A 58,360-nucleotide genomic window follows, 5' to 3' on the forward strand; every position below is an offset into this window, starting at 1 on the left:
ATCCAGCCCCTGGCATTGCGCGTTGGTAGATCCATGTTTTTTAAAGGGTTTCTTAATTGCAAAAGGGGCTTTAAAAGCGGACAGCATGGATCTAAACCAGACTGTGCGCAGGCTTTTCTGGATCCATGCTGGTCGCAAAGCCATTATGTTGGTTTTCTCATGGCGTGGCTCATATGTATATATGTATGTACTTGTGGAATTAAATGTTAAGGAAGAAGGGTACACTTCGAATTTTGGCCCCCGTCAATATTTGTTATAATTAGAACTTCGTGATTTTGGATGTCTGTAAATTAAGGTGAGAGTAATAATTGTTAATTCTTTAAAAATTTATACAGCCGACCATGTAAAATTCTGATGTCAGTTGTAAAACTAATGCTGGTACCCTTTGTATGAATAAATTTGAGGCCCCTTTTTCGGGGAAAATTCAAATCACGGAAGGGTTCTGTGCTTGTTGATTGATACTCAGGAACATTTTTGTATTTTTGTAAAAAAACGAGCTGGATGGGCCCAATTCCGTTTTAATCCTGGTTCAGAAAGGACTATTAATTGAGAAGTGCAAAAAAATTGGGCATTGTTCTTGCAGCGGGATCATTGAGCCTGTTCAAAAAGTAAAAAATTTGGGTGATTTTGGCATGCTATTTTTCATGGATGGTTAAAACTTTCGTTTTGTAACTTTCTTTTTTCTTGTATGAGAATCCTGACCTTGCCATTAATTAAAAGCACACAAACATGCACGCAATTTATAAAATGGCCACCTGATTGCTCATAAGGGAAGTGCAATATTGCGACTCGCGACATGTGTCACGGTACGGACTTGGTCACGTAAGGGGAGATTATGTGTCAGGCAGCCGGATAGCTCGTCGGTAGGCACTCGCCTGTAAGCGAGGGGTCCCGGGTTCGAGCCCCGGACTGACTGCACATTTTTCTCACCCTGTGACATTTGGCGCCCAAATGGACCCTGGCATGCTTTCTTGGTCAGTCTAACAACGCTTGCCCAAAATTATGTACCTCCGGAATTCGAGGACGAATTTCCAATTTTTTGGGGGTGTATGTCCGGTCGGACTTGGTCACTAGGGGGATTATGTGATAATGAATATAGGGATGTGACATTTATATATAGAATACCAATGACAAAGGGCCCCGTTACACCTCCCCCCTTCAGTACAATGTCGTCCGACATTTCAAAGGTCTCTACCTATATCGCAAATTACACTACTCCATAACGTTAACTATTTCAAGTTATACTAAATATTATTCCTAGGGTCATACAGTCTACCTACAATGTGTTACAATGATTCACCAACAATTACGTTTTGAATCTTAAAACATTAACGTACGTTAGTACGGAATGTACTCACCGCAACACTTAGCAAAAACTTGCAACAAGTTGCCACACTCACAATAAAATTATGACAGACTTCAGTTCTACCATGAATAAATTTGCAACTTCTTATGTTTTAAAAATACAGAAAACACAAATTCCATCAGGCTCGGTTAAAACTACCTGAATTTGTTTTCATGATTTATCATGAATATCAAAGATCACTAGTATTAGTGATAATGTTTCTAAGCACTATTACTTAGTTCATATAATCACGGGATCTATAGTAACTACATATACAACTGTCTCAGTATGTACAAAATACTTAAAAACTTAAAACAACTGTAAAAAAATCTGATCAATGTACTGTATGAATGTCTATTCATTTATCTGTTCAACTGTATCGATGGTGTGTTACCCAATCATGTGACCGCATCCAAACAGGTCTGTCTTTGACACGACTACCTCTTCTAGGAATAAATTCCTTTGCTTGAGAATTTAATGGCGCCACAGGCTTCCTTCTCTGAGGAATAATGTATTTCGGGACATCTTTTGTCTGAGGATTTGGTGAGGACAACTTGGATGATTTGGATTCATCACAAGAATGTGCTAGTGGTTCTTGGGGCTCGGTTCCGATCAGATCGTCTGCTTGATCAGGTACTTCATCATCAGACTGAAGTTCCACGACTTCGTCAGGAGGACCCCTAAACTGTGATTTCTTAAGAGGCAGACCCATAAAAGGTAAGAGGAGGTTTCGGTGAAGGGTTCGAAGACTACTACGACCGTGTTCCCTTTTCACCTGGAAGACTGGGATAGAAGGATTGGGCTGAGATATGACTGTGTTAGATATCCCTAACTCCACTTGTCAGCAATCTTATTCTTACCTTTCAGTCCTACATTTGACTAGGACCCTATCTCCAGGATGGAGTTTAGCCTCCCTGACTCTCAAGTCATATCTTTGCTTATGGCGCTTGGCCTGTCGTTTGGCCTCCGTGTAGCCACTTTATATGCAACGTCAAGACGTTTTTTTAAAATTTTGTGACATAATCTGAGTGGGTCTTCTTTGAAGATGAGGAGTCTGGTTCAGTACCGAAAAAAGGGCGTCAGAGCAAGCTTCGGGTGGGGGCCCCAAACATTAAAAATGGGGGTGAGTCCTTGTAGTCTCATGCCTAGTGGAGTTATAGGCGTGAAACCAAGTGGGTACATGTGATTTCCCAAATTTACTCTTCTGTTATCTTCGAGTACGAGTATGTTAAGCAAAGTTTGTTAAATCGCTGGGGCCCATCCCTTTCCCCCTGTGGATGGTAAGGGGTGGTTCGCGACTTGTCTAGTTTGCGATTTTACAGAGTTCTTTGATAACAGCTCCATCAAAATTCCTACCCTGGTCGCTGTGCGACTTGAGGGAAGCCGTATGGCAGATGAAATGCTCAAACAAGACCTTAGCTGTGTGCGGGCTGTTTGTTTCCCTGTGGGTTGGCTTGTGCAAAGTGGGTAAAGTGTCAGTAATGATTAACACATTTTCTACCCACCTGCGGACATTTCATGGGAAGGAAATCCATGCACACGAGCTCAAGTGGTATGGATTCCCAAACCAGCCGCTACTTTGGGGAAGTCTTGCATCGCGTATGCATTGAGGACAGTTTCGGACACGCCCTTCCACAAATGATCAAAACCCCGGCCAAAGAAACCTTGTGCCCCTTGCCGGGGGGGGATAGAAAATGCTGGCTGTATCTCCTGCAGAGGGGGTACGATCCCCCGAAAATGGAACCACCTGTTTCCCGTGGGTGGCGGCCCGTAAAGGGAGATTTAGGGTCCTGGATGTTGAGGTGCCCATGGCATCCGGGAGATGATGCGTACTTGTTTGAATGTGCGCATTTTCTTCCCGGGATGTGGGTGCCAATAACACATCTTTGGCCTCTAATTCGGTGTGATTTGGCGGTCTTTATTTGGCCCGTTTACGATCAATCGGTAGTCATGCAAAGCCTAGGAAATCTCCCCTTTACGTTTACATTTTCTATTTGCTTTTTCAAACTGCATCTTTATGTGATAATTTTTATGTTTTCACAAACACAACCTTGGAACAAACATACGGTAACAAAATTTGTTCTTTACTCTGCTGTTTGTCCAATTTTACTGCGCTAAATTTAAACTTATATTACGTTCACACCAAATGTATTTAAACAATTATTTTCATATGTACTTCAATCTATTTTTCCTAGAAGGCGGTGGCTTGGGGCCCAATCGGTTGGGTAGAGAAACAACCCTTGAATCCCATGTTTGTTTTTCTGCATTACGCTGGTGATAGAACAAGATTAAAAAATTTACCGGGCCCGAGTTATCACTACAGTATCCTAACAGTATGAGGGATATCCGCTCTTTTTTCTGTTCCTTGTTGGACCCCGCGGGGGTGGGGGCTGCGGTGCAAATTTTAAAACCATTTATATGGAAAACCAAATAAAAAAACGCCGCATCCCGAAACAGATTCTGACGGCAGGGAAAGGGTTTGAGAATCCTCACCGACCTACACTTCCAACATGGCATTTCCACGATTTTCTTTTAATCCAGTCAACGACGAAACATTCAACATGTCAAGCCTTTCGCCATTATAATTGAAAAAACCATCGAAAGTTTTGCTGGTGTACCGAATCAGTCAAAACTGCGACTGGTGATCTGCTTGTTGAAGTTGGAAAAAGCCTCACTTTCCCACGAAATTTATTTTCCTTAACTTCATTTTCAACCGGCCATGTAAGTGCATTGCAACCGTCTTTGAACACCTCAGGGGGTCATTCGTTGTCCTGACTTGCAGGGGTTTCGGGGACGGAGATTGTGCAAGGCCTTTCAGATCAACAGGGTCACTGCTGCTAGAGTATAAAAATCAAGGATTAGGAAAGAAATTCACCAAATCTTATTCTTACTTTGGCACTCCGTTTCTTCCTTCAGTCGTAAAGTTGGATACCTCTTACAAAAGTTACAAACATATATTCCTAATCCTCTTAAATGCTATTATTGCTTTAAGTTTGGGGCACAATGAGAAAAACTGCAAAGGCGATTACACTTGCCCCAATGGGACAAGATGGACATTCTCAGGGACCACGACCATTGCGTTGTGTGAACTGCAAGAGCCACATTCAGCCAAGTTCGTGTTTGCAAGACTAAAAAATCGAAAAGGAGGTTCTTCATGTCAAATTCACACAAGGCATTGGTTTTCCAGAAGCAAGACAAATTGCCAATCCCAAAATTTACTCTCCAAAACTCGCACAAACTTATTCATCAATAACTAAATCGTCCCTAGCAAATCAACACAGTGCATTGATGCCTTTACTCAAACAGATTCAGTGACTGCTCAAAAAAATCCTACTCAAACTTCTGTATAAATGAAAAGCCTAAAGTACCAGCAAAAACCTTCAGAGGCATCTCAACTTCAAAGCAGGCTGCTAAACCAACAACTGCCCAGTATACAAAATGTTCTTAAGTATTCAGGTACGCCGTCGTCACGACAAAACCGTTTCATCAAACACTAATCAACGTGGGGTGAGTCAAACACCCAAACAAAAATTGACTTGAGAACTGATGGGTTTGGAAGGGATCAATGATCCCATACAAACCCATAACCGGTTCCCTAGATATGAACCGGTTGAGGGGGGAAAGATGATGACGATCCCATCATTGCCCCGCCCAGTGTAACTATCACAAAGGGGGGGAAAGTTTCAAAAGGTTCCCACCTCTGAGTCAATGCAACACTAAAAACTTTACTCCAGTCGTTCAATTTTTGTTTACTATTGTAAATGGAAAGTAAAATTATCCGTGGAATTGTCGCGGACTTAAAGCAAAATTATAATGAATTCTCCTTCTCTTATCAAAATATAATCCTTCGTTATGTGCCTTAGCAAAACGTTTTTAAAGGAACGGACAAAAAAAATAGCTTTCAAAAAAATTATTCAGTGTATAACTTCAAAAATACTAACATGAGGGGGCTTCTGGTGGTACATCTATTATTTTAATATGCATGTCCGCACAGGAAAATTGTTCAAAAATACAAGTATTCAGTCAGTTGCAATTAATGTTACATTGCATGGGACCAATTAACTGTTGTTCGATTTACATACCTCCAAACTTAAACTAAATCTTGAAGAGCTTATGATTTATAAAACAATTACCAACACCATTTTTGCTTATGGGAGTTTTTATGGTCATCATGAATTTTGGGGCTTTTTGGGACAGCAACACTAGAGGTCAAATTTATTGAACTTTTATTAAAAAGAAATCCCCTCTGTTTATTAAATGATAAATCAAAATTATCTTCATCCTGCAACAGGTAACTTTTCTTCGTTGTTTTGACAATTTGTAAACCCGAACATCTTTCTTGTTTTTGAATGGAAAGTACTGGATAACTTGCATGGTAGTGACCATTTTCCAATTATTATTTCAAATACTTTTAATCTGCATCAGACCACCCTTCTATTTCAAATTTAATAAAGCTGACTGGAGCAATTTGAAACGCTATGTAAAAAATGATTTGACTTTGGAGATTTTTACTAACTTTTATGATCCTATTGATCGGTTTCGTTCTTCGTCCGTATTGCTGACAAGTCCATTCCTAAAACTTCAAGAAATGGTAAACATAAAAAAACCCTTGGTATAATGATGATTGTAAGACCGCTGTTCGAAAACGTAGAGCGGCCATTAAAAAATTCAATATTACGGCCGACCAAAAAGAAAACCTACAATCAATTAAATTTTGAGAGCAAAGCTGCAGAACTATAAAACAAGCAAAGAAAAGATCATGGCATTATACGTTTCAAAACTTATTCTAGGTCATGGGTTTAAAAAAAGTCGGGGAAAATGATTGCAAAAAAAAGTGGAAAAGGAAAAAAACTTAAAAGTTTCCCATCTTACAAAATCAGACCAGTCTATTGCATTTAGCAAGGAGGACATTCCCAATAACTTGGTGAAACTTTTTAAAAAAAACTCTTCATCAAAAAATTATGATAAAATATTTTAAAAAATTAAAATAAACTAAAGAAAGAAAACTTTAAATTTAATTCAAAAAATGTGAAGATTATAATAAACTATTTCACTCACAAAATTGCTTGACTCTTTAGACAAATGTCACGATATGCAGCTGGCCCAGACCAAATTCATTATATCAACTTTTAAAACATTTACCCAAGAATCATTGGGACCTCCTACTTAAAATGTAATATTACATGGAAAATGGCATTTTTCCAGATTCCTGGAGGAGAAGCTAAGTTTTTCCCAAATACCAAACCGGGGAAAGTAACACAAACCCCCAGTAATTATAGACCGATTGCCCTTACCAGTTGTTTATGTAAAACTCTAGAACGTATGATCAATTCTGACTAGTTTGGTATCTTGAATCTCAAGGCCAATTACAAACTTTCAAGCGGTTTTCGCAAGCAGCGCAGCACAAACTGATATTTGTTCGACTGGAAAAAATTTTATTCGTGATGCATTTTGTTAAAAAGAGCATTTAGTGTCTGTCTTTTTCGATTTGAAAAAGCCTATGAACTCTGGAATATGGTATATGAATGTCTTAAGACTTAGGTTTAAAGGGTCGTCTTCCAACATTCATATCGCAATTTTTATCAGATCGCAATTTTAAAGTACGTGTTGGTTCTCCCCTTTCGGGACTCTTTTGAGCAAGAACAGGGAGTTCACAAGGTTCTATTTTATCGTCACTCTTTTACCCATCAAATTAATATATTGTGAAATGTTTGTCACCAGGGATAGATTGTTCATTATATGTTGTTTGATTTTCTAATATGTTATCGTTCCAAAAAAAATGCGTACGATCGAACCCCAATTACAGCAGTGTTTGAATAAAGTTCAAACTTGGGCCCATGTAAAAATGGTTTAAATTTTCCCAATCAAAACTCAGTTTTGCCCAAATTTTGTCAATTGCGGAAACAACATTGTGACCCTGAGCTTTTTTAAATGGTACAAAATACCGTTGTTGACGAAGCAAAATTTCTTGGTGTTATTTTTGATAAAAAGCTTTCTTTTATACCACACATAAAATACTAAAAGCCAAATGTTTGAAATCGTTGAATTTTTAAAGGTAATTTAAAATTTACTGATTGGGGGCAGATCGCAATGTTTTTTTAAGACTGTATAGAGCTTTGATAGACCCAAAGCTAGATTAAACGGTTGTGTTGTTTAGGTTCAGCAGAAAATCGTATTTACAGATGTTGGATACTATTCAAAATCAAGGTCTTTTTATAGCTCTTGGCGCATTTAGAACTCCCTGTTGAAAGCTTGTATGTTGAAGCAAACGAACCCTCCTTTACACGGACGTGAAAAACTGTCATTGCAATTACTCTGAGGGTAGTGCCAAACAAACCCAAACCCCTGCTCATAAATCATATTTAATACCACGATTGTAGAAGAAAACCAAAAAAAATAACCTTTTTGGTTTTCGCATTGATAATTTATGAAGGAAACAGATTTTGAATTTTTTTTTTTTTGTGATGTAAAAGAAATTAGTTTGAATACAAACCTGGATTTTATTCTCAAAGTTTTTTGATATGAAAAAACCGCATTGAAAAGGCTGAAAAACCCCGAAATATTAAGTCCAAAATAATGAAATCAAGCTGCTTACAAAGATCTATTCCTATTTATACAGATGGTTCAAAAGATGATTCAAAAGGGTTTGGGGTTGCCGTCGTTAGCCATCTGCCCAATCAAAAAATTACGTTTACCAATAACGCTACAATTTTTCAGCAGAAGCAAAGCTATTGATTTGGCCCTTAATTTTATTTCAGAATATATGAAGAAAGTTTATCATCTTTTTCCCACTCACTTTCTGTATTACAATCAATACATAACCGTAATACAGAAAATCCTCTCATTCAAAACATCTTCTCAGGGTTTTATGAACTATCTTTTAAAAAGTCCATCATATTCTGTTGGATTCCTAGTCATGTTGGTTTTGATGGAATGAAGATGCTGATTATGCAGCAAAGATTTACTTTCATTAAATCAATCTAAATTGAAATTACCATATTACTGATTTTAGGTCAAATATCAACAAACACATTTTAACTAAATGGCGTCTCATGGAAAAAATGCTTCGTTCAATAACTTCGTGAAATTAAACCTACTTTAGGTGAATGGCACCAAGGAAATAGATATGTTCGCAGGGAGGAAGTTGTTCTTTCTCGTTGTCCCAATAGGTCATACTCGGTTGGGCTCATTTATATCTGCTGAAACAATGAAGATCATGAATGTATACCTGTCAAACACCACTTACTTTAAACATATTTTAATCGACTGTATAGACTTCGATCCCCAGCGCACTCATACTTAATGTTGAATCTCTAAAGAGCTGTACGAGCAAATTTCTGCCGACAAAATTTTGCAGTTTTTGAAACAAATAGGTATATATAATAAAATCTGAACCATATTTGATTTTTATTCACCACTTTTATACTTTTTAATGTTTGCATTTGATTTTTTACACTATTTATGTATATACGCTTTTACTTTAATAGTTTTATTTATGCTTTGCAATTAACGTAATCCATTTAACTTTTTCTCGGCGATATATGACCTTTTTGTGTCGATTCGCCGTAAAACCCAACTCATCATTCCAAAAGAACCTTGATTTCAAAAGGACTGCACGTTCTTTCCCCTCCTTTATGACCTGCATCATATGGCGGCGGTAAAGGGGTACCTCCAATACACTTCAGGAAGGACAAGTTGTTGAAAAGGATGGCCATAAACATAACCTTTGCGATACGTATGCCCTCGATGAGGAAAAGATTAGACCACTCTCTAAGGTATGTCTAACAAGAGGATCTTCAAGAGAAGAGAGACGCTTTTTTGGTCGATGCCTGTCTGCACCAGTTCAACCACCCTAGCAATCACTGTGTCTCTTTTCTGTTTTCTTTTCAGTCAAGTCAGCCAATGGGTGTCTAAAGTGAATAGGAGATTGGGAAGAATCTAAAAGGCTGTGAAAAGGAATTACACTCGAAAGTGGAGACTCCTAGGAGAGGCCAACACTCCAAGGGGAATAGCTTTGACAGCTTCAGGAAGGACAGAAGCTTCAACAGAGCTTGAAGATGGTAATCTGGGAGAGTATCAGCTTCGCATTAGATTACCGCTACGATACTGGATCTCAAAGTTATAGTTTGCTAGAGAAGCTAACCACCTATGAGAAGTAGAGTCAAGCTTGGCGGTAGACAGAAGTAAGTCAACGGATTGTTGTCTGTACGGATCGGAATGAGTTACCATATAAATAGTCCCTTTTTAAAAATTTCCGTGACTGCCCACTTAAGTGCTAGGACTCCAGTTTGTGAGCCGGTTCATTTGGCCTGAGTCCACGATTGCAAAGCAATGGGCCCATCTTTATTCTCTGAACTTGATAGAGGACGCCCGAGACTATTCACTGGAAACTATGTTGAGAATAAGGGCTAGATAAAATTGATATGCCCAAAATTGGAGGGGACCAAGGGGTTTTGAGAAGCGACTCAAAGGGACTGTTGCTCTGGACCCAAGTCCAAGCTGTAGTTTCCTCTTGGTCTTATAGTCTTGTTGGTGGTGTGTGGCCAATGAGTAGGTCTTTTAGTGGCTTGGCTAACTGAGCAAAACCCCTTTGGGTGTATCTACGATAGTAGCCGGCAAAGCGAAGAAACTTTAAGTCTTTAACAGACTTGGGTGTGGGCCATCTCTTCAAGGCGTCTTCTTTATCGGGTCGGGCTCAAATCCTTGTGCACTTACTATATGGCCCAAGTAGTTGACGCTGGTGCGGAAGAATTCGCACTTGGATCCCTTGAGTGTAAGACCAGCTTTTTTCAACTCTGGGAAAACTGATTGGAGGCATTTGAAATGCTCTTCCATGGGCGTGGAGAATATAATAATATGTCAGGTAAATGAGGCATTCTTTAAGATTTAGCTCTCCCCTGGCTCGCTCCATCAACCCTTTTTAATGTTGCTGGTGCATTCGTTAGCCCCAAAAGCCATACGATTCACTCAAAAAATCCAAGTGGACCCATGAGAATGCTGTCTTGTACTTATCTTCTCGTTCATGGCAACCTGCCCGTAGCCAGATCGTTAAATCGAGTTGTAAAATACTTAGAGCCAGCTTAAACTGTCAATGGTCTCATCTATTCGGGGCAGAGCATATGCATCCTTGACAGTACGGCTGTTTAAGCGGGGAAGTCCCGGCAGAACTAAGCGACGCATCCTTCTTCCGAACTAGAACCACATTTGAAGAAAAGGGACTGTGTGATTCCTAAACGCACCAGCATCCAACATGTCTTTGAGGTGTTCTTAACCTCCTCAAACATACCAGGAGGAATGCGCCCATAGGTTTTTAAAAGGGTTGGGTTAGGGTCTGTGAGTTCAAATCTTATGCTCAACAATTTTAGTGCAACCAAGATCGGACAATCCAGAAGAGGAAAAAGTGTTTCCAGCCAGAGAAAAAGTCTTGAGCCCTTTTTTGTTCATCAACTGTGAGATTCTCGGTGGGGGATAGAAATACCTAACTCATCAAGGGACTTGTCTGCATTGTGAAGTTGGATTTGGAACCTTTAAAGGGGTCAACTTCCGAAACTTCAACATCTTTAAGATGACAGAGAAAAGAATTCGGTTTGTGAGGATAGGTCGTGCAGATATTTTTGATTTCTTGACCTGTATTCTACAAAATGGATTAGAGGCTTCACATGTACCAAGTTCGGATACACAGAAAGACTAGCTGAGTTGTCCATACCTTCAGTAACACCAACTGAATATTACCAACATTTCGAATTTACCAAACAATGGTACGTGTCTCACAAGGTGGTATTTGAATGTTTGTATCCGACAAACTTTTGACAGGAAAGGATTGTACCCAAGACATGACAGATAGAATGTCATTCCAATCAGCAGGAGATGGTACAGTCTGTGGATGTTTTGAAGAAATTCAACACATTGGTACCAATAATCAAAGGCACTGATGACGAATACTTGGGATCATGAACAATCCCAAAAATGGTAAAGAGATTGGATTCAAGTCAACATGAGGAAATGATGTCCACAAAGAATAAACAATGTATGGAATAGAAGAACCATTGACACTTGAAACATCGAGACTGAATCAGAAAGACTATGAAGATCTGGTTTTGGCTGAAGTGAAGAGTAAAAGATTCACTAAGGGGAAATAATCATGGGTTCCCGTGTCTAACAGACCTTTACAATGAAGCCATTACAAGAACTTCTGTTTCATTGGCATGGCAACAAGTGGGGCCATCTTTGGGCCTTTAACAACTTGTGGATCTTCTATGGCCCTGTGAGAAGACCCTTGTTGTTTAAAGGTTTTTCCTTGGGCTCATCTGATTTATCCCTTCTTTGGGGATGCTTCTTTTGATCAGTCCCTTTACCTTTATTTCTATCGCCCTTTACCTCTGTCACTGAACCACTTGGTTTATTGTAGCCTTCTTCAAACTGTGTAATCTTTCTGAACTACTCCAACTCTGGTATTCAACTCTCTCGTCGATGTTTAAATCTTGTAAAATGCTGAAGCAACTGTTTTCAACAGATGACATACATTGGATGCTGGTCAACCTTGGTTTACATTTGGGTTTTGGGGGGCTGACGGTTTGAGTTTCCTTAGGGTCTGAAAAGGGGGGATGTATTGGGCCTCTTTTAGTTAATTTCAAGTCCTGTTCAATCTGTTCAGCTTCGTCTGAGACACATAGTCTATTGTGTTGTCAAATTTATAGCGAGATACATTTCGAAGTTCGCTATTCGCAAACCTGACCAACAGACGGTTACACAACATTTCATTCTTAGTGGTCTTGTTTAAAAACAATATTTGACTTGCAAAGTAATGTTCCAGTCTAAGGCTTAATCTGCAATAGATTCATTTGGTCCTGTGAACAGTAAATTTCTTTTGGGTTTTTCAAAATTGGCCACATTGCCATTAATACCCCCTAATTCATAATAATGTCAGAGACAGAGGCACCTTTCCCAAAAGAAGTAACACTGTACGGGCTTTTCCTTTGAGACTTTTTCTAATGGCTTCAAATATTACATGTGTGGATATACACCATTCTGATTTAACGGTTACATCATATTTTCCACATATCAAAGTCATCACCATCCTTACCCTCACCTGAAATTCAGGCAGTTTAGGACTCTTGAACTAAAGAATACCTGAATTGGCTGCTGAAAAGCTTCATATGGGGTTTAAAAAAGTCTTTGGAGTGGGATGGGTTATGGGGCTTACATATTGAGACAGGATATAAAAAAGTGGTCGGAGGTTGGATTCTGTCCTCCTGAGTTTTTAACAAGTAGATCCTCTTTTCACTCACCATGATTTAAGGAAAATTGTCTGTAACAGGAAATACAGTGCCATGATCCTTAAAGTCATGTTAAAGGCGTTAAAGGGATTTGTAGGGCAGAAGTATTTGTACCAATAGCCTGCTCATACAGGTGTAAAGGGTTCAGTGGAGAGAATTCAGGAGTATTCATTGTTTCCTTGGTGGGCAGGGGTACTATTGTTAGGGAAAAATTTGAATTTCCGAAAGGCCCTTAATCAACAAAATTCTAACTCTTGCCCCTTACCCGGATATCAAATGTAGAACCATAAATTTTTGTTGTGATATTAAAAAAAAATTGCGTTAATTTATTTATAAATCAGTTTTTGTCCAATATGTCCCTTCTATGACACCATAGAATGTGAGGTCAAATTTGTTTTATACAGTATACTTCTATACAACAATATACTATTCAATCACTGCAAATCACAATCAGAGGCACTTGCTAAGAACTGATATAACTCAATTATGGTCAAACTAGCCCACCATACTTTTTCTGTAAGCAGTATAGTAACTTATCACTCTCTTCTTATATAAGTAATAACTGCTTTAGATTTAATTTAGATGAAAATCCAAATTTCTTTAAATTCTATTTTGACCCAAACAGTACACCGTACTTTTACTATAATTTTTCCTGAATTTTCATTCTTAATCAAAAAAGAAATCTCAAAGAAAAACTAAACCAGATAACATAAACTGTCACTAGTTTATTGAACAACACCCTAAAGTTTTCTGTGCTTTTATTTATAAGTCAATTTAAACAACTTAGGATACCTCTGTATTCCGCAATTCCCCAGCAAATCTAGAAGGCTGTGTTCAAAGAATCTTCACAGTATACTCCGCAGATCTTCACAAAATATCCGCACAATATTTACTTTCAAGCAGCACTTGACTAATAAAATTTCAGGCAAGATCTGCTTTAAAGCTATAACACAGTTCACTCAATCTGACCAGACACTATAAGCTAGAATTTTTAGACAAGATTTACTTTCAAGCAGCACTTGACTAATAAAATTCCAGTCAAAATCTGCTTTAAAATTACCTGGTTTATGCTATTCAACAAAACGTAGCTATAATCTAGAGTGTATATAGCTTAGATTTCTTGTACACCTTTCTGTACTAATAATAATTCAATTGCTGGTGAAATCACTTGTAACACATTGTGTATTCTGTATCTCTACTAAAATTTACTGACTCCTTCAGATCTACAACAATACTACTATACTAGTATACATGTATATACTTGACTGTCTCTGTCACCCGTCATAAGGTCAACATCAAGCATAAAGATCTCAGAAGAAAAAAATTTAATTCAGCTAGTACGGGTTTTAAAATTTTAATGTTCGTTTTGCTTGGCCTTTTTTTTTTCAGTATCAATTAGAGATAACGGAATACTATATTGGGTTTAGGTAGTGTCAACGGATTATTACTGTAAATAATCTCAAGGGCTATATAGGATGTGAATGTTAATAAATTAATTAGTCTCACCAACACCTATTACTATACTGTGCTATGACATGCAGGTCTGTGATCCAGTTATGCAGTGTCTGTGACCATGACTCTCTCAGCTATCAATCAGTTGGACATGTAGCTCTACTTTACAATCAACAATTCAAACATGAGAGTGTATGCAGAAATATTTTCTATATTTTCACTGGTATTCCGGAACAACTTTGGTATTCTTTGGCAGTTACTTAGGTAGATTTACTATTTGAAGGGGGGAAATGTATATGAATAGTGAAGCAAACTATTTCAAGTCAAAACATAGAATTTACAATGATCGCAGCCCGCCTATGGTACATTCTAACCGGTACTTGTACGAGTACACAGCATTTAACCCTACGCGAAGGGACATTACTCGGGAGAACGTTCGAGAAACGCCAGAAAAAAAAACACAACAATATGTCAAAATTATCGGGAACTGCGAGTTGTACGCAACTCGTACAACTACACTTCCATATTTAATGTCTTTGTCGATGCTGTAAAGGTAACGTTTTTTGTTTATTTCTAAAATAAGACTAAATTTCGGCTGTACTGAAAATGCACTGTTGTTGTTGTCGCGCGTTCTAACTTCTGAATGTAAACAAACGACGTTTTAAATTATTTGTGTATATAATAAACAGAAAATTCAAGTTTTTTGCATGAATATACCACTGGATGAAAATAAAGACCATATTCATGCAAAAAACTTGAATATCCTCTATAGATCTAGATTTCATTAAAACAATCTATACATCTCTCTTTACCTGACTCATGCATAGCTTTTGTTACTTTATACACACATTATTTATTAACACATAATTCGATGACAGGCCGATACAATGTGGCACAATTCTAAACATATTATCATTTCATGCAAGTTGTGCTAATTTATAAACCACTGCTTCACTGTTATAATGTACGAGAGAATGTCTAACAAATGGAAACAGTTTTAACACAGTGGAAAGAATTATGTGAGCTGCTAATTATTCTAAGAAAGAAAAAGGAACTTACACGATACTTCTATATGAACAGAAACAGTTCTATGCCCACTGTAATGGGAGGACCGGCATGTACAGGTCCTATTCTGATTTCGTTGAGCTATCCATACATGTGTTTTGGTAACAGTGCCATCACTGGTTGTTTCTAAGGTACCACTGTTGATACAGTTCCATGTCAAAGCTGGTGCTGGATTTCCACCAGCTACAGAACATGACAATCTTCCTTGTGTGTTTTCTATAACTCGGTACTCGTCACCATCAGAGTAGCCAGTTATAACTAGAGGTCCCGGGGGGTCTGTAAATGTAATGTCAGATTGCACTTACGTAGAAAATCATCAATATGTAGTAGTACAAATTGTATCTTTTCTTTAATTTCTGCCGTACAAACTAATGATGGAGATGCAACACACAAACGTGACAGAGCAAACTCGAAAATCGAAACATTGATATAAGAAATCAGTTCTTTCATAGTCGTGTTATAAAATACATAAACATTACCCTCAAGTTCGAGTCTCATACATTGAAATTGAAATGGCTGACACTTGCAGCAGAAACTATCAATTCAAAGCCTTATATCAGTGCTTCGTTAAAGTAAACACGGAATGCGATAAAGCGAATTCAAACTATCCATTCAAAGCGTTATATCAGTGCTTCGTTAAAATAAACACGGAATGCGATAAATCGAATTCAAACGTTTTCATACGTTTACGTGTTTCATCGACCGACTGTCTCAAACGACCGTTGCAAATTCTCCTGTGTGTTTCCCAAACATTAACTCGTACTATTAACAATTTATCCCTTAACTCGCCAAGCTACCATCCGTTCAAACTCACACCAGTATATCATGCCTTGCAATTGTTTGTATAATTGCTGAAATTATAATAACGCCCGTTTTACGATTGTCACCTTTGCTCAATACGTGTTATAATGTTAAAATTTATTTATTTATTTATTTATTTATTTATTCAGATCTCATCGGCATGACATAGATCTGCACATTATATTAACAACACGATAAAATACATGTATATGCATTTCCGCCACTCTAGCAGAGTTATAAGAGATCGTTAGTTGTATAAACATAAAAACACTTATCTAAAATCATAAATGTATAAATCTCTAGAACGAAAACTTGCCATATTGTCCTTTTAGAATAACTAACGTTCTCAAATGTATTAAAGTATGAAGAGATGCTGTCCAAATAATGGTTAAACCTGACTAGAAAAACTAAATTGTGAGCTTGTTACCTTACTGCTAACACCAACAACATCAATTTATCACAATCCAGTGCAAATTTAATCAGTTTCAAAATAATAGGCAAACTTTCGTTCTATTATCTGATCACATATTCCAACATAATATTTACTATACATGGGCTGAGAGAAGCAGAACCCAACCACAAGACGACTACTGCAACCAGCACAGGCGCGAAGTAAATCAGCCACACCGAAACTCAGTCCGACCTGGACACACACTATTTGCCATTCAGCCAGTAACGATATACTGAAATGCCAGGAAAACAGTATGGATCCCGACAAGATCACACCCCAGTGCACGCCAATCCGCACCCCCCACAAATCGCAATCGTGCCACAGTTGGTTTCCACTTGACATCGCTCGCATCTCAACTTTACAATAAAATATATACTAAGTAATTGCTATACACTTAAGTGTTAACATGAGAAATAGAGTTACTTCTTTTTTCTATGATATTGTCTTCCTGGTGTAGGAAGGTCTTCAATTTATCAGTGCATGACGTAGACTTAAATCCATTAAACAACTGTTTTGCTTTATCGAGAAGTGGATTTCTTATCTCAGTGTACAACGGACACTCCAAAATTACATGGGTTTCATCCTCAACAATATTACAATCCCCAGTGTTTTTGCAATAAATACAATGCCTTTGTTAAAATGAAACATTGTTATAACGACCTATTTCAACATTAATCTTCTAAACTTGGCAATTGCACCCCTATGGACTCTATTTAAAACAGTTTTACAATATGGTTCAGATTCAAAATTTTCTTTAAAACATCTATAAAATCTAAGTTTGTTTCTATCATGCCCTCTACGAGCATTCACTCTGTCAATTTCTGATCTCCGTATCACAATGTATTCTTCAAGCAATTCAGGCAAAAGAGCTTGACAAATAAGATGTTTGCTTGAGTACAAATCAGTATTAAAGTAATGTGTTAAATCATACTTTGTGAACAAATCTATCTCTACTTTATAATTCCAATTCTTATAATTTCTCCCTCTAACATTATGTGCCCATGTAAAACTTTTTTATTCAATCTTTCATCAGACATATTAACAAATCTAGACCATTGACTGACAATGTCTTTCTTAGTTTTACATATCATAGGAGTCCAACCAATGTCACCATTCACCGCAGCATGCATTTGGTGTGTACATGCCAACATTTAAAAAGTATCGTGCTGCTCTATATTGAATTGCATTAATACAACTTTACTCATCATTAGCCAAAGTACAAGCTTCATATGTTATAATTGGAACAATAGTAGATTCAAATAACTTGGTGAATGCCCGATATGGCAAACCGCCGACTGACTTTGCTCTCGCAATAAGTAACCCCTATGTCCTCTTAATTGAAGCTGCAACTTAAGTTTGTCCTGACTCTCGGATGCTCAGCGCCTATATGCTATCACATATAGCATTCAACTATCATAAAGATATAACTCCGATGTCTTATCTGTACTTCGCCTGTAACACTGAACGTCTCGCCTAAAAGCTGGAACTCTCCTACTGTCTAAGTAGATGTTTCTGCCTCAGCTTTCCGATGCTCAGCCTATATTTGCTATCGTCTACATCATTCAACTAATGTTAAGGTAAAACTCCTATGCGCTGGCCCTAGATACAGTTCTACAACTCTTCTTCATTCTTTGAAGGTGAAATATTTTCTTTTAAATAATTTATCCGCTCTAAACAGCGAAGTTGCAATAACTTTTTCATCAAGGTACTGGGATAAATTCTCTATCATCCATTTACCTATTTATACCTGAGCAGAAGTGAGTTTTGATTGGTGCTACTTATAGAACTTGTTTCTGATTGGTCCAAGTTAGTACATACTATTTTACAACGGGTATTTGCTTTAACAAAAAGTTGGTTCCCTTTTACTATTGAATATAATATAATGTGTGATGCTGGGATCTAGCTAACACGGTAATTAACCCAAATAGTCCATAAATGACCCAAATCCTATTATGTGTAGCAATTTAATTATAATTATAGCAATGTAGCATAAAAAGGGAATCAAGCACTATCTGTGCTTATGTGTTACGTTATCAATATATGAAATATACAGATTCTGACACTTATATTATCACACTTATAGGACAGAAACAAATTTTCACTTGACCTTAAACAGTGATCTTGACCTTTAACCAACAAGCATAGTTCATGTGTTGATATATTGTCTTATCATGGGGAACGATTGTGTGTACCGTACCACTAAGATAAGTCATCAATGCATGTAAAAGTTACGGAGCGGAAACAATTTTTACTTGACCTTCAACTGTGACCTTGACCTTTGACATACAAGCAAAAGTTATGTACATGCAATATCTACATATCGCCCTCTAAACACAAACCAAGTTTTACAAGCCTAGCTTGAGTACCGCTGCGGCAATAAAACATTTTCCGCTTTCTTTACCAATTCCGCCACGGATGGATATATATTTATCGATTGTTGAATATAGATAGCTATAATTAAGGTAGTTTACCTCGAGTAAAGCGTTTCAAACACTTTTTGATTTTGATTGTAAAAGTTACATACAGATCAGGTATACGTTATGATCCCTAGATAATTCACAAACTGTCTTAGACTACGATTCTGTTAATGACCCAGACGACTCAGTTTGGAAGCTGAACTAGATTTCATTAGAAATAATTTTTATGACCAAATTTCATAAAAATATGGTGAGAATTATGCAATGTTTTCTATGATTAACCTAGTGATTTTATGATCATAGATGACACAGTTTTAAACTCAACCTTGAGCTTGTAACATTTAAGGCAAGTTATCTGACCAGGTTTCAAAACGAACTTTTAAATTAAATTAAAAAAAACTATTTCTATTTCCGTCAATTTCCCATTTTCACTTTACCTATGTACGCTGTATTGTTGTTGTAGTAAGTGCCAGTTTCATTAAATATGTCATCTAGCAGTATTGTAGTACAAATTTAACCGTAGTCATCTTCAGCAAACACAATTTTATAGTGATTATGTCACAGAAGATGTCAGATAATTTATTACATAAAATACTTAATACGTTCGTTTTGAAACCTGGTCAGATAACTTGCCTTAAACGTTACAAGCTCAAGGTTGAGTTTAAAATTCTGTCATCCATGATCATAAAATCACTAGGTTAATCATAGAAAACTTTCTCAAACTCAAAAGCATTCTCGTTTATCCAAAACTTTTTATTAAATATATTTTTGGTCTGGTAAGATATATTAACAAGATACATAAATGATATATCTGACATCTGATACAAGTACTGCTGATAATTTCATTTGAATTGACTTAAAAGAACCTTTATGATGCAACAGAAATTATTAAATATGATGTATCCCGGTTCGTTGTTACAAAGGGTACATAGCAAACGTTTGTGCACAAATATAATCAGTTACACATGTCACATTCAAATTCTGTGCGGAGGTGAACTGGAAATACACTGAATAGAATTATATAAATGAAACTGCTCATGTGATTTCATTATGGCATAAAATCTTTACAACATAATATAATCTGTTTTAACTCATAATGAGCATTTGCAAATGTAGCAATAAATTTCCTTTCATACAGCAAAGCCCCGTCTAAACTGTTACTTGCTGTCCAGTATAGTCTCAATCCATGAACGATGCAGTTGTGAATCCGAAACTGCTTTTAAAGTATATATATATATATAATTATACGAACTAGATCGATTAATAATTATCTAAAACTTACATTGAACATTTAGCAGCATTTTCCTACTTGAGGCAATAGGAGTCTGGACAAGACTATTACTTGCATTACAATAAACATGCCATCTATTTTCATTCCTGGATGGTGAGTATCTCAATACGCTGGTCACTTCTATAAGATTGTTTATGGTATTGCCCAAGTTTGATTCAATACTTGAAGTAATTTCTGTATCATCACTGAAATCTCCAGCTGTTCCAGAATCTTTATACCAGATCACAGAAGCTGCTGGAAGACCACCTGATGTTTGACATTTAAACTCTACTTCTGTATTCTCATTCACAGTCACTGGTGAAGTACTTGGCTCGACCATTGTTACTGAAGTTATTGGAACTGCAAAATAAAAGATATAAGGTTTATGGTGGTTTATCTACTTCTCCTGAAATAATTTTCAGCTTCCTGTATAAGCCGAAATCAAGGGAGAAACAGGAGCTGTCACTATTAGTGACGAATGCCACCTTTGAGATGGGGTCATGGTCTTGCGCTGACACATCGTCTTATTATGGTTAACATTTATGCTAAGTTATTTTAAAATCCCTTCATAGATAGCAGAGTTATGGACCGGACAAGAATTTACACGGACGCATAGACGCACGCACGCAAACATACACGGACGGACAGTGCGGTTTTAATATGCCAACCTTCGGGGGCATGAAAACAATGACAAAAGTCCAAAACAGGAAAAGCCACATCTTAGAACTCGGACGCACAAACAATACTTCATATACAAATATGGGTATGTGAAACTACATACCCGTACACAGTGACTGAGCACGTCTGTACAGTAACACAAACGAATGAAATGATAACAAAGAAATAACAAACAGCACAAAACATACATAAAGAAGGAACACAGTAAAGCACCGCCTTGGAAAAGTCAGTGGCAAAAAAACTAACAAATTGGTTGATTAAACTAGTTGACTGGCGCCAAACCTCGCTCTTTAAGTCCTACCGTGTTCCTTTATAACAGACACCGTAAATGAAATTACTCTCCTCCAGATGAATCTCTAACACACGCAACAATACCCACAGGAACACATTGTAGAACACATTGTAAATATATATAAAGAAAAACCCATATATAAACATATTTACGCGATGACTTTGCAGTTGATGCATCTGGTTTAAGTGATAAATATCTCGATATGTATGGGTATATTACGGATATATTATATGTCAGATGGTAAGAATAAGAAATAGATGATGCCGTAATGTAGCTGGTTTCCACTGCATTCACTAAACATTTAACTATTCCATGGTTTACACATGTATTTAAAATTACTTAACTTAAACCTATTTAACAAATATAATTATTGTACTATGACTGTGTCTTGATAGTATTTGAAATGTCGTCGAAACAAGTTATTTTATCATTTATAATTGGCATTTGCTTTTCTGAGAAATTCTGGCTAACACAAGAGAATTGTATTCTTTCAACAGGTTACACTGAAGGTAGTACCAGACAATAGCATTCTCGCTAAACATCCTTGAAGAAAGCGGAGTTAAAACTATTTCAACGATAAAGGTTCTTTTGCTGTTCTGTATTTGACATTATAGATGAAGATATTCATTACTTATAACAAAGCATTGGACTGCCATTCAGTCTTCTTCTGTCTGTAAAGTGCTTGGATACATCATGTCAGGAGGTCAAAATACAAAGTACCTCAATTTCCAAGTTGAAGGTATTGTTGTTTAGTTTTAACATCACAATGTATGGCAAAACGCAGTATGTTTTAAAGACTATGTAAGAATGCATACTTTCTCATACAATTTTTAAGTACTCTCTTCTATAGCAAATAAAATGTTATCTGAAAGCCAAAAACAGCTTGAAAAGAAAGATCATTAGTCTACTGACCATAGTGGTGTGATCAAAGATATCTCATTTTTATTTAAGTTCCTTATATCTTTCCAATAATATAAAGTTACACATTACGTAGCCCTCAAAATACCGATATTAAACAGATATGAGTTTGCGTCATTTACTCGTTTTGTATGAAAAACAAGTAATTAATAAATAATAAAGCATCACTGAAAACCTAACAAAATGAAACATCATGTAACAGTACTGTAGCAAGGGACCCTCTTAGAGGCATACAGACACTAAATACAAAAATGGCGCGCAAAAAAAAATGGTAGTCGCATAATGGCGGATACAAATAGTTCTCAGTGTTTTTGCTTTGTAGAGCTATTTTCCTTATTTTCTTTGTAATTGTTTTGCTAAAATCACATGACAGATCTATGCTTGACATGAAGGTAGCATTTTCATAATGAAATAACAACATGACAAAATGTTTCATGGAAACTTAGATCATACACCACCAGTGTTATCTGGGGTCTCATTTTTTAGCTGATTTTGCAGTTTGTGTGTTTGACTGAAATTATTTTTCTTGCATCAAACATGACCCCCACTTTTCTTTTGATTTTTATTTAGCATTGACAAAACTCTTCAAGAAAATGTAGGTTACAGACATTTAAAATGGGTCCTGATGTGTGCTGCGGCCATTGGAAGTAGGTCAATTTTATATAGAATAAAAAACAATAACTACTTAGTGTGTTATAACCTTATAGGCATACAGACACTAAATACAAAAATGGCGCGAAAAAAATGGTAGTCGCGTAATGGCGGATACAAATAGTTCTCAGTTTTTTTGCTCTGTAGAGCTATTTTCCTTATTTTCTTTGCAATTTATTTGCTAAAATCACATGACAGATCTATGCTTGACATGTAGGTAGCATTTTCATAATAAAATAACAACATGACAAAATGTTTCATGGAAACTTATATCATACACCACCAGTGTTATCTGGGGTCTCATTTTTAGCTGATTTTGCAGTTTGTGTGTTAGACTTAAATTATTTTTCTTGCATCAAACATGACCCCCACTTTTCTTTTGATTTTTATTTAGCATTGACAAAACTCTTCAAGAAAATGTAGGCTACAGACATTTAAAATGGGTCCTGATGTGTGCTGCGGTCACTGGAAGTAGGTCAATTTTATATAGAATAAAGAACAATAACTATTTAGTGTGTTATAATCTTAGATATACCATACTGTTATTCGAAATCGAATATAGTGGTCTAACACCGCTTAAAAGTAGATGAATTCAAAATACTTCAAAAATACAGGTTGAAACTGATTCCAGTTATAGTATAACCGCTAAATATTTATTCCTTCCTTTAATCCTGTTTAATTACACCCAGAAATCATATTCTAAACTGATTATTTAGGCTCAAAAGAAATTGGTTCGTACTCAGTCATTTCGACACTGAGGGCGAATCGCTTGGGTACTTGATTACCGTCAGTATCAGCAAACGATTTCCGACTGGTTCCAATACTGGTACCCGGTATAAGCTATATAAGGACCAGCTTTCTGTCCGGCTGTCGTTGTGTCCACACCGTCAGTAACACTTTATATTAAAATAATTATATTAAATTACTGAACGCCTACTAGGATCTTGTCTCTTTTAGGCTTGATTTCTATTGGTTTTCTGATTACTGTACGTGGAGGGCTCACCGCAAGCATTGCGGTTGCTGGGAGCTACTAAACAGCAGGATAGGCTGACCTGTTCGTGGAGGGCTCGCTGCAAGCATTGCGGTTGCTGGGAGCTACTAAACAGCAGGATAGGCTGACCTGTTCGTGGAGGGCTCGCTGCAAGCATTGCGGTTGCTGGGAGTTACTAAACAACAGGTTATAACCTCAGTTTTAATCAAAGTTATTGCTGTCCGCCTGATATTAAGACTTCTGCTCATTAAACATTTCTATCAGAAAGATTCATATTCTCTTAGGTTATAAAGGAAGGATATCTCTTCCTATTCAGAAAAGGATAAGCTTATAAGACTGATAGGATAAACTAGCACGTCCGCTGTTCAAAACGGACATAAACCTGTCTCAGGGTATAGGATAGGCATATAGGATCTGATATAACACTTTAATTATATCTTGATTAAGGATAGTCCATCCACTAGATTTTTAATCACTGGAATCAATTGTCTGTTCTCTATAATTTTAAAACCGATTGCTTGAACCTCAAATCATTTCATTAATCATTGGTAACAAATCAAACGGCTAGAAGCCCAACGGAATTGAATCTATCTATAAAAACTGAATCTGAGGTAGAAACACATTACAGTACTTATTTTACATACGTTGTCAGATGTAACATGTATAATATTGAATAAGAGTTACCTATATTTGCTTGAATCTTACTTGGGAAATAGATTTTAGTTTTTCGTGCTTTGTTGGCAAATACGTAGTAATCACGAAAGCCGAATTTAATTACGACGCATCTGAACGGAAAAAAACGTGTTTTATTTGCCAACAAAGCATGCAAAACTAAAATGTATTTCCATTCTAACACGTTCGAATTACACCAGGAAGGGATAGTAATCTGATAGCCAAAAGTAGGTCATTATGCGAAACGTGTTTTATTTGACAAGACAATACACGGTAAAATCCTTTTTTGTTTATAAAAGAAAATCTTAAAAGTGAAATTTCATATCATAAATAATCCAAGTACACAATAGTTCCAGGCTTTGATATGTTCAAGTAAGCAGTTTAGGCTTCTACATTTCTAAATGTTGATTTAAAAAAAAAATACACTTGAAGTTTCATTTCAAAGTTTATTAAAAGAGTGTTACTATTTTGTTTTTCAACAAAACTGCACACCATGTTACATATTTTCAACAAACACTTTCAGAATGGGTCAGTTTTGTGGTGTTTTTTTTTCTCAGCTTTGAAAATCTTGCTCAAATTAATATGGAAGAATAATTTGTTTAGACGTTTATGGTAAATGCTAAAATTTCAACAACTTTTTATGCTCTTTGCCCTTCGAAAAAAGAATGGATATATTGTTTTGCTGATGTCCGTCGGTCGGTGTGTCTGTCTGTTGGTTGGTCCGTAGACCACTCGGTTTCCAGATGATAACTCAATAACACTTGGGCCTAGGATCATGAAAGTTGATAGGGAGGTTAGTCATGACCAGCAGATGACCTCTATTGATCTTGAGACCGGTAGGTTAAAGGTCAATGTCATAGTGACCCGGAACAGTCAAACCGTTTCTGGACGATAACTTGAGAACGCTTGGGCTTAGGATCACAAAACTTAATAGGGAGATTGATCATGACTAGCAAATGACCCCTATCGATTTGTAATCAGTAGGTCAAAGGTCAAACTCACATTGACCCGGAACAGTTAAATCGTTTCCGGACGATAACTTGAGAAGTTTGGGCCAAGGATCTTGACACTTCATAGGGAGGTTGATCATGACTAGCAGATGACCCCTTTTGATTTTGAGATCAATAGGTCAAAGGTCAAGGTCACAGTGATCCGGAACTGTTAAACCGTTTCCGGACGATAAATTGAGAACGTTTGGTCCTAGTACCACGAAACTTAATAGGGAGGTTGATAAAGGGGTATATTGTTTTGCTGATGTCAGTCGGTTGGTCGGCCGGTCGGTCTGTCTGTCTGTCGGTAAGTCGGTCAGTAGACCAATTGGTTTCCGGGCGATTACTCAAGAACGCTTGGGCATAGGTTCATGAAAGTTGATAGGAAGGTTAGTCATGACCAGCAGATGATCCCTATTGATTTTGAGATCAGCAGGTCAAAGGTCAATGTCATAGTGAACCAGAACAGTAAAACTTGTTTTGCCAAATATCTAGAAAATGCTTTGGACTAAGATCACATTTGAGTGACCAAAATATTTTATGTTCCTTGTGCAGTCACTGAATGCATCAAGAGTGGGTGGGGGCATTTAGTGTTCCACGACCTCTTGTTTGATAAAAGAGTACATTAGAATTATAGTTATTCCTCAGTTACTGAATATCATTTACATAATATGAACTTTATTTTAATTTAATTTTAATAATGCATACATCTTTTACCATAATATCATGACTGTCTTCCGGGTGAGTTGAAGGAACTGGGGATCAAGCAATTGAATGAATTGAATGTCGCAAAAAAAATATGGATCTAGACCGATGAATAAAAAAAAGATAGTTTTGTTGATTTTCATAGAAGCGTACTTTGAGTGTATAAACTATATAGAACATTTCGCCCATATCAGTTTAAGGAAACTGTTAAATTCTTGATTAGAGATACTATATGTTATTAAAATGCCAAAATAGAATATATATCTAATGTAACAAGTCCCGTATTCAAGTCACCTTATGACCTATAACTGTATCTGAGTAAGCAATGTTAGTAAAAGAAATGTCTCACAGCAATTACTTGTTTCGAAAACGTATTCATAATATGAGCAGATGGCCATTCCGGTATGCCTTCTTTTAACAAATCATATAGGTATTTTAAACAAAAGCCGTTTCTAATGATTCTGGAAGTTTGATTCAAGCATTCAAATAATTTTACATCAAAATAACTCATTTGAAGAAGTGCTTACAAATATAACGATCATAGATATTTTTTAAACAAAATGCCTAAACAATGCATCAGCAACTTGTATTTTTTAAACCGATTGCTGGCACCATTAAATTGCCACCTATCCCTATCATATAAGTGTGATCATAAAACTTTTTTGTTCTTAATTTTGACTGAAAGTGGAAAAGAATTCAAGCTATTTCTTCCATTGTAACCTTTTATAATGCCAAAGATATACCATTAAATACAAAACCTTCAACTATGCTTGTTTGTTTTGTTAGGTTTAACGTCGCACCGACACAATTAGAGGTCATATGGCGACTTTCCAGCTTTGATAGTTGACGAAGACCCCTGGTGCCCCTCCGTGCATTATTTCATCATGAGCGGGCACCTGGGCAGAACCACCGACCTTCCGTAAGCCAGCTGGATGGCTTCATCACTAGAAGAATTCAAAGTCCCGAGTGAGGTTCGAACCCACATCAATGAAGGGCAAGTTATTTAAAGTCAGAGACCTTAACCACTCGGCCACGGAGGCCCCTACCTTCAACTATTTAAATAATTCCAAACGAACAAAAAATGCAGCTTAACTTGAACAGATAATGACACGGACACGATGCTACTGTTGATGACTTCTAGAGAGGATATGACAACATTACAGTTGTACTTGTCCCCAGCAGTCTCTCTTGTTACTGTCTTAATTGCCCATCTATATTGTTTGTTGTTAAGGACAAGTATAGTTATATATACTAACTCTAGTATGTAACTATAAAATATTTTCCCCATCCCCAAACAATACCAAAGGGTAAACGCTTAGCTTAATTTGGCTTAATTGGGCCAGCCTGTATGTTGTACGCTATGCATTCTAGGCTATACAACTTACCTTGAACAGATACTGACACATTGTTACTTCTGATTATTCCTGGAGAGGGTGTGTCAACATGACATCTGTACTTGTTTCCATCATTCTGTCTTACTTTCTTGATGGTCCATGTATTCTGTTTGCTGTTAGGACAAGTATAGTTATACAGACTGGTTTCAACATTAATTACTATAGCCCTACATTCTGCTGTTATTATACCGATATTATTAATTGTACTTTCAGATCTTTTGGATACACTCCATAAAAAGTATGTAACAGTCTCATCTCCTTTGTAAGTACATGTAAGTGTCGCAGAATCGTTCTCCGAGACAACAGCTGTTGATGGTGACAATACCACTTCGGCCCGAACAAATCCTGAAAACATAAGAAACCTAAATGAAAACAAGACCCCCGTACATTTATTCTGGTTAGGTTGTTCAGGAAAGAAATGTGACAATATACAGAGAAATGTGTACTGAACGTTTTGATTATATTGATTAGTTACTGCAATTGCCTATCATTGCTGTGAAATTTAAATCCAGATCAAAATTGTGCGTCAATGAAACTTCATCTGACGGAATGCTGATTTTCACCAATCAATGCTGTTATGTTTCATCAAAATCAAACTGTCAGCTTTGAAGTACAGACAAGGTTCTATAATTGAAACATCATCAAGGGAAAATAAGACAATGTGTTCGTTGCAATTTTCACAGCACGTTGTTAAAACCTGTGGGTTTTTTAATTGGTTGGCATTGGTTGGTTTGGGTCAAAGGCGAGGGGTCAAATGAGGTCAAATAGTCCTGGCACAATCATAGCGCTAACTACTTGTGTAGTTGTGCACCTGGGGTTTCGCGTTCGGATTCATCAAGTCATGTAGGAGTTATGGCCCCTGACTTAGTAAAAAAATGGTCATTTTAATGTTGTGTCGCGCATAGCTCCAAAAGTATTTGACCTAGAGTCACCAAAGTTTACAGGAATGATGGTCTGCATGTGCAGTTGTGCACCTGGGGTTTCGCGTCAGGATTCATTTAGTCGTGAAGGAGTTATGACCCCTGACTTAGTTAAAAATTGGTAATTTTAATGTTGTGTCGCGCGTAGCTCCAAATTTATTTGACCTAGAGTCACCAAAGTTTACAAGAATGTTGGTCAGCATGTGTAGTTGTGCACCTGGGGTTTCGCGTCCGGATTCATTCAGTCGTGTAGGAGTTATGGCCCCTGACTTAGTTAAAAATTGGTCATTTTAATGTTGTGTTGCGCGTAGCTCCAAAAGTATTTGACCTAGAGTCACCAAAGTTTACAGGAATGTTGGTCAGCAATAGTCATTCAAAGGCGCAGAAAAAAAATGAAAATTCGGAATTCGGAACGACACTGTTGGCCCTAGAGTACATAACTGGACACTAATACGTTAACTGTGAAATATAGTGAGAGGCGTTTCGCATGGAAACTGTGTACTACATGTATAGTAATTGCTATGTTGTAATTTTCACTTAATGGCTGTGCATATAGATTTGGGTGATGGAAAATCAAGAAGTATTGCTTTCTAAATAGCGAAAACGTGAAATATGGTTACTCATCTTGGATACTATATGTCAGAGACCATCGCTTTTAAAAAGTACACGGAATTACTGGGAATAAGGTAATGTTTTCCGTTCTAATCACAGGAACCTGAAATTCTATCCACAAGCCAACACAAGTCTATAAAAAGACCCCCTTCACCCCACTCTATATAAAAAACTCCAGGAATGCAACGCATTCACACCCAACCCACCACATGAAAAAAAAATAGTAGAAAGAAGTGCGAGTGTGAGCGATGGTGTAAATACCTAAAGGCAACTAAAATAGTCTCGGAACTCTGCTTCGCTGTCACTGTATTTTAACACAAAATCAACAGCCATTGCACAGGTTAATGTAGAATTTTGTCGTGGAATTAATAAAGGTGTTGTGTAAATGTCTGAATTCGGTAATACGGTAAGGACCGTATACGGGATCAAGTACAATATAATGAACGCTAAACCATGCGCTACGATCGATAAAACTAAAGTGGAACTTTGTTATTGTGCGTCACTGAAACGTCATGACGTCACTTCTGTTTACATACATTAATTTCCGCGCTTTGTGTACAAATTCTACTATAGGAAAGAGTGCATTTCTATTTGCTTTATTTATTCAATATTTCTTTAAAATAAAAGTATGCAAGAAAAATCACTTATATGGATATTTTTCCTGACTCTTGAAACTATTTTAATAATATCTCAGAGGCAAAACATGTGACATCACGCAATGGTTTCGACGATGAACGAAATGTTGTTAAAACTGTTGATTTTGTGTTTGTCAGTACAGTGACAGAAACAAGTAAGCACAGTTCCGGGCAAATTTGTTGCCTTTAGAATAATTACACCAGCCGATCACACTCGTATTTCTGTTTCTTTTTTTAATGGTCTTGTTTTCATGTGGTGGGTGGGGTGTGAGTGCGTTGCATTCCTGGTGTTTTTATACAAAATGGGTCTGTGGTTCTAACTGGTCAGTCATGTAAACCCAAGAAATGTTGTTATTGTTGTTTTTTCTTTTTTTTTTCAAAATTTAAATTTTTTACTGCATTTACAGTATTCTATTAAACATTTTGACAACAATTGCTACATTTTATGTGTATTGAAAAAAGTTTAATCAAACGAATTTCTCCCGCCATGCCAACGATGTAAACAGGGAGGATCATCTCATTCGCACGAAAACTACTTAAATAAAGTATCACTATTCATATGTTTTTCGCCAGATACTTTGGTGGAACTAAGATATTTCTTGAAAAACATGTGATTAGATATACATGTTTCGCTTTATGGAAGGCCGTACACGCCCGCCAAAATGTTATAATGGAAGTCTGTGGGAAAACAATTGGCGGTTTTCAAACCTATATTAAAGCTAAAACATGACTTTTGTCGGAAGCCATCATAGGTAATGTTAATGGTCACATATCTGTTGTAAATGATGTAAAAAGACGTTTTTGTGTAAAAATAAGCCTAAAATGTGGATTTTCTTTAACTTAGGCCTCTATCTTTGACAGGCGTGCCAATTTTTATATCAGCTTTTGGACCAAAAAGGATCATCTTTTTCTCTGTTATGTCAGAGAATGATCAAAATTAGTAGAATTTATTTCTAATTCTTCCGAAATAAGTGACATTTCAGCTTCCAAGCCAAATCCGATGCAGATAACTTAAACTTTCGCGAACATTAACAATAACAAGATGACAGGGTCTAAATCTTGGCATATAATTTATTTATTTATTATGTTGGGTTTAACGTCGCATCGACACAATTAAAGGTCATATGGCATCTTTCCAGCTTTGATGGTGGAGGAATACCCCAGGTGCCCCTCCGTGCATTATTTCAACACGAGCGGGCACCAGGGTAGAACCACCGACCTTCCGTCAGCCAGCTGGATAGCTTCCTCACCGGAAGAATTCAACGCCCCAAGTGAGGCTCGGACCCACATCGATGAGGGGCAAGTTATTTGAAGTCAGCGACCTTAACCACTCGGCCCCCCTGGGCGTATAAATCAACAGTGGGTGACCTAAGTAAACTGTCTGTTCTTTTTTTAAACTTAGCATTTGTTGATGAAACTTTATAAAACATTTGGTATTGGATCATGATTGACAATATCACTGTTAAATATGAAAAAAGGATACGAAACATTCATCTATACGTCAGAAACCACCAATTTAAAAAGTAAGGGGGAATTACTGGAATTAAGGTTAGTGTATACCTTGGAATAAGGTAATGTTTGTCCGTAATGTGAACAAACCCAAGAAGTGTTTTTTCTAAATTAAATATTTTACTGTATTTACAGTATTTAATTATACATTTTGACAAAATTAACTACATTTTATATGTATGGAAAAGGGATTTTTCGAACGAATTTTTCCCGTGATGTAAACAGTGGGTCATCTCATTCACATGAAAATTACTTAAATGAAGTATCACTAATCATATGTTTTTCGTCCGATATTTTGGTGGAACTAAGATATCTCTTAAAAACACACGTGGTAAGATATACGTGTTTCGATTTATGGAAGGCCGTACACAATGTTATAATGGAAGTCTATGGGAAAACAACTGTTGGTCTCTAACCATGCTATTTAGATAATACTTATATTTCGGAGGATAAATATTTATACATTATATTTATAATACGAGGGGAATTCAAAACGTTTTGAGACTAACGTGTTTTCGTGGAAACTTTTACAGGTAAAAGGGACTTCTAGGGGGTTTCAGTAGCCATGTACATTTCGGCACGACTGGTTTCGTCTAGCTGAGTCACAAGCGGCTTAACACACCACAGCATGGAGGCTCCAGGTAGGAGGAAAATTATGTCCTACATAAAGTCTAATGATTAAAGTTGCCTTGTTCTCTGAAAATATCAGCCAATTAGATCCTTCATGAATTTAAAACTGTTCACAGTGACTCTTCCCTATCCAAAGTCAGAATAGGTGTAAGAGGGTACTTAATACGGGAGAATCCAGAGTCCAAGATCTACCTCGAACAGGGCCCTCTAAAACGTCAGCATTCTCTTGTACAATTGCTGGTGTAGCAGTCATTGTGGCAGAAAAGATATACGATTTCACAAACAGCTTCATCAGTTGGCATTTTAATTGGGAAGTGCTCATGAAAAGTTGACTAAACACTTAAAATTAACAAAGGTTTGTGCAAGGTGGGTACCCCGTCTTTTGACCAAAGAGCAAAACCCCCAAAGGTTGCAATGTTTAAAAAAAAAATTCTAAAAATCTATAAAAAAAAATGCAAATGAAATGAGGTTTAATGAATTTCTTGAAGGGGATTAGATATAGGTAAATTATTTCGAACCTCAAAGGCAGATAAACAACAATCATTGGCTAAGTAAAGGCCAAAAACGACCAGTTATTGCCAAAAGAATTCTAAAAGTTGCAACCGGCTTTTTATACATTTGTCTTCAATTCAAAATGTCATGTTGTGCAAATACCCAATGCACTCGGCAGCTCTATTACTGGAAAGTTTTACAAGCTAGTTAGGATCATTACGTTAAACGTCGCTTACAAGTCCATATCATTTATTTTCTATTTCCTTTGCTAAAAAACCAGAAGTGCCTGCAAATAATACCAAAGGCTGACTACTCTGCGGTCATAGACAACCAGGAGGGAAAGTGGTGAATATTTTAGGGGCTTATGTGAACCATATGCATAAATACAGGTTTATCTTAATTAATATGGACACTCAAAATTATCTGAATTCCCCTGGTATACCTATCAATACTTTTAAGGACCCCTAGATTCTTTGGCAATATAATTCATACTACTTATAGTACATGATTGTATCCCTTTATGCTAACCAGCCAAAATTTAAAAGTCACAAAATAAAGCATAATGTCTAAAATTTACAAAACAGTCAAAGGAGAAAAAATACTATATACATTAACGTGTAATACTGCCAAAATATCTAGTTTGTAACTATGCCGCTGTCAAACTGTCGTACTTTAAATGTTATGCTCCGGAAAAAGAAAGAATAAGTTCAAAATAGTTAATATTTAAAGTTTCATTGCAATATCTTCAGTATTTCTGCAGGAATACTCTGGAAAAAAAGGGTGACGGACGAAATGATGCCCATGGACAGGCAGGAGGAAGTACGGACAAATCGAAAACCATGTTTTTACCTTCAGGAAGCATTATCAATATATTATCGTCTATCTTTTCAATTTTAGTGTTTGGTGATATTTAAGGAGAGAGTTTCAAATAAGCTTGTCTTTCTACTCAATCCTTCATGCTTTAATTATGTAGCGTTTCATATGGAACGCCATAGCTGTATTCTGTTAATTTTGCACTTTACATGCCTCAGTATATGAAGTGCCTCTACTTGCATGTGCAGTGCTTATATACATATATATATATATATATATATATATATATATATATATATATATATATATATATATATATATATATATATATATATATATATATGATGTTCTTAACACTGTATAGGCGGTGCTTCCATCTTATTTGCGTTGATTTTAACTTTGTATGTGGTGCTTTTAATAGTATATGCGGTGATTCCTTCTGTATTTGTGGTCTTTTTAACTTTATATGCAGTTCTTTCTACTGTATATGTGGTGCATTGAATTGTATATGTTGTGCTTTAAGCTGCATATGCTGTGCTTATAACTTTGTATCGGAATTACTTTATGTGCGGTGTTTTCAACTTTCATCTGTATATGAGGTACCTGCAACTGTATGTGCATTTCTTCAAGTTAAATTTACATGCGGTGATTTTAACTTTATATATGGCTCATTGTATTGTATATGCGGTGCTTTCAACTGTATATACGGTTCATTTAATTGTATATGCTGTACCATTATATTTATATCCGATGTTTTCAACTTTATATGCGGTGCAAATAACATTATGTGCAAACTACATTATGAGATTGGAATATAACGAAACTTAACGAATATTTCCGAAAACATCCGACTAAGGTTATTTTCGCAAAAAAAGCCATATTTTTTGTTTTATATCTAATTTAAATTTATTTATATATCTTTATACAGATAAGATCAGCAGACACTCATAAAGCAAAAATAAATGATTTAGAATGTAAGTCCAGGAAATATAAAATATCTTTTTTTGGAATTACTTCCCTTTATAAGTAAATTTTACTTATTTTTCGTAGTTTTTACTTTGTTTGATCTAAAACTATTTGTTCACTAACGTAATTTTGTTTTTTAGTAATTGCTTGATAGGTGAATACAAAATTTTGTGAATATGTTTGTTTGCCATCGCCTATTAATGTACATATAATTGTTTCGACTTCAGCATCGGTGCATCTATATCTGATCGTGTGCGTAGTTTACAATTTCTGCGTTGTAGGCACCACAAATGTCAACTAGATTCTACTTTGATAGTAAATAAATTATAATTCATGTTCCAATCTTTCAAACTCAAGTGTTTACGTGTTTATATGCCGCAATTTTCTGGCGTGTATGTTTCAGTGCCATCGAGTAGGTGACGTGTACTATTTTCAGAAAATGCATATATAAACTTTGAATGAAGCATTTATTTCTGATTTCTATATCCGACCTTAGATGTTATTGAAAATAACATTTCCACAGCAGTAACTACTTGATACTTTAATTAAAATTTACTGAATATCGGAAAATTCCGTTTAATGCAACGCTTTCTATTCGTGGGGAGGTTTTTATAATAGCATATGGCCAGTCGAATGACGTATCGAGCTAAAATGTAGTGCTGTAAAATGCGAAGAATTTGTGTGGTTAGAATCGAAATAATATTCCAATAATTTTATCAGTTAATAAACTAGAAATGTGTCCATGGGACACAGATGCCCCCACTACATGACAAAGGACACAGATCAACTTTTGGAAAACAATATATTGCTATTTAAAAAAAATACAAAATATATAACCATATATAAAGTACATATAAACATATATCCTGTCTTGAGATTTTTAGATACCTGTCAATCACCGCATTTCAATGTTGCTTGAACTCAACGATGACGATGCTGTCAAAAAAAAACTAATTTCTCTTGGTAATGACTGTAGGTAAAATATTTTCGGAGCTACGCGCGACACCCCATTAAAATGACAATTTTTTTCTAGGTCAGGGGCCATAACTCCTAAAATACTGAATGAATCCGGACGCGAAACCCCAGGTGCACAACTGCACATGCTGACCAACATTCCTGTAAACTTTGGTGACTCTAGGTCAAATACTTTTGGAGCTACGCACGACACAACATTAAAACGACCAATTTGTAACAAAGTCAGGGGCCATAACTCCTACACGATTAAATAAATCCGGACGCAAAATCCCAGGTGCACAACTGCACATGCTGACCAACATTCCCGTAAACTTTGGTGACTTTAGGTCAAATACTTTTGGAGCTATGCGCGACACAACATTAAAATGACAAATTTTTAACTAAGTCAGGGGTCATAACTCCTACAGACTAAATAAATCCGGACGCGAAACCCCAGGTGCATAACTGCACATGCTGACCAACATTCCCGTAAACTTTGGTGACTCTAGGTCAAATACTTTTGGAGCTACGCACGACACAACATTAAAATGACCATTTTTTAACTAAGTCAGGGGCCATAACTCCTAAAATACTGAATGTATCTGGACGCGAAACCCTACGTGCACAACTAAACATGCTGACCAACATTTCTGCAAACTTTGGTGACTCTAGGTCAAAAACTTTTGGAGCTACGCGCGACACAACATTAAAATGACCAATTTTTTACTAAGTCAGGGGCCATAACTCATGACTGAATGAATCCAGATGCGAAACCCAAGGTGCATAACTAAACATGCTGACCAACATTCCAGTAAAGTTTTGTGACTCTACGTCAAATACTTTTGGAGCTAGGCGCGACACAACACTAAAATGACTAATTTCTCACTAAGTCAGGGGCCATAACTCCTAGATGACTGAATGAATCCGGACGCGAAACCCCAGGTGCACAACTTCACATGCTGACCAACATTCCTGTAAAGTTATGTGACTCTAGGTCAAATGCTTTTGGAGCTAGGCTCGACACAACATTCTCGGAAGGACGGGCGGACGGACGGACGGACAAGGGCAAATCTTTTTGCCCCAAAAAGTGGGGACATAAATATGGACAGTCGTTCGGATGCGAATATTAAATCACTCGTGCTACGCACTCGTGATTTAATTATTACGCATCAGAACTCCTGCCCATATTTTATTAACTGATAAAGTATAGTAACATATTTATTATTTCTTAATTGTACATTCCAAACAACATTGTATATGTTGGTGATGCGTCAAGCTCTCTGAAAGAGAGATTACGAGAGCATGAAGCAGACATACGACTGAAACATACAATACCGGTGGCAGAACATTTCAATATGCCTAATAATAACATAGATGATGTCGGTGTTCCGGTATTAGAGCACATGAAAGAGAACAGTAGATTCTACCGACAGATCAAGGAACTTGAGTGGAGCCACAATTTGCAGAGAGACCAAATGGAATAAACACGAAAGCAAAACTTGGGGTTCTTTGGAGAGAATATAAATAAACTCAGTCAATTTAAGGCTTAAGTAACATTGAATTTTCCAAATGAAAATTGGTTTTAAATAAACATTCTGTATTAGTTTTGTTTGTATGTCAATACACGTCTTTAATATGTTCATTTAAAATGTATTTCTTTGATATATCATGTCCTTTATTCTGCCTTTAACACGTACATTTATTAGATCCCAATACATTTTGGGTTTAATTTCACAAGTTCCAATGTTAATAAAAAAACAACTTCATTTTGGAATTACTTTCCTTTATACGTAAGTTTTACTTATTTTACGTTAAGTTTTACTTATTTTTTATAGTTTTTATTTTGTTTGATTTAATACTATTCTTTTACTAATTTAATTTTGTGTTTTAGTAATTGCCTGATGATTGAATGCAAAATTTTGTGAATATGTTTGTTTGCCTTCGTCTATTGTTTTGTAATATAATTTTGATATATATACCTATATTATCTGTGGACGGGTGGGCGGATAGCTCAGTGGTTTGCACACCGGCCTTCCAATCCTGAGGTCGGGGGTTCGATCCCCGGCAGTTACTCGGGAATTTTCAGAAACGCTTTTCAGTGTTTCCCACCCAACTATAGGTGTACTGGTCAGGAACCCAGGCAATCCTCCCGTGTATCAGTGCTATACACTGGGCACGTTAAAGAACCAGGCTGTCTATTCGCAACGAACTAGGCTAAGTTAGCCGGACAAGCCTGTATCTGATTTCTGATCTCTCTGTCGTGGGGGCTTTGTCTCACTCAGTCCCTCTGGTCAGATCGCTCTGTGTCTGTACTAGTAGAGGATGAATTATGCGCCCTGTGTGGCTGCATTTGAACTATGTAAAGCGCCTCTGAACGTGAAATTTATCATGAAAAGGGCTCTATATAAATCTGGTATAATAATAATAATAATAATAATAATAATCTGCAAATAATTGAGTACTAATCTTCGCCGTGTCCCGTGTGTAATATGGGACTCTTTCGAGTTTGAGATGCTTCTGCACTTATATTGAAATATGTACTTTCATAGTAACAGGATAGTTACAGACATTCCCTATGAATCATAAATGCATTTCGATTTTTAATACGGGACTTGACGTTGACGTTTAACAATGTTACTTCAGTTCCCGGTTTGTATTTCATTTGTTGTTGTATCAAGAGACGCCATTATATAGAGATCTATTCGTTATTTGTCATTCTGATAAAGGCCATCAGAATACTCCGTCTGTCTTCTTGTATAAAAAAGTCGCAACAGCGTTCTGATAGGCATTAAAGAAGGTCGTAATAGTGTTCAGTTGAAAGTGATTGTATTCATGGGTTGAGCTCAAAATATTATACAAAAAGTGAAGACCCGGTTACTCATTAACGGTTCTGTTCAAACATTGTTAGTCCATTATGTTAGTTTCACTGGGTCACACAGTTGTTACATTCAGCGGGAAACAAGTTATGGCCATGATCAATCCATAGAATTTATTCCAGATGAACGTGAAAGTTATACTTTATTATACGCCTATTTTGAAAAACGGCTACTTTATATCATAGTGCATGCGTCTATCCGCCTGTCTGTCTGTCTGTCTATCCTATTTCGTGTCCGGAGCATAACGCAAGGTATCGACATTTGACTTGGAATGTGGATATGTGGTGACAAGACAATGAAACAGGTCGGTATGTTAAAGGTCAAGGTCATAAATGGATCTCAAAGGTTAAAGTCCTTAACACTTGTATCCAGAGCATAACTAAGCATCCAATGAAATGACTTCAGTACTGGTATATATTTAGGTGGCGAAGAGGCGATTTCAGGGTTGTTAAACCAGATCTGCTGTAGGTAACAGCAAGGTAAACTCCGTCTTTCATGTCTTATGTCGAGAACAGAACTTAATAACCATTCAAGTTATTGACTTAAAACTTGACAAGGAGACGATATGCAGAGCGCATCGACTTGGTTGATAGGTCAGCGGTCAATGTAACATATGGAGTTCAAATGTGTCCTTTGCACTTTGTGCCTGGGGCACAACTGCAAATGATTTAAAGCTTGGAATATATGTATGTAAGTGATTTGAAGGGTACAACAATCAACATTACTTCTCCATTCACACCCAATTTTATATTATTGCGCCACTGTATTCGAGTGCATGAACTTGGTTTGTAGGTCAATGGTCGCTGTCCCAAAAAGAGGTAAAATGTCAAAGCTGTCCTTTGTAGTTGGTGTCCGGAGCACAACATTTCAAGCTATTCGATGTATTGGCTTGAAATATAGATGGGTGGTGATGAGACAATTTGCGGAGTGTAACAATCAACATTACATGCCCCCTCCTCTAATAAACACATAGATTAAACCCTCCACCCCTCCTAGCATATACACACACGCACACGCGCACACGCACACGCAAACGCACACGCGCACACGCACACACGCACACACACACACACACACACAGAGAGAAAAGAATATTTTTAATAACTTTTTAGTGCCTCATCACTGCCACCGCACAAACCCTCTCAACCTCAACCAAAATCATTTTCTTTGAATTTTACTTCCTCCTTCCTGATCTAGAAGTGTTCGGAATATATTGTCCCGCATGTGGAGCTCTCGTTAAATATATTAATATATTAAATCGTGAATATTTTTCGACAGATGTCCTAGTAAAGATCTTCCTGACACGATAGTGTAGGTTATAAGCCGAAAAAATGTGCACTTTGTAGAAGAGAATTTGTTTTGTATGATTCGTGTGTATTATATCATGATATTACAATTCTGATGTAGAACCCATCACTGCATGAAATACTAATAAAATATAGGCGGGTTTTGATGAAACTCTACCTGTGGAAATTTTCCTTGTACTTGTCATAACCTTTTTATTTTTTGTTTAATTCTACAAATATTTCGTACAAATATTTGTCTTTTGAATGCCGACGTGATAAATATATTTGTTTGGTGTTTGTTGCAAAATTACTGGAGCATGTCGAACTTTATTTAAGCTATTCTGCATGTAAAACATGTAAATACTGACCTATTTTGTAAAAATGCATGTAAAGAGCAAGGTTGTAGCCGTGCCAACCAGAATTGTTACATAACTGGACAAGATGTCAATGTAGACATGAGTAGATTTTTTAAAACTTTTTTAGTTGACAGTTGTATTGCAATTTTCTCATACAATGTTCTGAAGCTTATGGCAAAAACCACTGGACCGTGACAAATTGTTTTCATTGATAATATGAACAGAACAGAATAGAACAGAACAGATATCTAATTGTAATATGCTCGTATTGATTTGTAAAGATTGAAAATTACTTTTCAAAAACATGCAAATGATAACTAATAAGACGTAAATATGAAATAAGGTAAAGCGTCAAAGCTAGCTTGACGACTTTGTTACAACAAAATTAATCACTATTCAAAAAGAAAGTGGATATTCGTGAGAAATTATTCAAATAAGGCCGACTATGCCTCTGTGGTCCAACCGAAGGTAGTTCAATTAGTATATAGTGTCATTTTCCCGCCTAGTAAATGTCATTTTCATGCCAGATATAAGCTGTGTTGATGTTTTATTGTAAAGAATAATGTCTGTAGATGATTTTAAAGGCACTGACCTGCAGATTTGGCTAAAAAATAATCTTTCTTTCAAATTAAAGTTTGGTCAAATTATAAACAATAGAATATGAGTTTTTGTTTCTAAAATATTTTAAAATTCCAAATCAAGACAGAAAGATGACCGCGTCGGGAATCGAACCCCGGTTCGTCGCGGCAAGTAAGACATTTTTTCCGTCGTCGTAACCAATAGCGCTATAGAGGAAGTAATGAATTATGACTTCAAAATATAGATATTTATAATCGAGACAGTTTACCTGGAGTAAAAGCGTTACAAACGCGTTTCGATTTTCACCATAAAAAGTAGTAAAACAGCAAATTCTCATGTGTTTCCGTAACATATAGTTTGTCAGTAATTAAGTTTTAAAGAAATATAGCATTTATTACCACCAGATATCTAAAGATTTTTTTTTGTAGAACGATCTGGAGGCCAGTCCTTTTAAGCTACGTTACATTCTTCAAAGTTTGTGGATGGAATAAAAGTTAAAGTAGGTACCCGATTATGTCTACCTACGCAATATTAACGTTTTATCACGTGTCATAGTCACATGACCATGGTTTCAATCCATTATGAAAAAAACACATATGTTTTGTTATTTATTGAATGTGTAAAGACAAACATTCAAGACAAGAGCATTCTCGCAGAAGTGAAAGGCTCAAATACTTATAAGAAGATGCTATATACATTGTTATTTTATATTGAAAATAGTAGCGGAGACATTTACTAAATTCTAACATATAACGAAAAACTCGTATTTCGTGAAAATTGCTTCAACCCAGGTACAGTCCCTGGCTCGCTGATTTTTTTTTCTTTGTTGTTTCTCAAATATTTATCCTGGGTGAAAAATCGCGATGATTTTTTCACACTGAACTGCTACTAAGGAGTGTGATTAATCGCGGTAATTTTATAAGACCCCGCTACTATAGATAAAATCTCCACAGCGGCTCGCGATGAAAAATCTCAGCAGGTCGCGTTGAATTGCGATGGATCACATGCAATCACCAGCAATCACCGCGAAATCCAGGTAAGGTTTGTTAAGGCGCATATTTATATACTTAAAAGGATATAACGCAGAATTTGCAACCGCATTTATTGCCAATATCTTAAACACAACTGACTGTATCTTTATTGAATTTTGCTTTTATCAAATACGTTTATAATAACTTAAATGCAATAATATTTATAATGATTATTATACTTTAGTCACGAAAACTTACTTACAGACTAATAGAAAATAAATACTTCAACCGTGGAACATGTAAAACTGGTTTTTCTTCCAGAATTACATGATGAGCAACATTTTAATAGAAACTTGGTATGCCATTTTCACATTAAGGACAAAATTGAGGCTTTTTCCGGAAATCAGGCTAAATTCTGATTTTTAAGGAGTTCCCTACACATCGATTTCGCATCAGGGACATTATTACAGAAATTGACGGCTTTTCGAGTACTTACAGCTGTCCCTTAAAAAGTAATAGAAATGAGAAAAGTAAGATAATAACCATTCTATCAAACATTTGCAAAATTGTTGACAATTCACTTATGCAAATTATCTATTGTAACCAAATGATTTTGAAACCTTGGACATTTCTTACAGGTAAGAAGGTAGTAAATCGCTAGTTATGCCTCTAGAGAGACGATAACACCGTGACATCATTTGTCAATCGTCGCGTTTGCTTGAGAATATTACTGGCATGTTTTTCCAATTTCTTTCTAGAATTTATCTTTGAAAATGTTATCATTTTCCCCACATAGCTGGAAACCTCCCTTTATGGACTTTAAATTGATAAGAAACTTTGAACAACCGGATGACTGTCTCTCTTCACTGAAAAGAAAACACTTCCTCGCCAACAGGTGCGCCTTGTTATGTTCCAGTGAAAGTTTTTTCACGTTACTCGAGCTCTCTGTTAAAAACGAAATTAAATGTTTCCTTCTGTCGCGTTTTATGTGTCTTTATGTCGAATTGTCAGTTTCGTTTTGTCGTGGTGGCGCGCGCAAAACAACACACATTACTTTCAAAATTTCGTTTTGGAGCGTGCCACACACAAGCCAACGCAACATAACGAAACGTCCTAAATCAGCCAACATAGATAAACCAACGACAGCCTTTACACCTGACGACATGATAAAGTTATTACGTACATATGGATTAAAAAATCTCGCGAAATATTTGTAAACGAGTTTCAGAGGTTATCATTCACGAAATGAAAAATGTACGTTTTAACGGACTGAATACAAAAAAAAAATAATGCCAGGTATTAATTAAAAAAGTACACATCAGTTGAGATTATCGCGGCAATGTTATTTGCATTTATTAATGTTTTATATGTGAAAATTTAGAAGGAAATATCAAAGTTTTCTGGGGAACGCTTTACAATATTGTTGATTATATGTGTCTGCTTTGATAGACCATGACAAATTAGCAAGCAATCATATCAATAGAAGGATAATAGGATGGCGATAATGTTATCCTATTTTCCAGTCATTGCTACCCTAAAACCGTATTATTGCTGCCATACAACCCTACTATCGCAATACTGCTATCTTGCTATTATGCTTTGATTATTAGCCGTTTGTAAGCCATGAATGAAACAGGACTACATATATTTTTCTGTAATGAAATATTTTGGTATTGGCATTTTGTCCGCTATAAATTATTTTTAAAGTTAAATAGATACTTTCATCTGAATACATAGGGAAGGTGGCAAAGCTTTTTGCAATACAAAAATACATAGGAAATTAATGAAACGCACCTGCTATCATTAGATTACTGTTATGTTTATAAAATATAGGTCGGTTTTGATAAAACTTTACCCGTGGAGATTGTCATGGTACTTGTCATACCTTTTATTTTTTTAATTCTAAAAAGATTTTGTACAAATATTTGTCTTTTAAATGCCGACGCGATAAATATATGTGTTTGGTGCTTGTTGCAAAATTACTGGTGCGTGTCGAACTTTATTGATTTAAGCAGTTCTGCATGTAAAATATGTACACATTGACCTATTTTGTAAAATGCATGTAAAGAACAAGGTTGAAACCGTGCCAACTAGAATGGATACAACAAACGAAAAGGATAAAATGTCAATGCATACATAAGTAGACTTTTCTGAAACTTTTAGTTGACAATTTCATTGCAATTTTCTCATACGCTGTTCTGAAGTTTATTGCAAAACCACACAACCGTGACGAATTGTATTCATTGTTAATAGGCACGTATTCATTTGTAAATATTGAAAAATATTTTTTAGAAAACATACAGATGATAGCCAGTGAGACGTTCATATGAAATAAGGAAGGCAAAGCGTCAAAGCGAGCTTGACGACTTTGTTACAACGAAACTATTCACTACTCAAAGAAAGTGAATATTCGTGAGAAAGTATTCAAATAAGGAACAAGTCGAAAGATTTCCTGAGGCAAGAAGTTATACAGACCAGAAATCGTTATGGATGCACGACGATGGGATCAAAAGTAATGCCACTGGCTATTGATAACCGCTATTTTAGCGCAAGTACAAAATTCACGCTTTGCAAGTGTTCCCCGTTGTAATAGCTTTCAATCGACGTATAAACTATACATGTAGACACAATATCTCGCTCACAATTCACATTTGCACAAACCATACTCGTAGGCGGTTAGGCAAAATGGTTGGTAAAAGTGTAAAAAATGCGAACGAAATTAGGTCTTACATTAAGACTTGCGCTTCACTCGGAAGAGGTTCAAAGGACAGTAATGCTGACATATGTGCTGTTTATGGTAGTAATGAAATGTCATTTTCCACAGTTTGCAGATGGGTTAGGAAATTTTGTGCAGGCGTGGAGTCTGTCAAAAATGCGCCTAAAACTGGTCGACCTAAGTCTGCAAGTAGTCAAAGGATTGTTGAAAAAATCAAACAAATAGTACTTTCTGACGCAAAATATACTTCTCAGCAGATTGCGGACATGGTTAGCATTTCAAAAGCATCTGTGTTGCGCATTCTGCGAAATATTTTGAAATTGAAGAAGAAAAGTTCTAGGTGAGTCCCGCATTTGCTCACTGATGAGCAAAAACGCACGCGCGTTAAGATGGCGCGCAAGCTTTTGAAAAGGTTTCCAAGATACGATCAAAAAACATTTACGAATGTAGTAACAAGTGATGAATCTTGGATACATTTCTTCGAACCGCATCGAAAAATTAGTAACCGAGTATGGCTCACCAAAAATGCAGAAGGCCTTGCATTGCCAAAAGGATTGCAAGTGTGAAAAAGGTTATGTATGCCATATTTTTCACTACTAAAGGTCTCGCCATCCAGGTTCCTGTACCTAAAGGCAAGTCAATGAATGCCAAGTTTTATAAGAAAAAACTTCTTAAAAAGCTTCTCAAGTATTTCCAGAAACGTCGACCAAAGACGGGTATCCGAGGCATCCATTTGTTACATGACAACGCCTCGAGTCACAAGGCTTGGACTGTGACGTCGTTTTTGAATGAACAGGGAGTATATGTTCTAGAACACCAACCCTATTCTCCGGATCTAGCCCCCTATGACTTTTTCCTTTTCCCTCGTCTCAAGAAAAAGCTTACAGGCAGAAAATATACATCCCGCCAAAAGTTCGGGGGCGCCATATTTAACCTCCTTAGTGGTATACCTGAAAAAGACTACCAGAAAGCCTTTAAGGATTGGATTAAAAGATTGAGACGTTGTGTATCTGTCAAAGAAGATTACTTTGAAGGTTTGAAATAAAGATTTTCTGAATCCAAACTTTAGTTGTCATTTAACACCATTGGTTGCATTACTTTTGATCCCATTCTCGTATGTGTGACCACTCAGCCTAAAACAAGAAATTGTTATGGATGTATGTGTGACCACTCAGCCTAAAAAGTAACTTATGGGTGTCGAATAGTGTGCTTGTTTTGTATTATACCATTACGCTTTAATGTAGGAAATATTACTCCATTCTACATGTTTTACAAGTAGATCAATGAAATATGTAACAATATTTCCCTTTCATGTATAACATAACTTTTAGCTCAACTGGTCACTTTCTTTGACTAATAAAATACTTTACTAGAGCTGTCACAAATGTGATTCATGCCTTCACCTGGACATAGTTGACATATAGAGCAAAACAACACAAGACCTTAATTCAGGAAATTAAATATAGAGCAATTAAACAAAATCCCTTATGCACTACTAGGTGTTAATAATGATTATTGCTGAAAGTTTGAATAAATTATATGAAATATAATGAATGAGGAATTCAGGTCACACCGAAAGTAGTCCATGTTAGTATATAGTGCTATTTTCCCTCCTAGAAAGGTCATTTTTATGCCAGATATAAGCTGTACTAATACTTTATTGTAAAGAAGAATGTCTGTGGATGATTTATATTCTTCCAAGTTTATGTAGAACCTGCTGGGTAGAATAAAAGTGAATGTAGGTACCTGCTAATTTCTTCCTACGCAATATTATCGTTTTGATCATGTATCTCAGTCACGTGACTATGGTTTCACTGCATTATGGAAATCAAAGCCCGGAGAAGACTGTAGGGAAGCGTAGCTGAACTGGTATGAATTTTAATCGAGAAGCCAGGCAAGAAAGTATTCCATCATTTTGCAATATTTCACTAAATGCTTCCAGTTTTTTTTAACTCATTGAAACCAAAAAGTAACCCACATCCAGACCAAAGTCAGTAAAGGTTTCTCAAATCATAATCTTTGACTTGACTCTAGATCTAATAGGGAACCAATGTCTGTATGTATGAAGTCTGATCATCAGTAAAAGCGTCGAAGGCTTTAAAGGTCGCGTTGACCTCGACACCAAAATCAATTGGGGTTGTTTATGTCTTTAACAAGGTTCTAAGAAAATGAAACGGACTAGACTGAAAGCAGGTTCGACAGACAATCATGGCAGGATCTTCCAAAGTGAGATGTCAATGCATAAAACCAAGAGAACAAATAGAGAAAATGTTAACATATTTATTTTATTTTCTAAACTGTGTAACAATTTTTTAAAAATCTCACAAACCTATGTAACAAATTTTTAAAGATCTTACAAAACTATGTAACAGATTTTTAAAAATTTAACAAAAAAAAAAAAAAAAAGTGAGATTTAAAATTCAGTATGCCCAATATTTTCTACATGTCAAGAAATCTAACTGATTCACTTAATAGTACTGTGTGCGCACTTGAAAATAAATGGGCCAGACTAGCAGCTTATCAACAAAATACCACAAGAGGGTTGGCATGACTAGCATCATATCAGTAATATATAAGGAAAGGACCTTAATGGCATTTTTAATTATGAGTGACTAATACTTTTTTGCAAATACTTCATAAAAAATATATATCCATGATTTTCACGTTATAAAGATTGGTGCTACCGACGACTTATATTTTTAGCGGAATAATATAGTTTTCCGTTCCCCTTAGTCACATGACAAATATTTAGCGCGTATTTAAAGTAGTTCAACGCGTAGACGAAAATCAGTACATTTATAAAATTTACAAGTGTATCCGATCAAAACCACATTTTTATTTAAAAATTAATTAGTGTTCACATTTATTGCATATCCATAATAAATTGCATCGATTTGTTTACTCTCATATCTATCAATTCCTTGTAAGTATTTAACTACTTTTAAGGCGCATGCCGGGAGAAAAGTAGCGCTGAACCGGAACCATGTGTTCTTGGTCTTGGTCACATGATAAATATTTACGTCGTAAAGTAGTACAACGCGTAGACAAGAACTTATAATCCCTGCCATATTTTTCATTTACAAATCATAAGTATTCCCATTTATTGCATATGCTAAATAAATGGTATCGATCTGTTTACTCTCAGACCCTTGAATTTCATAGAAGTACTGATCTACTTTTATAGCGTATGTATGGAGAAAGGTAGTAACGGCATTTGTAACAACAATTTCACCAATGTCGATATACGTAGTTTGGCGACTTTGGGTAGGCTACGCTTCCCAAAAACCAATATTTTTTGTTATTTATTGATTGTCTATAGACAGACCTTCAAGACAAGGACTATCTCGCAAGAACTGAAAGGCTGGAAATACTGTCAAGATGCTATGCATTGTCATTTTACATTGAAAATAGTAGCGAAGACATTCAGTGCATTCTAACCTTAAATATAAAGTAAAACTCGCATTTCGTGAAAATTGCTTCAACCCAAGTAAAACTGGTATTTTCTTATTATCTTATCAGAATCTTATTATAAACACCATTTTTAGAAAAAAAAACATGGTATGTCATTTTCATATTTAATGCAAAATTGAGACTTTTTCCAGAAATTAGGCTTAAGGTATTAGATCACTAATAGTAATGTTTACAAAATGGCCTTTGCTTGGTATATTCTGAAAGGTTATCGTGCACTATTTTAGGCAATTTTTTAACAACTTTTACCGTGCCGATTTTTATAAAACATTTATAACTTAAGGTATCTCCTCAAGCTCAAGAAGAGACAAATTTGTAGCCACTATCCAAAACGTTTGCAGAGAACTCATTTTACCATTAATTTTAATAAAAGAAACATCAGACTATTGGTAAACAATTATAAAACACAAAATAAAAATGTCAATATCATTTTTTCTATGGTGCCTTAAGTAAACGGATTTAATGAGACAGAATTCATACTTCAACATTGAAAAAATAAGGTCGAATGCTGTGTTCCTGTTTTGAATTTTGCTTACTCCATTTAAAAATAACCTTAAGGCAGGCATAAAACCTACTTAAATTTCTTCCACAATATATAATCTAAGAGTGAAAGCAAAATAGAGAACTTTCACAGCGTGTAACTCAATATTTTTAAAGATGTGTAACTCTACCCCTTCTGTTTAAGTAGTAAATTCACTTTGAACACTAAGAAATCGCTTATAAGATTAATCTTTTTCCGTTTTACTACAAAAGAAAGGAATATAAAGGGAAACAATTGGTCCCAGTAGGGCTTGAACCTACGCCCCCCTAAGAATTGCAGTAAAAAGTAGGTTTATGGTAGGAATTGAATACTCTTCATAAAGGAGGTTCTCTATTAGTGATCTAATACCTTAATTCTGATTTTAAAGTGTTGCCCGCACCTTCGTTTCGCATAAGGGACATTATTACAGATATTGACGGCTTTTTGAGTATTTACAGCTGTCCCTTGAAAGTTTAGTTTAAACATATTTTATTGCCAGTATATACATATATAAACAGATAACTACGTCAATTGTACATATAATAGGCAAAAGGGTCGACCCACAAGTTCTCGCAACATTAGTAACGGGTCTTCCCTGATGCAAATATTTACATATTTAATTTACAACAATGACAACTAATCAGGTACATGTGTGGTAAATAATAAATTTACAATATAATAGCTACAAAAAAATGGAAAGAAAAAAAAAAGAGTTGAAATAAGTATGAGGTACAAGTACATGTGTACTTATAAAAGCTATCACATTTGTGATTAGTGGCAATGTATAGATAGATGTAAGAGTAAAAATGATGCAATTAATTTGCATTAGCATGTACTACATTAGGAAAAAAACTTTAAAAAGGAGAAACGAGTACATGTGACTTATATAGACAAACATATTTGACTAGTCAGTGTACAAAAGAATATAAGAGTACAAAAAAAGAAGATACAATTCAATTGCATTAACATGTACTACATTTGGGGAAAAAGAACATAAAAAAAAACAACTGGGTCTTGTCAATAATAAACTTATATAATTATATATGAATAAATTGAATAATATTGCCTGCTAAATATGGTGAGTCTCAAAAGCGTTTGGTTGATTTTTATGTAATGTTTGACTGAGCAGAATATTTTGCAGTTGTCTTCATATGACAATTCGGAATTACCAACTAAAGAAGTGGGTATTTAAAGGATGAAATTGCCTAGATCGTGGAAAAGTTTAATCCTTTGATTTGTATATATCGTACAAGTGAAAAGAAAATGTTTAACGTCTTCATATCTTCTCCACAAGAACAGATTGAGCCCTGAGACAGATGGTTGCAAAAAAATGAAAATTCAAATTACTGCACGCGTTTCTAAGCCTTACATGAATTATAGAAAATTTTCTTTCTCCACAAATACATTTTGGAGTTTCTGTAGTTGGAAAAACGTATTTTTAACAATCTTTTAAAACTTGATAAGGTGTTAGTGGCTCTTATTTCAGGACTCAAATTGTTCCAAATATCAATAGCAAAGGCACAAAGGAATTAGAAAATATCTGAGTTCTTCGACTGAGGATTATAAAATTTTCAGCGTTTCTTAAGTTGTAATGTGTAGAATTGTTGACAATGTTTGGAAAAAATATTATTCAATACTCGGGCGCATCACCATTGCGAATTCTAAATTTGTGATTAAAATTTTTTTGATATATCGTCTGTCAGATAGTGAGAGCCAGTTAATTTCCTGATATAAATTTTGAATTGAGACAGACCGGGTAAGTCCAGTTACAATACGGGCTGCTTCATGTTGAATTTTTTCTAGTGTTTCTTTTTCGTACTGAGTACAGCCGTCCCACACTACAGAAGCATATTCTAAAACAGGTCTTAAGAAAGATATAAAAATTTGATAAAGAGTCTGTCTATTAAGAGTTATACTTTAATTTTCTCATCATACCTAACAATTTTGAAGCTGATGTAGTTATTTGGTCAATGTGGTCATGCCATTTTCCATTTGAACTTAGTGTTAAACCTAAGTGTTTATGTCGTTCAACAAATCTTACAGGTACGTTATCAAATGTCAAAAATGGTTTGTTGATATTTTGTTGTAAAGTAAAAAACATTGCTTCTGTTTTATTCGGATTAAAATCTACAAGCCATTTTTTAGACCATGCATTTATCATGGCAAGATCATGGTTAACAATTCCTTCAAAGTCAGTCAAAGAAGATGTAGTACATGCTAAAGAAGTGTCATCCGCAAAAAGACGTGCAATACATAACAAATTCTCAATGATGTCATTAACATATACTAGAAAGAAAAGGGGCCCAAGGACTGAGCCTTGGGGCACCCGGCATTGACGCTGAGAAGTTCAGATAAAGAAGAGCAACAAAAACTTTCTGGTTTCTGTTTTCAAGATAACTCTTGGTCCATTTTAACAAATTTCCTTTGATACCATTTAGTTGTAGTTTATAAAGGAGACCTTTGTGCCAAACTCTATCAAAGGCCTTAGGATGTCACAAATACAATACAAGTATAAGTTTTGGTATCTAGAGATTGAACAATTTGATGGTACATATCTAATAATTGATAAACCGTAGAATGTCCTTTCAAAAAGCCGGATTGTTTAGAGTAAATAAGTTGATTAGCTACCAAATGGTTATACATGTGTTTGTGCAGAATTCTTTCCATAAGTTTTCCTAGGCAACTTAAAAGTGAAACAGGACGATAATTAGAAGTCAATTTATTATCTCCTTTTTTAAAAAAAGTGGCATTACAATTGCTGATTTCCAAATTTCAGGAAAAACACATTCTGACAAAGACCTATTGAATAATGTACAAAGAGGTTTGGAAATTGTTTTGCAAATATTTTTCAATACTTTATGACAAATTTAGGTCTTCACCGACCGCTTTATTAATATCTAAGATTTTAATTATGTCCTGAATTTCTGATTCTTGTATTTCTATAGTAGATAAACTAGCATCTGTATAGTCGGGCATATGCGATGGCACTTCATCAACGTCATCAAGGTGTGATATTGATGCAAAGTATTCATTAGACAATTAGCTTTTCAGAGTCAGAGAATTGGTACGTTTCTGTGCCGTCAGAATTACAAGTTTACAAAGGGGGATAACTTCTGAAAAATTTTTAGTTTTAAGAAAACAACGCAGAAGCTTCCAATATTGTTTTTGATTGTTTGTATTCAAATCGAAAAGGGGCTGTCCTCCAAATTAACATAAAATTTTTTCTCTGGCATGTTTTTTTTAAATTGTGTACTTTGTTTCTTAATTTTTTATAAGTATTCCAATGGTTTGTATTATGAGTAGAAATTGCAATGGATTTTTGTCTATCACGTTTGCGAGAATACAGTCTTATGGTTGAATCATACCATGGTTTGTCGTATGGTCTGATAGTAAACTTCTTTATATGGTATCACTTTTTCATAAAATCTAATAGTTTTTCAGTAAATAAAACTGCACCATCATTAACGTTAATAGAGTTAAGAAACGACCAATCAGCATTTGCAATATAGTTATTTAGGGACTGAAAATCGGCTCTATTGTATAACCATACTTCCTTTTATTGACATTTGACAAGAAAACGGGGCTTTGAAAAATGCACAAGTCGCTTTATGATCACTAATATTGTCAGGAACTGTAAAAACGTCACTGTGTAGACACGATAAATCATCAGAAACTAGAATTGGATCTATAAGTGTAGATGAGGTCGCCGTGACCCGTGCTGGATTTGTGATTACATTATCTAGATTATATAAAAGCATGATTTGTTTTAAGTGGCAATTATGTTTAAACTGATCTTCATTTATATCTCCAACGACAATTAAGTTTTCATTCATATCTAAAGCATTGTCTAGCATTACCGCTAAATCGTTCCAAAATGCTACAGGCTTATTTGGCTGTCGGTAAACGCAGCACAGTAAAAAAGACATAATACCTAATTTAACTTCTAACCAAATAGCATCTACTGAAGGATTTTCAAATTCTAGTTTTCGGCAAGATACTATTTTTCAGAAACGTATATCAAAATTCCACTTGAGTGTGCAGTAGAATCTCGACGATACAAACAGTTGTTATAACCTTGAATAAACAATTTTTCATTTTCAACAATGTCAGTAAGATGTGTCTCTGTGAAGCAGAGTATGTCGAAATCAAGGAGGTTATCTTGTATAAATTCAATTTTATTTCTTAAAGATCTTATATTTAAGTGAAGAATAGATATACTGGGATTTTTTTTCATTTATTTTGAGGGCCTGGATTTTGTTCAACATCTCCAGACATTAGTACTAGAGTAAATAACATAAATGCAAATTCTATGTTTAGAAAACAATATGTTAAAATGTGACATAATTTCTTAAGCGAAGTAATGCAAGATGTAAAGAAAATAATTAGCAAGTCAGAGCAAAAAAAGTGCATGTACATTTTTTCTTTCTTGAAAAGCTTTTGAACTTTACCGTAAAATAACCCTATGGCCGCTCTATAGAGGTTTAAATCATTACCCATTGGGTAATATGTACAGCTGATCACTTGAGATATGCGACCAAGGATGAAGGGTAACAGTACAAGCAGACATAATAGTATTCACCGTAGACAAGACAATTGTATAAGCTGGACAAAAACAAAAATACAAACAAGCAGGAAAACAGAAAACAAAAATAACTAATACTAGAAACAAAAACGTAAAAAACATATTCTAGTGAAGAGGAGTGGTTGAGTAAAAGCTTGAAGAACTTCTACTAGTGTAACTGGTTTGAAAATGATCAAAGTTATATTTTGACTTTTATTTACATAACGTGTTAATATCAACTATTTAAAGAAAGTCACGGAGATATAACAGCCTGTTACGATAAATATAAACACGTGAACACAAATATGTACAAACATATATACACATTTACATATGTATTTATATACATAAAAAAATGACCTGAAGTTGTTGTGACGTTGAATTGCAACGCATGTATTATTTACTATTTGGAAATAGTCACGGAGATATAAACAGCCCATAAAGAGAAATAGAGACATGCATGTGTACACAACTATTTACATACATATATACACATAATGCTCTACAAATGATTAAAGATATTGTGACTTTGATTTACCTAACGTGTTAATATCAACTATTAAAGAAAGTCACGGAAATATAACAGCCTGTTACGATAAATATAGACCAGGTACACAAATATTTACATACATGTATACACATTCATATATGTATTTATATACATAAAAATGACCAAAAGTTATTGTATTACAAAGCATGTAAATATCAATTATTTAGAAATAGTCACGGAGAGATATAACAGCCTATTTAGAGAAATATAGACATGTGTACACAAATATATACATACATATATGCACATATAACGGCTTGAGGCAAGACGTACAAAAATACAAATATAATTAATATCCTGTCAAAGAACGTCTGCATCGTTTATACATGTGTAAAGTATTGACTTGTCTGTGCCTGAATAAAGCAAGCGACAAAACGCTATTTATAGTTACCGCAAATAATTTTTGTCAAATCTGGAAATTTTAAACTCTATATTTAGTAACATGACACTGTATATATGTTCAATATTGGAAATTTGTTCGACTATTTTTAGAAACGTTACTCACGAAAATTCACGAGATTTCGGCTGTCTGACAGAGTTTATAGGTCACGAAACCGATTAACTTTTATGAGAGTAAACGTATTATTGTTACAGTTTAATACTAAGTGTAAACTTGTTTATTTACTTTTTGAAAAAATTATAAACAAGGCAAAGATCTAAATTCGCAAAATATATAGAACTTGAAACATATGGCAGAGAAAATCTGTTGCTTTTTTTTTTTTTTTTTTTTTTAAACCAGGAAAAAGTTCAAATCGCAATATATATATACACACATATATAGAACGTATTAACGGTGTTACATATATAAATAACAGATTTCTACTGTAGCACTTTCGTCGTTATAAGTAAAGATGCATTTGGACTGTTACATTGTAATTATATAAAACTGAGTTAGTGTTTTCTGACGAAGTATAGCCTAGTCTTTCGATCTTGCTGGTAAATCAAGAAAGAGTCAAGTTGGTCTTCGGACTGAATGCGGTGCACTTAACTTATTGTCTTTCACTAAAGTTCCCGTCGGCAGACCATGCTCCAATCAAAGTCTGAACGCACCCTCTCTGGACTGGAACAAAAGCAAACTGCGTTTTCGTGTGAGGTCTTCATTAATGTATACCCCGGCGTGGAATTTTAATGATTTTAAACCTTTGTCATTTATTACAGGTATGAAGGTAGTAATTCGCTAGATATGCCTCCGAAGAGCAGATTACACCGTGACGTTATTTGCCATTCGTCGCGTTTGCTTAAGAATATTACTGGCATGTTTTTTCCGATATCTTTCTAGATTTTTTCTTTAAAAAATGTTATCATTTTTTTCCATCTTACTGAAATTCTCTCTTTAGGGACTTAAAATTGATAAGTAACTTTGAGCAACCGGATGACGTTCTCTCTCCACTGCAAAGAAAACCCTTTCTCGCCAACAGCTGCGCCTTGTTATCTTCCAATGAAAGTTTTAAAATCGATCAAATGTATGAAAGTTTTTACGTTACTCGAGTGTCACAAACTGACATACGGGCCTCATTGTATCTGTAGTTTAAATGCAGGTATTGTATCATGTTTTGTAAATTTTTGAGTTATTGAGGTAAATGTCTGATTTTACGCATAAAATGCCTCTAATGTTTTTCTGTATTTCATCACTTAAATTTCCATGTAAGTTTTATTAAATCCGGTTCATAATAAGTAATAAGAAAGTTGGTATTTTATAAACTTCAGTAATTCATGTTGTTATCCCCAAAACCACTATAACGGGCCTTAAATTGTTCTATTCAAATCCGCGCCAAGGTAGTCAGATTTCCCGCTATATCGTGATTCCCGTGGAAATACAAATAGTCAGAGTACACGCATTAGTCGTGAGTCCCATGAAATTTAGTATTTGGCGGACATTACCCACAAATAGACTGGTCTGGATATGCCTAGCGCACACCACATTTCGACATTAGACGAATCTACGTCAAATTGAAATTTTCTTGCTAGAAATTTATGCCGATCGAGTAAGAAGTTTATTTGTTAGATTTTTGAATTACGATTTTATTTAGTAAATTTTTGTTCATTCTACAAAAATTTTGTAAAATTACTTTTCGCATGTGAATTTGGCTATTTCGGTATGTCAGGACTATTAAAATTTAAAATTTTCAGGCTTTTTGTAAATTTTCGAAAAAGGAATCTAAAATGTTTCGTTTATGTAAACTGTAAGATTTGTACTGAAATTTGTGTAACCTGATAATTGTAAAGTACTCTTTGTCAAAAACATATGTCAAATATTTCGTTGTGAATTATGGAACGCCATATCTGCATTGCATTGTAATGTATAAATCTATGTGGTAAGTCTGGTATCATGTATGTAATATGTTATTGTAATTTGAAATTATTGTATGCCAGTCTATAGCACATCTAAACAGTGTCCGATTTGTTGTATGGCATTTGATATTATATTCATGCTAGCTTTTGAATAACGTTTATTTCGCATTGCATTGTGCTAATTTGTAGTTGTAAATAATAGCTGCAGTTTATCATTTCCGTATCTATATATTTTTCATCATAAACTTTTCATATCTTTTCCATACTTCAACTTTAGACTTTTAAGTAATTAATTTTAGTAATAATGGAAGTAATAAGTGACGTATTTTAATCACGTGACGTCTGAACTTAGTAGCACATATATTTTGTATAAGTAGCACGTATTTTTTATGGGAGCCTACGGAGGTATGGTGTACCCAAAGGAGCAGTTTTATGCCGTGACTTATTTGTTTTGCTATGGTGCTTACCATATGTTATATATTTTAGCTTCTTCCACCAGACGACTTTTACCTGGTGATGCTGTCACGACACGGAAGTACAATACCCGAGGTTCTTTTGTTTTCACTCGCCTGGATGTGATTTTCCCAGCGCAGAGCTCTCGTCCCATGGTTGTGCCGTAAACTGCAGACGATGACTTTTGTGATCCACTGAAGTCAGCTCAGGGTTCCAATCACCTACCATTATAGGGAGCCAAAACGGAGTCAACGTATTCACGGTTTAAAGGGACTTTACTTGAAGATATGTTGTATTTTTGTGCTACTTAAAGTTCGAAATTAACGGAAACAACTGTGCCACAGTCACGTTAAAACGGAACTGTCAGTGTTAGAACTTTATATCTAGAGGTACTGAGCTCAGATTTTCTTCCTTTCTTTCTTATAATCAGATTTTTTTTTCATTTATCATTTATTCATTGTAGATAATCATTTTCTGTAAATAAATATGTAAATATTGTAATCGGTGTTGATTTGTTCTGATAGTTATTGTCCCCGGTACGTCCATCCTGTCACATCGAGCTCTCTGTTAAATATGAAATTAAATGTATCATCTTGTCGCGTTGTTTGTAACTTTATCATGTTCGTTTTGTAGCGTTGGCGCGCGTACCAAAGCAACACACACAACTTTCAAAAAAGTGTCATGGTGTGTACTATTAGCCATGACGACACAAAGAAACGTATTGCATAACCCGCGCGCAAGCCGACGCAACAACAAGAAACATCCAAAATAACCATCACAGATAAACCAACGACAGCCTTTACACCTGACGACATGCTGAAATAATTGCGTATATAAGAATTTAAACATCACGCAAAATATTTGAAGACGAGTTTCAGATATTAACATCGACGAAATGAAATTTGTATTAACGGGCTGAATACAAAAAGACGAGTTTAAAAAACAAGAGGGCCATGAAGGCCCTGTATCGCTCACCTGACCTATTGACCTAAAGATCATCAAGATTAACATTCTGACCAAGTTTCATTAAGATATGGTCATAAATGTGGCCTATAAAGTGTTAACTAGCTTTTCCTTTGATTTGACCTGGTGACCTAGTTTTTGACCCCACAAGACCCAGATTCGAACTTGACATAAAGATCATCACGATTAACATTCTGACCAAGTTTCATGAAGATACAGTCATAAACTTGGCCTCTAGAGTGTTAACAATCTTTTCCTTTGATTTGACATAGTGACCTAGTTTTTGAACCTACCTGACCCAGATTCGAACTTGACCTAAAGATCATCAAGATACACATTCTGAACAAGTTTTATTAAGATATGGTCATAAATGTGGCCTCTACAGTGTTAACTAGCTTTTCCTTTGATTTGACCTGGTGACCTAGTTTTTGATCCTACATGACACAGATTCAAACTGGACTTTAAGATCATCAAGGTTAACATTCTGACAAAGTTTCATGAAAATACAGTCATAAATGTGGCCTCTACAGTGTTAACAAGCTTTTCCTATGATTTGACCTGGTGACCTAGTTTTTGATCCCGGATGACCCAATATCAAACTCGTATAAGATTTTATTGAGAGTAACATTCTGACCAAGTTTCATTAAAATTGGGCCAAAATTGTGACCTCTAGAGTGTTAACAAGCTTTTTCTTTGATTTGACCTGGTGACCTAGTTTTTGACCCCAGATGACCCAATATCAAATTCTTCTAAGATTTGATTGAGAGTAACAATCTGACTAAGTTTCATTAAGATTGGGGCAAAATTGTGACTTCTAGAGTGTTAACAAGCTTTTCCTTTGATTTGACCTGGTGACATAGTTTTTGAACCCAGATGACCCAATATCGAACTCGTCCAAGATTTTATAGAAGGTAACATTCTGACCAAGTTTCATTAAGATTGGGCTGAAATTGTGACCTCTAGAGTGTTAACAAGCTTTTCCTTTGATTTGACCTGGTGATCTAGTTTTTGACCCCAGATGACCCAATATCGAACTCGTCCAAGATTTTATTGAGGGTAACATTCTGACCAAGTTTCATTAAGATCAGGCCAATATTGTGACCTCTAGAGTGTTAACAATGTTGACGACGACGGACGACCGACGTCGGACGACGACGGACGACGGACACAGGGCGATCACAAAAGCTCACCTTGAGCACTTTGTGCTCAGGTGAGCTAAAAAAAGTATACATCAGTTGACATTTTCGCGGCAATGTTTTTCGCATGTATTAATCATGTTTTTTTTTATCAGTGACGATAAAATGTGAAGAACACGAAAATGTGAATAAATGATAGGGCAATAACGCCTCTCTAATCATCTGACAACTCGTTTTGTAGATTCACATTGACACTTGTTTTTAAATTTAGCTCAATGTATGCATGTATGGAGACAATATGGGGAGTCATGCTTTAAGGCGGACAGACAAAATAAGTCTCATTTTCAAATGAGGCATATACAGTAGAAATTAAAACAATATGAAATCAAAGTAAAGTAATTCTATGAGAACTGAACAAAGGATACCGCATTATTTATATAAAACAATGATTGGTTAAATACTTAAAATGAAAATAATAAGAATGTCAAAATGAAATTCTTCTAAGATGACACTGACCTTTATTCTGTTGACAAAAAGAAACACTAACATTGTATTCATCTATAAAGTTTATAGAATATTAAAATAGTTGATATAGAAATTATTTGATATAAAAGTATCTCATGTGTCATTTTTTCAAAATTGGTGACATGACCTTCGACGTGGAAACAACAAAATGGAATAACGACGGCAACCGTAAAACTCGCAACAACGCGAATACATGTACGCATGTAGATC

At 35.6% G+C, this 58,360-nt stretch overlaps 1 protein-coding gene across 1 annotated transcript; it reads right to left on the reverse strand.

Moving 5' to 3' along the window:
* Positions 1 to 19,603: 19,603 nt before the first annotated feature.
* LOC128552886 (uncharacterized) lies at positions 19,604 to 31,926 on the reverse strand. Its single transcript, XM_053533956.1, has 3 exons — positions 31,866 to 31,926; positions 27,359 to 27,712; positions 19,604 to 20,437 (listed from the first exon to the last, which is right to left on the reverse strand). Exons 1-3 carry the CDS (start codon positions 31,924 to 31,926, stop codon positions 20,079 to 20,081), a joined length of 774 nt encoding a protein of 257 aa, XP_053389931.1. The 3' UTR covers positions 19,604 to 20,078.
* Positions 31,927 to 58,360: the final 26,434 nt, after the last annotated feature.

Source organism: Mercenaria mercenaria, unplaced genomic scaffold (genome assembly GCF_021730395.1).
Source record: "Mercenaria mercenaria strain notata unplaced genomic scaffold, MADL_Memer_1 contig_3263, whole genome shotgun sequence".
NCBI lineage: Eukaryota > Metazoa > Mollusca > Bivalvia > Venerida > Veneridae > Mercenaria > Mercenaria mercenaria.

Bases quoted from the DNA above. Each gene is read 5' to 3' on its own strand.
- LOC128552886 (XM_053533956.1), bottom strand. From the start codon at position 31,926: ATGACTGCTACACCAGCAATTGTACAAGAGAATGCTGACGTTTTAGAG. The intron at 27,713-31,865 runs GTAGATCTTGGA...TTATGTTTTCAG, and splicing joins TTTAGAGGGCCCTGTTCGAG to GATTTGTTCGGGCCGAAGTG. The intron at 20,438-27,358 runs GTAAGTTGTATA...TTTATTTTGCAG, and splicing joins TGTGTCAGTATCTGTTCAAG to TTCCAATAACTTCAGTAACA.